The sequence below is a fragment of the Molothrus aeneus genome, chromosome 16, assembly GCF_037042795.1.
Source record: "Molothrus aeneus isolate 106 chromosome 16, BPBGC_Maene_1.0, whole genome shotgun sequence".
In the NCBI taxonomy this organism is placed as follows: Eukaryota; Metazoa; Chordata; class Aves; order Passeriformes; family Icteridae; genus Molothrus; species Molothrus aeneus.
In genome coordinates this window covers 5,174,681-5,235,628 of record NC_089661.1, presented here as the reverse complement: position 1 = coordinate 5,235,628, position 60,948 = coordinate 5,174,681, and the positions used below count along the sequence as shown (strand labels likewise).

The 60,948-nt window shown below is 44.5% G+C and overlaps 2 protein-coding genes and 1 long non-coding RNA gene across 5 annotated transcripts; 1 reads left to right on the top strand and 2 right to left on the bottom strand.

The window, feature by feature from the left end:
* Positions 1–341: 341 nt before the first annotated feature.
* METTL22 (methyltransferase 22, Kin17 lysine) lies at positions 342–11,323 on the bottom strand. Of its 3 annotated transcripts, none has more exons than XM_066561107.1 (12): positions 11,137–11,323; positions 9,431–9,523; positions 9,197–9,332; positions 6,525–6,875; positions 6,111–6,151; positions 5,881–6,025; positions 5,355–5,426; positions 5,208–5,261; positions 4,590–4,670; positions 3,859–3,961; positions 2,916–3,084; positions 342–1,244 (listed from the first exon to the last, which is right to left on the bottom strand). In XM_066561107.1, the coding sequence occupies exons 3-12, from the start codon at positions 9,324–9,326 to the stop codon at positions 1,209–1,211; spliced, it is 1,182 nt and encodes a 393-aa protein (XP_066417204.1). In that variant the 5' UTR covers positions 9,327–9,332; positions 9,431–9,523; positions 11,137–11,323; the 3' UTR covers positions 342–1,208. The 3 variants fall into 3 exon arrangements, with proteins under 3 accessions (XP_066417204.1, XP_066417205.1, XP_066417202.1); XM_066561108.1 differs by lacking the exon at positions 11,137–11,323 and adding an exon at positions 10,977–10,996; XM_066561105.1 differs by lacking the exon at positions 11,137–11,323 and adding an exon at positions 9,939–10,050 and having other exon boundaries at positions 9,197–9,523.
* A 4,341-nt stretch (positions 11,324–15,664) lies between these two features.
* Positions 15,665–16,153, bottom strand: LOC136563667 (uncharacterized). The gene is made up of 2 exons (XR_010784638.1): positions 16,058–16,153; positions 15,665–15,964 (listed from the first exon to the last, which is right to left on the bottom strand). It is a non-coding gene; the product is annotated as an uncharacterized lncRNA (long non-coding RNA).
* A 1,120-nt stretch (positions 16,154–17,273) lies between these two features.
* On the top strand, positions 17,274–32,551 carry TMEM114 (transmembrane protein 114). The gene is made up of 4 exons (XM_066561158.1): positions 17,274–17,491; positions 18,774–18,854; positions 27,607–27,744; positions 30,346–32,551. The coding sequence occupies exons 1-4, from the start codon at positions 17,308–17,310 to the stop codon at positions 30,576–30,578; spliced, it is 636 nt and encodes a 211-aa protein (XP_066417255.1). The 5' UTR covers positions 17,274–17,307; the 3' UTR covers positions 30,579–32,551.
* Positions 32,552–60,948: the final 28,397 nt, after the last annotated feature.

Here is a 60,948-nt window from a genome sequence, read left to right as displayed (position 1 = left end):
CTCGCAGGGAATGGCCATCATCATCTAATAACCTTTCATCCCATTAAAGAACACAAAAAATAGGTCTTCATAAGCAGGTTATGAAATAACTGACCTATGCCAAATGTAAAACAGGCTTTCAAGAAGTCCATCAGATGCTTCTAAGGAACATCTTTCACACTCCCACAAGTCCCAGGCTGGAACAGCTCCATCACTGACACTCTCCTGCTGCTGAGGAATGCAGTGGGCACAAGGATTCCCATGGCAGTGCACATATGGCAAAGTGATATAAACACAGCAGTGCACATAACATTTATAAAAGTGCAAGCAGATTTTTGGATTCATTAATAGCACAGGAGAGATTTAATAAATATGTTTTATTTTAATGCAGAAGAAAGATGCTAGAGGCCCAGTTTTGTTTGGCCAAGACGTTCTTGGCCACTTCCCTACCCCCAGGCTCACATGTGTATGCTGAGGATAGAATTCCAAATATTTCAAGAGCTGTAACATCTCCCTTCATGTGGTACCTTCTCATCCTCAGGTACCTGCCCTGGACAGAATAGCTTAAAGTTCCTGCAGGTCAATATAGGGTTGGCCTCCTCTACTCCAAAACCTCTGTGGAGTGTTTTCAGAGGCTCAAACAAAATGCATCTTGTTTCCTTTCAAGTCAGACAGTGACCCTAAATTAGAGTGATTTATATAGGACAAATTGTGAATTAAGGGCCAAGTTTCATAAACAAATTTCTTAAAGAAAAGTTGATTCATGACAAAAAAGTCTTGTCCAGAACATTGTTTCACAAGTGTCCATAAATACAAATAATGTGTATTTGTATTTGGAACTAGGACAAGACTGAGAACAGTGTCCATGTTTTGTAAACTGAAAAGGGAAATGCAGGACATCTGCAAATCAGCCACATGGAAAAAGTTAAATACTTCTTTGCCAAACTCTAAAAGTGAAGTCATCAACCCAAAGAGCAAGTCACTGTGTCACTGCCACTGTCTGGCATCCAGCAGGTACTTGGAAACATCAGAGAGATCATGTCCAACTGCAGAAGTCCAAGAAACCAAGTGCCAAAACCAAAAAAGTAAAGCAAAACTGCATTGCAATACTTTCTGAGAACACAATTCCACCAGCAAGAGGCTTTTCTTGGGATGAAAATTCTTATCTTAACAGAACACAAAAATAGCCCTTCTCCTTGGTAAAGATCTTCTCTTTCCTCATGGGCCTGTCACGTTAGGTGTTCAGCCACGATCTTCCACAATTCCTGTAGGAGCAGAACAAATATATACAGGTATTTTCTCACATCAGTAGGCTGCAATTATGAAAAAATTCCATGTGCTCACTGAAAGACAAGTTTTAAGATATACCCTATACCTCCATCTACAGATAGTATCCATCTATGGATCGATACCAAATCCGTGTCTGTAATTTCCTGGAACAATTATTTGAAACACAGCACTGTAGCTGATTGCTTCATTCTTGTAGCATGATTTAAAAAAATAATGTGTGTTTAGTATAAAGTAGTTTGTTTTAAAATAGTTTGAAATTGGCCCAGTTGTCAGAGCATGGTGCTAATAATGCCAAAGTTGTGGGCTGGATCCCTGTATGAGGCCATTCATTGGAGAGCTGGATTCAATTGTCCTTGTGGATGGCAGAATATTCTGTGATTTTGTGATTCACTGATCTGCATGATCTCGATTGATAATCCTGCTAATCCTACATATTTTGACTGATAACCCTGCTGGTTTTTAGCCTGTGTTAACAAATGGTTTCAATAATGCTGGTAAAAAAACAGCTGAAGAAATAATTTACTGAGGAATCAAAGTCTCACAAATGCATGGCTTATATAAACACAAATCCCCTTCTCAATCCTACAGACAACAAGGATGAAAAATCCTTAATCACTTCATTTCTTTAGAATATATTAATATATGCTTTGTCTGCACCACAGAGGATAATTAAGCAGACTATCACATACTCTTCACCATGACATCTCTGATTTGTGGCAATAGATCAAATGATAAATAAAAACACAGGCATTTTAAAAATGCATAGATTTCAAGGGCCAGCAGCCTTCCTCAAAGCAGCCAGGGAATGAGTTATCTATACATTTATCTATAAACCAGGTTACTTTTGTGTACTTTTAAAACTTTTAAACAAGTTTTACACATGTTTTATGCCTGAAGGTATCAGCATTAAGTAAAATAAATGAATCTCAGGAAGTAACTGTGGCTCCTGTGACCTCACCATGTGTACACACAGTATGTTCACTACAACAACATAATTTCTTGGTACCAGATTTGCAATCCAGTGCAAGATTTGCATCTCCTCTAAAAAGATTCATTAGATTGGATTGTTCTAGAAGTCTGTTAGCTGTTACCCTACATAATATTCCTAAGAGCAGATAATTTGAAAAAAAAATGGAAAAAGAGAACCATAAGTGCTTGAGAGGTAATTAGATAACCAGAAATATAATATCTGACATGATTCTCAAAAACAGAAGTTTACAGCTAATTGACTTCTTCATAGATATTAGAACATTATGTCCTGAACTCTGAACTGGGAAAGGAATTACTGAAAGTGTGAAATGAAAGCTCTCCTACAAGAAAATAAATGAGAAGAGATATTGGTTCAGTCACAAAAAATGGCATTTTACAAAGTAAAAGTCTCAGTTCCTTGGAGGAACTGAGGGTGGCAATCTCAGCCACCCTGCTGGTGATAGAAAATCAATTCTGTCCCAGCCAAAACCAGGACATGTCAATCTAGTACAGATTATGTAAGCACAAAGAAGGATCATTTTAAATAAAAAAACTAAGTGGAAATAAAAGATAATGTTTATTCTTCTGTTCTTCCTTCATGTGTCCATAAACAGCTGATAACTAATTTGAGATGATTAGCCTGACACATTACATTTATTTTCATGAATGCTGCTTACCAACTGCTCAATCCGTTCATAAACAAGGAACTGGCAGAAATCAGGCTTAATGTGCTCCACTGTATATTTCATTTTTCCATCTTGGAGGTTCTCCAGATCATTTAGAGTATTTCTAAAGTGACTGTAGGCTTCACATGTAACATCCATATGTCTTAAAGTGAAGTTCAGCCTGGCAAAAGAGTATTTCATTTAGAACATCTCTCCTATACTGGCATCTTAAACAGGTGTGTAACTTCCCTCAGCTAATGAAAAAAAAATTAATCTTCTCAGCATAATTAACTCCCTTCAGCAGCCAAAAAAACGTACACTCCTCATTCCTGAAAAGCAGGAAAGATGTTATGTCAGTATCAGTACACAATAACTCTTGGATGAACTTTTCCATTGATTTTAGGGCACTTTGCCACAACAGAATCATTGGCTTGGTTTCCTGGACAAACACCTGGCAGCAAACCACAGGAGGAGTTCTTACTTGCATATCTCTAGAGATTTAAGCAAAGCCTATTTGTGTATCAGCTTATGAATGGACTGCAACATACAATTACTTGAAAACATTCATTGATTCCTTGAAAGCAAACAAGAGAAACTGTTCTAGAGTTGCTGAAGATAGGAAATAAATACCCTAATTCTAAACCACTTAATTCCATTCAGTGAACTCAAAAATACACAGCAAATGTTATCAGGCATTATATCAATCTAGCCACCTATTTATCCTTATTTGCAGAGAGGGCATCTCAGGTGAGGCAAAGGTAGGACAACAAAAGGCAAGCTCCTGTTAAATTCACATTCTGAACTGATAAAAATTAAGCATGTAGGAAAAAAAGAGATTATCCTGAGCACATACTGGAGCCTGTGATCATCTGTTACAATGAAAATCAGAAGCCAACCTTTTATTAAAACATACAAAGTTTTAGTGTTTTTATATTAAGTTCTTGGTAATACTCACCTCTTTTCCAGTGCTAAGTAAACTGTGCAAGAATTTCTCAAGTTGTGTGTGATTCTATACAGAGTTCTGAACAAGGCATCTGTCAGGTCATCATCATAGAACACTGTAAAAAACAAGATTAAGAGCATATGTATAATTAAGGATATAATTTACTTAAGTGTCCATTATGAAACAGCAGGCCTTAGTTTGATTACTCAAATCAAACAAGTCATTCTTTTATCTAAGTGCAAAGTACACTTTTAATGGCAACAACTGACCCTGTCAGAGTATTCACTACTGCTATTTATTTCTTTAAGCTTTCTCTCATCAGAATGGAATAATTTATCAGACAATTGACAAGCTTTGACAAGAATTCTCTCAGCCTGGAAATAATCTTACTACAAAGCTAAAAAAGTAGGGTATTAGAGAATAGAGAGCTTCTTTTCTTTATGAAAACCCACACCAGGCTAGAATTAATTTACCATTATAACCAGATCTCCTTTGAAAGCAGGACACACCAAAGAAAAGGAAGAGCTACAGCTTGCAACATCTGTTCTCATAATTGCTAATTCAGAATGTAAATATAAGTATTTAGAAAAGAAAAATACAGGCAGGAACACTTAAGGCAGAGCTTTGGTAAATTAGGTAAGGATCTGACCTATTAGATTTTAAAAGCAAACTAGGTACATTTAAATTATTACTTATAATGCTTGAGTGTTTGATTTAAAAGCTTACTGTTTATATTTCCCTACCATCAGCTGCCATTATCACAGAACAGTGATCAAGCAAATCAGCAATCTCTTCTTCAGACCAGCTATAAGGAGCTTCAGGATCTGGAAGAAAGAATATGGCTTTGGTGTACATGATTAAATGTCTCAAATGACTGGAGAAAAGGAACTCCTTAGCTCCTGTGGGCAGCTGCCACTCCATAAACAGAGCACACCACTCAAGGGAAATCAAAACCTTTCCTGTTCATTTTCTGAAGTTCCCCCAGTCCTCTGCTTCCTCTGTGTTATGCCCAACCCTCCCAAGGCTGATTGGCAAGCAAAAGTTTTCTTTCACTTCAGAATTCACAATCCTGTAGCAAGACTACAGCTTTAAATACATTAAAGCAAGCACACCTTTAAACAAAACCCCAGATATATCCTTATGTAAGTTTTGATTAATCTTCCTATTTTATCATGCTTTTAAAAAATTATTCTTCATTAAAAGAATCTTTACTTGAAAGTCTAATAAACTTAAAACCTTTTCAACGGGCAGTATCAAATATTGTCATTAACCAGAATTTTTTTTGAGCCCCAAGAGAGGTTTTTGAACATGTGACACCAAACACCAAGCCCAATCTAAAAGAAGCCATTATAGGCACCTACCAGTGCAGAATTCATCTTTCAGCCAATCCAGTTCTTTCACTTTAATTTCCCCTCCTGGGAGTGAAGAAAGATCACATCAGTCACAAATGTCCTTTCACAGCACCTGGGCTAAAGCAGAGAGTCAAAATCTGACCATACAGCACCTACCTCCTGGCTCCATCAGGTGCTTGTTTAATGCAACATTTTGCTCACACATGGCCAGGAGATCTTCACCAACGTCTGGAAAAGAAGTGATAATGATATTAAAAACAAGAATATTTTGTATGGGCCATGTATGCCTCTCAGTCTAACACTCAAAGTTTCTCTCAAGCCCATGAAATAAAGGAAAATTCAGAGCAACTCTGTCCACTGATGATTGCTCCCCTAGTATCCTTCTTCTTTTTGTCCTTCAGTTCTAAGCTGAAAGCCTTGAAGAAAGAAGTTATGTTCCTACCCTACCTATTCTAATCTGGACACACTATCTTGAGTTCACTGCAACATATCTTGCTTTTAAACTCTTGAGCTTTCTCTGTCCCTTGAGAAAGTTCCTGTTATTTTTCAGTAAATAACACAAATTGATAGGCAATAATAAAAATGATTAACTATAACTGAATAGATGAGTCTGAAAATACCAGGATGAAAGCACTGCTTTTGGAAGTTTCATGAAAATATTTAACTGAAAAAACTGCCTTACCTGTGCAATAAACTCTCTTGGCAACTGCTCCCATGATAATGCTGGTAATTCCAGTGCCACCTCCAAGCTCCAGCACACAGCAACCCCTGAACGTGTCCCTTTGAAAGAGAATGTGATCAGCCAGAAGGAAGGCAGCACGCCACACCTGGGGACAAGGGAAGCACTTAAAACTGAACCAGCTCTGAAGCACATTCCATGAAAATCAAGATACTACAAGGCAGAACACGTACTTGTTTACCAACATCTTCCAAGGGGGTTGCCATGGTGTGTTCTGTGCAAATGAGAGAGAACAGAAAAGAATTACCTCAAAATTGCTCAAATCAAGTTCCACAGTGGCAAGTTTGAAACTAAGGCTATGCTTCCCTTTCAAATATAGAACTAAACACTCTTCATTCTATACAATAATGCTGGATAATGCCAAACACCCACTCTAAGGAGCACTGAGTTTCCTGTGGTATACAACTGCCCAAACCCCTTCCAGAGAAAAAAAATGCAAATTCTTATTTGCAATATCACAGTATTGTGTTCATTAATTTCTTTCACTTAACAAAGTGCTGTTCCATCTCTAAAGAAAACCTATTTTTCTTTTGTTTTACTGAAACATATCTGCCACATTTCTCCCTGACTGAAAACTTATTATTTACCTATTTTAACGACATCACTGTAAGTGCACTCCTGCTCTTCATCTTCAAAAGCATCTTCCTTTCCTTTCATCAGAATTACAGGGCACACTATATCCCTCAAAAGATCCTCTGCTTGCAAATCAGAGGCACTTCGAGGCCTTCTGACCACTTCCAAGTCTCCATCATCATCTAGCAGAGCTTCTACTCCTTCACTATTTAATTCTCCTTCTTCTTTCACGTTACTCCTGTCCTTGTCACACAGTTCATCTCCACTTCTGCTCTGCTGTTCTTTTCCTGCAGTAATTTCTCTCACGTGTTTCCCAGATGCCAAATCTTCTGTGCTCCAAAGGAGTTTGAAATAAGACAGGAATACTGTAAGAACAGTGTGGGGGGAAAGGTTAAACACCAGATGAGGCAGAACCTTCCACATGCATGAGATTCTGGTATGCATTACATGTATTAAAAATCTATAGAGTAAATCATGAAACGGGTAACTTGAAATACAGTTTTATTTGCTATGAAGAAATACTTCTGTTATTAAGTTCTGTCAGCAGAAATTAACAAAGCACTTTCACAGTCCACTGGCTGACTCAGCATTTGCACAGCCACAAGGGGCATGTTCATCTGATTTAGTAATATTTATTTTAACTACTGGCAGTAATTTAGTAATATTTATTTTAACTCTTGGCAGAGGAGATGCTTTCTTACATCCTCCCAAAGTTCTGTTCACAGAAGTTCAAACTAAGTTGAAAAAAGAAAGAATATAAGTTAGAATTAGTTTATTTTGGTTAAGATTCCTATCTTGTAAGAAAGAAGAATGTTCTAGTAAAATGCAAGTTGAATTTTTGCTTACTGCTTTGAAAGTCTTAAGGAATTCAAGCAACTCCAAGCCTTGACATTGGCTCAGTATGTAAGAACAGAAATAACTGCACAGGAGGCAAAGCTGACACTTCTGTAATTTTAAGTGTTCATATTGATTATTCAAAGAGATTAAATGACTGAAGCTATTCTTAATGACCAATTAATTAAAAATCTTTTACAACAATCAATCAGTGACATAGCTTCTATTAAAATTTGAAGTTATTAAAACATGGACCTTGCAATTTTAATTACAGGAATCTGTACTGCCTGAATATCACACATAAGGAAGAACAGACATTCCATAGTCCTTCCATCTATGTTCATTCCCAACAAAAGGGAAGAGATAAAGTGCTTGCCACCACTGCTTTCAACTATTTCACAATTTATGGGGTTCTATTCCAGTTTCTTTAGTAGGTAAGATGTTCCAAGGTGGTCTACTGAAATCTGACAGAGGTTCCTCTCTAGTGAGACCATTTTTAGCTAGATCTAATAAAATCTTCAATGCCTGTCCTAGCATGACAAATGTTTAAAGTCTCCACTGTTTGCATAATGACCCAATGAAACTAATTGGAATAGACATGCCATCATGAAATGCTTTGTTTTCCAAGTCCATTCTGATCCTCTGCATTTCTACAGCATTCAAAAGGTGGAAAGTCAAACTGACTCAAAGGGGAAGAGACTAAATCCCCATAAACTTCCCCAAAACACAGCACAGTGGCCCTGGTAGATTGTTATGGCACTAAAGGCTGTAATACTAACATGCAATTCTTGTCTCAATAACCAGAAGAATTTCCCAGGAAGAGCTCATTGAAGTAGGTAGAACACATGGCACTTCCTTCTGCTGAAAGGTTCTTTGCAGCAAGCACAATCACAGCTAACACACATCAAACAGCATGAAGACACACCACAGCATTAATTCCCTGGGTTTTGACCTGAATAGGGTCAAAATTATTATTCATTTCCTTGTCAGGCCTACTTTGATAATTTTTAACATTGTCATACACCAGAACAGCTGCAGAAGTTACTCTTTTTATGTCACAACTGGGTTTGAAAAAACAATTAACACTTCTGTCACAGCAGGACTTTTGTACAGAACATTTTGCCAGCAGCTTCAAGGTCAGTTCCCTTGACAACTTTATATCAACCTACAAGCTGGCAATCAGCCAGGGGCATTTGCCAACTCATTTCCTCTATAGCCTGACTCTTCAAATTCTATGTCAGTTTAAGCCATTGCTGTGTTGAGTTTTCTTGCTGACTTTTTTTTGAAGCAAATACTCCTCCCCCCCAAAAAAAAATCAACCCCACCAACAGAAAAGAATCAAAACAAAATAACTCCACCACATAGCCCAAAGAAAGCTGTTATGCTCCCTTGGAATAGATGGTAACTCATCACATAAACATTTAATTAAACTTGATAAATTAATTACTGATAGTTTATATTTTAAACTTAAGTTACACTATTTAAAACCCCTGGGTTCTCATCTTCTGTTTGTATATAAGAAACATCACAACCTTATTTTAAATCATGGCTCCCAAAGTGCCATATTGACAATATTGCTCAATGAACCATTAAATTAAACCTACAAGTGAGTACATTTGGTTACTTTTTCTCAAAAAGTAATTTAAAGTTTAATTTTTAAGACAAGCTGTCTACAAGTTTTCATTTCTGGAGTTAATTTCATGAGGATAACACTAGCCCTCTTCCTAAAGACTGAGTAGGAGGTGATTCTGCTCATAGCTGGAATAAAATATGTAACTATTAATATCAACCACTTAGAGGAGGATTCAGCCTTCCAAAGATCTGAGTACAGTTAAAACACAGCATCCATTACCTGGCTGTCCAACTGCATTCAGTCGTACCATGAGGTGCCTTTTGCTTGGGCAGTGCAAGTGAACATCAGACAGCACAGTGTCACTCCTGAACGTGGGGTTATCCATCTCCTCCTCTGCTAAATCTGCCATGGGGTGCTGGAGAGAGGAACATGTGCACTGCTCAAACAGCCCTCATCCCTCAAAGGGATTCCATTCTCTTCCATTCACAGGTGTCCAGCAACAGTTTTGCTCACCAAGGGAAACTCAGGACATCCTTTCTGAGAAGGTGGGATCGTGCAAGCTCCACCACGCTCCGAGACAGCAAGTTCCTCATCAGGATATTCAACCTAAAAGCAAACACAGGCAGCTTTTAGTGGTAGCCTGACACTGTCTGAACATTGCTCCAGCAGTATTTCAGAAGATAAAGATCAGATGACACTGTTCAATAAAGTAGCAATGCTCCAAGGCTCTCTTTTACAGAATCCTCAATATATAACTGTTAGTAGTTCAGTGGCAGCCACTGTGTATTTTAGGAAGAGCTACTAATTTGCTTGTGTTACAAACAACCTCCCCTGGAAAAAAACCAAACGTTGCCATGACTGCAGAGAATTACAATGCCTAATCAAGGTTTTCAAAGGGAATAAGGCCTCTTCCTGTGTTGGCATTACCATCTTGAATGATTATGCTAAATTTGTTATTACCCAGTTGTGCTTGAACAAAATCCCCAAATGGTTCAGGCTGGAAGGGACCACAGTGGCTCACCTGGTCGCACCTCCCTGCTCAGGCAGGGTCACTCTGGAGCACGGGATCGTCTCCAGATGGTTCTGGAGTATCTCCAGTGAGGGACACTCCACACTCTCTGCGGGCAATCTGTCCCAGTGCTCGGTCCCTGCACAGGGAAGTTCTTTCTCACGTTCAGGTGGAACTTCCTGGGCATCAGTTCCTGCCCTTTGCTCCTGCCCCATTGCTGGCCCCAGGGAGCAGAGCCCGGTCCCTGCTCCGAGCCCTCCCTTTGATGTTTACATACATTAAAAAGGCCCTCCTCAGTCATCTCTTCTCAACTTCAGCCTTTCCTCGTAAGAGAGATGCTCCAGACCGGTGATAACTTAGTCCCTCCCTGCCGGACCACCGTACCTATCCACACTCACAACACTGCCGGCTTCAGAAACTCTCTGTACCTGTGCCTGCGCACTTCTGTTAACTCTGCCAGCTCCACACCCGTCCCGTCCCGGCGGGAGCCAGCGCAGCCCAGCCGGCAGTGCCCGGCACCGGGAGATGTGCGCGGGGGGCTCCGCTCCTGCTGCGGCACCGCCGGAGCCTCCGCGGGGCTCAGCGCGCCGGGCGAGGTTCCGCGGGCACGGGCAGCGCGGGCGGCACCCGCCTGGCCCCATGGTGGCACCCGCCTGGCCCGGGTCCCCACGGTGGCACCCGCCTGGCCCGGGTCCTCATGGTGTGACCCGCCTGGCCCGGGCTCCCACGGTGAGACCCGCCTGGCCCCATGGTGGGACCTCCCTGTCCCACGTCCCTCCGGCAGGACTGCCTGTCCCGCCTCCCTGTGGGGGTACCCGCCTGTCCCCGCGGTGTGACCCGCCTGTCCCGTGTCTCCACGGTGGAACCCGCCTGTCCCGCTTCTCTCCCCGGCAGGACCCGCGTCGCCCGATAGGATCCGCGTCTTCCCGGCCGGATCTGCCCGTCCCACTTCTCCCCACTCAAGTCCCGCGTTCCCTTTCTCAGATCCCGCTTTCCCCCCTCTCCCGCTTCTCCCCTCTCAGATCCCGCTTCTCCCCGCTCACGCCCCACCTCTCCGCTTTCCCCGCTCAGATCCCGCTTTCCCCTCTCAGCTCCCACCTCTCCGCTTCCCCCTCTCAGCTCCCACCTCTCCGCTTCCCCCTCTCAGCTCCCGCCTCTCCGCTTTCCCCTCTCAGCTCCCACCTCTCCGCTTTCCCCTCTCAGCTCCCACCTCTCCGCTTTCCCGGCTCGGCTCCCGCCTCTCGGCCGCTCCGGTCTCTGCCGCTGTGGCTCCTTCCGGCTCCTTCCGCTGACGCCGCTGCCCGGCGGCCCCCGCGGGTGCTGCGGGCCCTGGGGTGCCCGCTGTGCTCGGGGCTCGCCGCTGTTCGAGAATCACCCGGCACCGAACCCCGCTCAAAGCCGCCGGGGGAGGCGGGCAAAGGCAGCACCAGCCGCGCAGGTCAGGCTTGCGCTGAAGCATCCGTGGGACTTGCTCGGAGATTCAACACGCGTTTCCTACTCGCGTTCTCAATTATTAATTGTGTCTGGCATCACTTGCCCTCTGTCGGTTCGTCTGTAATGCCGTGCAAAATCTACAAACGGCTTGAAAACAAAGTGGGAAAACCTCTGCGGGGGCAAATAGGCGTTTCTGCCTTAGTCCAGATAATGTCAGAATTCCAGTACCACTGTAAGATTAGCTGGAGCAACAGCTGTTCACTTGTTTAGGGAATTGGGGTTTTAGTTGCTTAATTCTGAAGACTTTTAAACTACGTATAAACCAGGTGAAATAAACAAGACTGAGTTAATCACTGAGTGGAAACATCATAACCAGAGTCTTTGGGAGGCTTTAACAACAGAAATTTGCCTAGGAGTTAGATCACCAGATTTTGGTATCTACATGTTGGACCATGGTGTCCTCGGCAGTCGTTTCCCAGCTGAGCTCGTCTGCAGTGAGAGCTGGCAGCTGGTCTGGCCCTGGGCTGTGTGGCCAGCCCAGAGGGTGCAGTGGTGTGTGGGGACAGGACACATCAGCAGCTGGACACGCTGACCAGCCTCCTGTGCAAAATCACAGACAGAGAGAGGTGTGCTCCAAACTCCCATCTGCGTTCTGGTTCATCTCCTTGGCAAGTCTGCAGGGGATGCTGAAGTTGTTTTATCTTTCAGCAGGAGGATCTTGTTCAAAAGTGGGCATTTATATATTAATTATTAGTCATATGATGCTAATGTCAATTGCTAAAGATGATCCTTGTATTTTTCTTGAGTAGTAGGAAGTATTAGTCAATGAATAAAAAAACCTTGGAATGTAATTTATATTCTGTATCTATTTCTAGATGTCTCATCATCTGCCTTCCTCAACAAAGGCTAAGAATTATTAAAATAATTATTAAAAGAATGAAATAATCTTTCCCTGTTTCCCTCAAAACAGTCAAGAGTTTTGAGTGGCAATGAAATGGAAAGCACAGAAGCCATTCACATATCTCATTGCAGTTTCTGTGGGGAATTTTATTGGATGAATATCTGACAAAAATGCTTTGGAGATTTGTCCTCCTTTTATCTGTCTCCTGTGAAAGAGCAGAACATTATTTTACTTCCTGTGGTGATACACTGCCACATAAATTATTACTGCAGTGTCTCTCTCTGCTGGCATGTTCCTCACTGCTATGGAGTACTAAGCAGGCAAAGCAGATTATATTTGTCACAAAATCTCACCAGTCTGCAGCAAGAGGCACTTACTGGTACACAGGCTTAGTATAATTAGAGGAGTAGCTAAAAAGCTGCATTACATGGGGACTTTTAAGCACAAAGGTACATTACATGAGAAATGGAGCTGCTGCAATTGCTTTTCCAAGAAATTCTGATACCTCATTTCACATATGCATAATATTTGGGCGGAGCAGGAATATCTCGTGGCTGCAGAAGATCTGTGGCTACAGATGTTATAATGTGGGTGATAATGAAAATTGTTTAGGGAGCTGCAGTTTCTGTACCACACACGAGAGGGCTATGGCAGCAAATTCCCCAGGTGTGCCTCTTTCTTAAGGATGCACCCAAGTTGCATTTCCTGTCTTCCTCACAGCCATGTGACCTCGGAATTTGTTTAAATTTACCTCATGTGCCAGACAACTTTACCAAGCTTTAATGGCTTGTTTGAAATGATGAATTGGGCCAGTTTCTTCCATTGATCAAGTACCAAGGAGTTGGCTGTGCTGGTTGCTTCAGGTATGTCCCTTCTGCAATCCCCTTTGAACTCAGTGTCATGTGCTGACACTCCATGGGGTTCTTTTGGCAGATCAGGTAATAATGAGTAAGAGTCAGGACACTGTGTCTGGTAGTCTCTCATCAGAGATAAACTGTGACTGGTCAGTCTTTTTTAAAATTCATTGTAGGTTGTGACTCTTCAAAACTGGATGTGTATGAGTGCATGATGAAAATATTAAATCTGAGAAGGAATAGCCAAACCTCAGATCAACCAGCAATAGTTACTAATTTCCAAGGGCAGTGAATCTGAAAATTGTAATAGAGTACATTGTCTAACAGCTTTTCTCTTTTGAGCCACAGGGGAAGTAGTTGTGGTAAGTTTAAAAGAACAATAAACTCCAGAATCCCATTAGCTTTACTGGAAGGCTGAATGGTAAAACTGCATTTGAATTTAATTCTTTATTCGACAACAACAACGACAACAACAACAAAAACAGGAGAAAAAATATTATATTTCCTGGAAAAGGATTGTGAATGAAATTAGGTGTGTTGATTGTGCTTGTTGCCATGGCAGCAATTAATCACAGTCTTTGTCACACTTGCACTGGCTGGCTTTCCTACAGTCAGGTGGGTAAACACTGTGGGAATCCCTCCCTTCTTCAGTTTACAAATAATCTTACTTCCAGTAATGCAGTCACCTCTTCACAAATACAGACAGGGCAGAGGATATGAAATAAAGAAACCCTGGAGAAAGTTGAGGAATTCAGTGGGATTCTGCTGGACCTGACCAGCACAGGTTCAGAACAGTTGAGAAGGAACTGCCCTAGAGATGAATTTTACCCAGGAAAAGTCCTGGGAAGCAAAGCTGGTGATTCCCAGAGCACAATGCCCCCTGAATCCTCCAGCACCCAGGCAACCCTGCAAGCAGAACAGAGAGGGTAAAAGTTACTGACACAAGCTTTGCCATGCTCAGGCTGAAGAGACTGATAATTTTGCTGCATCACACTCTGGGGATTAATAATTGACTGCAACTTTGAGAGTATATTCTGAATTTGTTATTCTGAGCAGCAGATTGACTTTGGCAGATGCAGCCAACACCTTGTCTATGCAAAGCAAAGTGTTCCTTCTCCATAGAGCGAAGCCTAGATTAAAAATGTAAATCTTTAATGCTAAAGATCCTAATTTAACATTCAAAGACCTCAGGAAATTGAAACTGAGTCTCTAGAGAAACTAATTTGCACTACTGGCTTTTTCCTTTCATTATAAACATTTCCCTATGAATACCTGAAATTGTTTTGTTAACTGTGTTTTTAGTTTTCTGACTTTACAGGAATTATTTGTTCCCTAGCATAATAATATGTTTTAGGAATAAATGCCTGAAAAAATTATGGTGATGTGGAAATGAAACCTTTATGTTGAGTTGATTTACTCTTTATATAAATGTTTGTCATCAGTCTGGTGACAAAAAAAGGACCTGGGATTAGTATGTTCTAACTTAGGTTTACTGTAAAGTTAGTCTAGACAGAGTCTACAAGGACCTCCACACATCTTGATGGCTAAATAGATTATTTAATAATGTTTCTAAAAATAAGCACATGTACAAACTTCGTGGGCCCCAAGATTAGAACAAAACCTCTCCAAGACACAGAGTATCACTGATAAGCATCTCATACCCGATTAACAGCTTGTACCCAACTGGGTTAAATGTTCCTCCAGTTCTATACCCTTTGCTTTCCGTTGGATTTAACTGGGAGATGACAGTGGCAGATCATTGCAGGGGAGTGATGATTCAGGTGTATGAGTGCTCTGAGTTTGAGCTCAGATTTATGAGAACTGATAAAACTTCTAAGACATGGTATTTGTGGGGCTAATTTAAACTTTCAAGTGACCCTGCAAATATAGTTGGAAAAAAAGAGACAAGCTTGGGATCCCAGTGCCCCAAGGCCTGCTCATTTTGTCTCACTGAATTAGTTAGTTTAACAAAACATTTCACTTTGCTTCCTTCATTAACTTTGTATCACCCAAACATTGCAATTACAAGGAGGTAGCAGCTGCCTGACTTGTGGAACTACAGAGGCATTTTCACAGATTACAGATCCAACTTGGAGATGTGAGAAATAGATGGCTGGAGCTCAGAATGATGCTGTGGCTGCTTAACAGTGTATTCCTAAATATAGAGACTATTATATTCCCAGCCATGTACAACTTTCAGTAGTTTTGCTGCAGAGCAAAATGTGGTCTGTAGCGTTGATGGTTACTGTGTTTATTTAAACACTCTCTCTCAAGGAAAATGTTCCTTTTAACTCATCCTACTGCTGAAGCCCTACTAGTTCACGATAGCTTGTTGCCATGGATGGGTAATGATGTCACACATTCTGCCCAGTGTCCATGCCAGAAAATAAATGAGAATGACTTTTTTAATTACTCAGAGTTAGTTAGCAATTCCCTGGAAGGCCTGAAGTGAATTACAAGGAAAAAAACAAGATGCCCCATTGACCCTACCTGCACAGTATCTTTATGCCAGTGAAGAGACAGAGTAAAACACCAGAGTAAATCCTCTGTGGGTTTGAAAACAAGGTTCTATTACTGAAATACACTTTGTTACTCAACAGATTTCAGTGGGCTGAGGAGGAGCAGGAGGCTGGGTGAAGTGTGGCTTTAGGGCTCACACATGAATGCCTCAGTAACTATAGTTTCTGGAGAGGGACCGTGTGTCCTTCCCTCCATCGGTGACATTCTAACAGGAAAATGATCCCGAGGAGGGTACAGACATCACTGCACCAGGTAGTAAATGCCACTCTACTGCCTTCTCTCAGACCCCGTTTCAAATTAGGTTAGAACTGGCCCTTTGAGGACGGCAGCTGGAAGGCACAGAACAAGAGGGAATCTCTTGTAAATATACCAGAAATGTTGCCAGAAAGCAGGAACACAAACTCTGTTTCTGCTCCCCAAACCTCGGCTCTGCTTCCTCCTCCCCTCACAGGCCGAGAGGGGAATTTGCTGTTTGGAATGCAGGAGCTTTCTCCCCTCCGAGGTGAGCCCATCCCGAGGCTGCCGGAGCCATGGGGATGCCCGTGCCCGTGGTTTTGACACTCTGTCCCTTTCCGTGAGCAGCGCTGCACGCCCGACCCCTCGCTCCGCACTGCGGGGCTCGCCCGGGGCCGGGGCTGGCGGCCGGGGGGCGGCGGGGTCTCCGTGGGTCGGGCCGGGCCGGCGGCGGCCGCGGGGCGCCCGTTCCTCCCGCGGGGTGCCCGTTCCTCCCGTGGGGTGCCCGTTCCTCCCGCGGGGTGCCCGTTCCGCCCGTGGGGTGCCCGTTCCTCCCGCGGGGTGCCCGTTCCTCCCGTGGGGTGCCCGTTCCGCCCGTGGGGTGCCCGTTCTGCCTGTGGGGTGCCCGTTCCTCCCGTGGGATGCCCGTTCCTCCCGCGGGGTGCCCGTTCCGCCCGTGGGATGCCCGTTACTCCCGTGGGGTGCCCGTTCCTCCCGCGGGGTGCCCGTTCCTCCCGCGGGTGCCCGTTCCTCCCGCGGGTGCCCGTTCCTCCCGCGGGGTGCCCGTTCCTCCCGCGGGTGCCCGTTCCTCCCGTGGAGTGCCCGTTCCTCCCGCGGGGTGCCCGTTCCTCCCATGGGGTGCCCGTTCTGCCTGCGGGGTGCCCGTTCCGCCCGCGGGGTGCCCGTTCCTCCCGCGGGGTGCCCGTTCCTCCCGTGGGGTGCCCGTTCCTCCTGTGGGGTGCCCGTTCCTCCCGCGGGGTGCCCGTTTCGCCCGTGGGATGCCCGTTCCGCCCGTGGGGTGCCCGTTCCTCCCGTGGGATGCCCGTTCTGCCCGCGGGATGCCCGTTCCGCCCGTGGGGTGCCCGTTCTGCCCGCGGGATGCCCGTTCTGCCCGCGGGATGCCCGTTCCGCCCGTGGGGTGTGGGTTCCTCCCGCGGGTGCCCGTTCTGCCTGTGGGGTGCCCGTTCCGCCCGTGGGGTGTGGGTTCCTCCCGCGGGTGCCCGTTCCGCCCGTGGGGTGCCCGTTCCGCCCGTGGGGTGTGGGTTCCTCCCGCGGGTGCCCGTTCTGCCTGTGGGGTGCCCGTTCCTCCCGCGGGTGCCCGTTCCGCCCGTGGGGTGTGGGTTCCTCTCGCGGGGCGCGGAGCAGCCGGGGCGGGGCTCGGGGCGCGCTACCTGCGCGGCCGCGGGGCCGGGCGGGGCGCGGCGGCGGCGGCGGCACCATGAGGGTTAACTTGGGCGCGCTCTCCCTCTTCGTGGCCCTGGTGGGACTTTCGAGCTTCATCTTCCTCGTGGTGGCCATCGCCACCGACTTCTGGTACATCATCGATGCCTCCAAGCTGGAGGCGTCCCAGAACGGCACGGACGCGCTCAGCTCGCACTCGGGGCTCTGGCGGACCTGCCGCGGTGAGTGCCCGGGGCAGCGCAGCGCTCCGCATGCGGGCTCGGCGTGCGGGGATGCGGGCTCTGTCCGGCTGTGGGTTCTGCGTGCGGGGATGCGGGGTCCGGCTGAGGATAAGGCTGCGGGGAGGCAGCTGCAGGGGTCTTGGTTCGGGGTCCATCTACGGGGGTCCGGCTGTGGGGATGCGGGGATGGGGATGCAGGGATAGGGATGCGGGGATGGGGATGAAGGATGGAGATGTGGGATGGAGATGGGGATCCGGGCTGGGGATTGGGATGTGGGATGGGGATGCGGTATGGGGATGTGGGATGGGGATGCAGGATGGGGATGCAGGATGCAGGATGGGGAGGCGGGATGGGGAGGCGGGATGGGGATGCAGGATGGGGATGCAGGATGGGGATGCAGGATGCAGGATGGGGATGCAGGATGGGGAGGCGGGATGAGGATGCAGGATACAGGATAGGGATGCGGTGTCCGGCCCGGGGGCAGTGCCCGCTGCCCGCGGAGCTCCGGCTCTCCCTGGTTCAAGGACGGGCGCTCCCCGGCCGTGCCCCGGACCCGTGGGCAGTGCCTTGTCAGTACCTCCCGTGTCACTTGCCCAAGGAGACATGGGGAGAGTGAATTTTCTGCTACTGTAACCTGATTTTACATTAACTTTTAATTCAAGATAATCTAATAAACGTTAACTATTTAGAAGGAAGGAGATGTCTTTTCATTTGGCTCAGGAAATTAAGGGGCGAAAGTTCTGGGTTAAAGCCATTAAAATTATAAATAATAACATATCAAATAAAATATAAACACTATCTAGTTTATTTACATAAACAATGCAATTAATTTAAATATAAGTATTATTATGTATCATCCTACAGAATTATTATAATCCTATAGATCAATATATAGGATTTTCCCCATGTTGTTAATTTATTTGCTAGGCATTTAACTTTTGGCTTTGATTGCACTCTAAAAAGCCAGGAGTAAGTAATGTTTGCCATAGGCAAGAAAGGATGTTTCCAGAGGAGCAGGGAGAAGGAGCAGGTTGCAGGAATTCTCTCTTTGCTGTGCTCTGAGCCCCGCTGCAATGAGCAGATGTTTCCCTGTTGACTCCAGTGGTCAGACCCCATGGGAGCAGCTGATGCTGCATGCTAAAAATCCTCTCATTTCCTTCCCTACCTAGGAATGGCTGGTTTAGAAGCAGTAGTATTATAATGATTATATGTACATTCAAAAGACCAAATGTATATATAGCAAACTGATATAATAGTGTAATTTCCCCCCTTTTTCTCCTAGTGAGGAGTGAATGTTACCCTTTGATAAACCCCTTCTGGCACGAGAATGCGAACATCACCGAGTCACACAGACAGCTTTTGTGTGAGTAGCTTTTATATTATTTTACATTTCCATCCATCCTTCCCTCCCTCCCTGGCCACTTACAAGGACTCATTTCTGATTCAGAGGGGGAATTCACTGAGAAAGTGTTTTGACTCTGCTTCTGTACAATATCTGTCACTGTCTGTGATCTTTAAGTGTGTTTACTGTTGAAATAACCATCCATTTGGTGACAAGTTCAGCTAATTTCTTCCACAGGAGCTAAACCTCTGACTGGAATGGCACAGGAAGGTACACAATTGCTAAAGATAAAAGGCAAAAAGTGTTCACAATCACCTCAAGGGAGTCTGATCACTGAAAATGCTTAAGAACACATTTAAACTAATCTTTAACACAGCTACTTTTCTAGCATTTCAGTGGGATTTCTGGCATTGATAAAAGACTTAAGTATGGGAGAATTTAAGAAAATAAATCAATGACCAAAAGCAGTGTTCAAAGTCTTTGAAGAACATCGTGTTCAAAAACATTAGGCTTCTAATGTATTTTCCTCTTTTTCTTTAGATTCATTTATCAATGCCAGAATGTTTTCAAAAAGTCCAAACTGAACATTTTCAAATGTTTACAGGCATCTCCTAGAAGATGATTGACCATCATTGCATCATATATTTGGCACAATCTTTTCTTCACACACCCTTGCGTGTGGGCTTGCTATTTACAATTTTTTTATTTACTCTCTTCTCCTCCCTGACTCAAATACAAGCATTTGTCCTGTTTCCTAAAATGGAACTCTTGTCCTCAAAACCAGCCATTCCCTGGGCTCCAGAGGGGCTCCAAGGGTCTTTAGTTTCTTGGAGCAGTATCTGGTGGTGCTGGGGCTGTGTCACAGCTGTCCTGGGAAGCTCCAGTAGGAGTCAGAGCCCAGTGAGCTCCTGAAGCAGCCACACAAACACAGCAGCAGGCTCAGGACTGACAGACCAGCATTTAAACACATCAGCAGGCTCAGGACTTACAGACCAGCATTTAAACACAGCAGCAGGCTCAGGACTTACAGACCAGCATTTAAACATATCAGAAGGCTTAGGACTGACAGACCAGCATTTAAACACATCAGCAGGCTCAGGACTGACAGACCAGCATTTAAACACATCAGCAGGCTCAGGACTTACAGCCCAGCATTTAAACACATCAGCAGGTTCAGGACTTACAGCCCAGCATGTCTCTCTGTGCTTTCAAATAGGAAGGGCCAATTTTCTAATCTTCCATGCTCAAAGCAGAGGGCTGTAGCTGCTCAATGATTCTGAAGTCAGTGGAGGTGATCACTTGAGCCTTTGAGGGGTCAGCATTAACTGAGCCTGCCTGATCATGTTTTATGTGTCAGCACCTCCCCTGTTATGTTGGCCCAACATTTTGGGATGAAACCATTTGCTTTTCAAAAGCTGTGTGCACATTTGCAAAAGGTTATTTTTCTCAGGTGAGAGATTGCAGCTCTTCAGTTAAATAGCAAAACAAACCCAAAAAGCAGTGCTCTTTTGGTTATACAAATGATGTTGGCTTGGAAACAAAAGATGGCTCTTTGTGAGTCATGAAGTGTATGAAAATAGTGGATATGAATAAAAATTGTATTAATAATGATGTTTGCAGACTCTTTGGGGCCTTGGAGAATTTTTTTCTCTCACTTTCACATCAAGTACTATTTTTATGCTCCTGGAAAAACACTTCTGGACTGCAAAGACACTTGCATATTTTATTATAAACAGGCATAGTCTGCCTAAAAGTGTGAGAGAAGAAATCAAAGATACTTCAATTGAAAGAACCTGTTAGGTTTGATTGGAATGCCCTACTGAGATAACTTTTTGATTTTTTTTTGCTCAGCTTCAATGCAGTTTCAGTGTGGTGAGGCCACAGATCCTCAGCAGTAGCAGCTGAACATAGAAAGTATCATGTCAGTTCTTCTTTCTCCTAGGAAATACAGATCTCTCTAAGTGACATCTAGATTCATCAGGGCCTGAGATAGTACCTTCTACATCAGCTTTACTCTTCTCTCTTAAATGTTTCTGACTGCAGCCACTGAATCATATTTAGGCAGATCATGGCAAACCATCTTCATCTACAACACATTTTGACAAGAATTTTGGAGGGAAATTCTGTGATCATGGATTGCAGTGTAGTTACAGCAGTTTCTTCATCAGCTCTAATATGTGGCAAACAAGCTAATTGCACAGCTTTAATTGGTTCACAAAAAGGACATTTTTCTCTCTGTGTGCCTGTGAAGGTGTCTGTGAGGCACAGTCACATGGGATTAATCTCATTCCATCTAGCTGTACACTCATATTTCTCAGTGTTTGATTGGCACTGAATTTCATGTGCTCTGGCAGCATCAAACCTGTTTCTTTCTGATTATTCCTAAAAAGACTTTAAAGGACTGTCTCCTAAAGTAGGCACGCAAGTCACACATTGGTCACATCTCTCATTCTCCAGAGTCTGAATGCACTTCCTGGCATGAATGAACCAGACACAAGTGCAAAGAGGCTGGAGAAAGTCTGTATGTGAGTGCAGAGAGCTGGGCCTAAGTGGAAACAGAAGTGCTGGCCACTGCCAGAAGACAAACCCTTCATTAGAGAGTGAAAAGCCTCCGTGGACCCTTCCTCCACATTTCCAATATCTCTCCTACTCATCCCAGCAGATTCCTTTTAGGCTTATTGTGTACTTCAAATTGAGCTCCTGGCAAATTAAAATAATTGGGTGCACGAGTTAAAACCCTGTGCTAGCAGCAATATTTCCCAGGCAATCAACCTAGGGCTTGCTGAGCCTGGGACTGTGGTGTATTTTCACATCACAGGAGTGCTCTTGAGCTGCTCCTCTAAAGGATTGGGCACAAACACTCTCTCCTCTTCATTAGCCTTCCCTTTCTTCTCTTACCACTTCCCCCAGCTGAACATGCAGTGTATACCCTCCCTCCCCTCAAACCCACAAAGGATAAATATTTCCCTATTACAGATTACACTATGACCTGGTTTTTTGTTTAAAAAATCAGCCACTGTCTAAAGAAAAATACCACTCAGCTCCCTACCACTAACTTTTCTGAAAGTTCTGCATTAATAAAATTATTTTCACTGGAGATGTAAATTTTCCTCTGGCCCAAACAGGAATAAGATGAAACTATGATTTTTTGTAATTTAGACAGTTATCAGAGTGTCTTGATGACTACTAGGATTAAAGATAGCCCTCTGAAAATTCCCCTTAGAATTTAAATTTGTCAGCAAAGACACCTCTGTTATTTTGCCTTGCCATGTGTTCTCCTGTGCCAGCCATGGCAGACAAGCAGCAAGAGCAACATTTTTCATGGTGAGCTGAATCTATCTCTCTCTAAATGACAAAATAAGGATGCCACTGACTTCAACAGCAGCTCCATCGAGCTCTGAGCAGCTTTGCCATTTTCCAGTAGCAGAAATGTAACATCCAAAATCAGATCTAGATATTGAGGATCACACATAGAATAGAAGGAATGGCAGTGCTTAATCAGCTGAAACCTTTTCCCCAAGAGTTTGAACTTTCAAAAATAATTTCTTAAAAGAAAAGAAAAACCCAAGCAAGAAACCTCAAGTTGTTGCATTGGTGAAAAGTTGCTCTTAGACATTTTTGTCATATAAATATTTTCCATTTACCAAAGCCTATGTTGTTAATAATAAATAAATGCCAGTACAGATTTAGCTGAAGGCAGCACCAGTGTAATTCTTGCAAAATGAAAAATATTGTAAATATTTCTATTCAAAACCAGACAATTTCTCTTGAATCTCAGCTTTGCACTTGAGCTGCTGCAGGGTCCCACCAGCCCTGCAGAGCTGGGGCTGAAGTTATAAAAAATAATGTGAGAGGAACAGCTGTTCTTTCTTACTGTCTGTGTGTGACACACAAACCATCTGCATTAGGTACCTACAAGGTAAGATTAAGCCTCTGGCAATCCTGATTTTTTGTCAGAGATTTGAACAACATGGCCAGTGATTGATTTCCTTTTACAGGTCCATTTTTAGTGCTCTCCTCTATTCCTGACCCATCCAGAAATGAGTATTTAATGAATGTGGTTTCCACCCATATTGTTTTTCCTGTTCTAAAATCAAGACAGGAGCGTGCAGCTGCCCATGCACAACTGCCTAAAGTATTTTCCCCAGAGAATTTTTATTTTTTCTGTTTGAGACACGAATGTAACTGGAACCATCAGGCTGCACTCAGGTTCGTGCTTCCTGCAGGGAAATGATCTTTGCAGCAGAGGCAGCTCTGATACCTCAGTTGTTTTAATGTAACAGCTGCCTTAGTTTCTTCCTCAACAAAATGGGTTTAATAGTAGAGATAAACTTGTCTGGATTTCCTCACAGCATGTGGACCCTGTAACAGTCATGCACCAGCTGCTTTCACACTTTACCCTGCTCCATATTTACTGAGTTGCAGTTTATAATGCTGGAAAGAATGCTCTTTGCTTTGGCCACTGTGACTTTTTTTCCTGAGGGATTTACAGTTCTTTGCAAATTTTCTTTCGGTTTTAAGCTACCAGAAGGAAACAGCTGGGGCTGGAGCAGGAGCCATTTCAGAGGCCAAGTGAAATGAGACCCAGATGATGCACACAGAAATTCTGGCTTTATTGGTCTGGTAGGTGTGTACCTGTTTCTGAGCAACAGTGCACTGTTCCTTCAGAGAGGGGCCAGAGGACATCTGCTTACTGCAGATATCACAGTAAATATATACAGAAATCCGAGATAACTGCAGCTGAGGCCTAACCAGTGACAAATTCTGATGAATATTCTCATTTTCAGATTCACTGGTAGCCCAGCAGCAGAATGTGAGCCATGGTGCATTGCTCACATCCATCATTCTGCCCATTCCTGCTACTGCACTTTTTGTCAGTGCCACCTGCTCCAGCTCTAGCAGCATTTTATTTCTGCTGCCTGCAATTGGTCTTCCCGTTCAGCTCAGAGATTTTTTGAGAAAAGCAAGAAGCCAAAACATGTAACACACAGATCAGAGCCTGGCTAATCATCCTGGAGACCCCTAGCTCTGTGAGCAATCCTCCTCCATCACCTTTTCTCTGTTGAACAGGAGGGAATCCAGCCTTCCTGCCCTGTGGCCCAAGCCAAGAAGACTCACATTTAGCCATAGACAAGCTCTTTCAGTTGTTCATTGGTTTCCTAAGTTCTTTCCTTGCTTTTTTCCTAGCAAGCAGGTCAGACTTTCTCTGTGCACTTTTTCTTCCTGGTTTTGCCAGGCCTTACTGGAGCAGCCCCGTTGTTTTTAGCAACTTCCATGAGTCTGTTTCATCTGGAGGCTTTTGTCTTCCTAACTGGCTCTTTAGTTACTGCTGGGTAACACAAACAGGCCCTTAATTAAGCTCTTCTGAGCCACTGCCATTTGGAGTATTTCTGATGAGGTGATATTACAGATTTCTAGGCACTATTTGCTATTATAAGCTGTACAAACAAATCCAAAGTTAGTTTGAAGCAATTAAGCTGCAGGATGTTAACAGGAGATGATTAACAAAACTGCTGGGCTTGCACTTGGTTACTTCTGACCCTCAGTGTTTCTATTTCATTCCACAGATTTCTCTCACAAACAACTCCTCAACAACTGTGTTGGGTGGTAATTTAGAGATGCCTGCCAAATTCTCAGTTCTGGACTCACACTGCAGATGTCCTTCTTACAGATATTTGGCCAGAGCTCTAGTAAAAGAGCATTGGCTGGCTAATGTAAGACTTCAGTAACCATGATTAAGCAATTTGATTCTTTTTGCTTCAAAAAAAGAGAGTGTTTTTTAAAAGTTTATGAGTTTGTTTCAGTATTTCCAAGATTAAACCATTGTATCTTTCATGTTGGGCTAACAGGGGGCTCAGGTGTTGAGAAATAGATGTAGGAAACTGAATTCTGTTTTACAGGAAAGTGCACATGCCTCTTGTGCAAAATGCTTAGGGTGGTTTTTTTTCCAATACTAGAGCAATTTCATCAATATGAAGACACTTATACATTTAATACATAATGCATAAATGTGTATTTCAACAGAAACTGGAAAAGCACTAAAATGACTGCAAAATGAATGTTTTAACTTCTTTCACAGATGATTATTGAAGACAGAAACATAGTAAAGATATTTTAAGTCATTTTCTTCTATAAACTAATTCTGTTCCTCTAATCAAGGAATATAATGGCATAATATTATATGCCAGATGGCATGAATTCAGATTCCTGAGTGGTTTCCATGGCAGCATTTTAGAATAAGTTTCCAAGGCAGTTTCAGATTTCATAGTACAAATGAGTATTAGATATTGAACTAGAACACTGGAGATTATAAAAGTACTATTTAACCAAATAGAATTCACTAAATATTTGATTTCTAAAAAGCTGCCACTGATTAATGAGGAGTGTGATTCCAGCTGTGGGTAGGAAAAGTAAGGCTCTGTCATAGTGAGGTTTGTGGGTTTCAGCTGAGCTATCCCTAAACCCTATATTTTCATTGAAAAGGGCACAAAAATCAGAATTATTCTGATATTGCCACTGTCACAGATGATTAATGTAATCTAGGAAACTCCCAAGGATGCTCTGGTACAGTTTTCCTCTCCCTTTCCTTCACAAAGTTCCATTCAGAGTGTGTTTTCCTCACCCACGTGTGAGGTGTCCTGGCTCAGCTTGCAGCAGCTGAAGCCACACCATTTGACAAGAAAAGTCCAAGAAATGGCAAATCAGTGCTGCTGTCCTGAGGTGGAGTTGGTTAGCAGGGACTTGGACTGCTGAGGAAATCACAGGGCAGAGAGCCTGCCATGAGCTTGGCTATGTTTGTTCTCTCTCAGCAAGGCCAGCTCTGAGGACAGGCTTGCACCATTCTTACACTCATACTTCCCAAATGCTAATTGCATCCTCCAAATGCTTTTTCTCCTTTTGCTGCAAGACCAAAGCTAAGATGACACACGGATGTCAGAATGGTGGGGAATAATCAAAAATGAGACCAAATAACCCTCAGCAAGCTCAGATGTGGCTGAAGAGCAGCCTCCTGTTGCTGCTGCCTCTCTGGAATAGGAGAACTGATTTGGGTGCCCAGTCTCTGCTCTGTCACACCGTGTCTCATCACATCCCCAACCATCTCTGACCACATGAAACTCCTGAGCTGAGTTCCATGGCTATTTCTCATCTTGGAGTCCAGCTAAGATTTGCAGGCAGTTTTGACATTGCTTTGTTCTCAGTGAGCTGAAGATTGATCTGGCTGTTAGCACTGAGAATTGTTTTAGATGTTTGTTGGCCAGGAACAGCAGCCATGGCCGGTTTTGCTGAAGGAAGGCCCAGGGAGTGTCCTCAGCTTTAGAATCAGAGGGAAAATGCTCTCTTCACTGCAGAATGTTGAATCCATGGTTTCTGAGCATCAGCTGGTCCTGATGTCAGCATATGTGGCACTGAATATGAAAATATAGTACCAGAAGCAGAAAAAAAAAAAACCCAAAAAAAGTTACCTCCCAAAACTTTGTCATTTGCCCTTTTTTTTGGTTTTTTTGTTAGCATATTCAGTGCTACACAAAACAATGTCTGGAAAGCACATGCTACTCAAGTACAAACATCAGCAGTGTCTGCCTTGATGCCATGCAGACCCTTCCTAACCTTCCAGGCTTCTGGAACCGAACAGAGACATGCACACAATTGTGTCTGATCTTTGTAATGCTGCTGCAGAGGATGAGCTGGATCCTTAGCCAGTGGCAGATGCAGCAGCTCCAATTCCATGGGCAGTCACAGTGACTTGAAAAAATTGATCATTTGATCACACACCAACTGTGAGCTCTTAGGTGATTCCTTTTCCTAAGCTAATGGTGTATTGTTCCCCTGTAAAATTAAATGAGACAATGAAGCCTAGACCTCATCAGAATATGGATTTTACATTTTCTTTTCTCAGATACTCTGCACTTTACTCTCAGATGCTCTGCACTTTACCAACAAATGATACTGGAATTACTTTTTTTTGGGTTATTATTCTAAAATAAGGTTGGGTTGAATGTTGTGGATAGATTACATCAGAGGGAACAACGACACAGTAATGGTTTATGATGGAAAAAAACAGGGTGATATGAAAAAACACATAGCAACCTTCTGTTTACACAGCTATTAAAATGTTATAGGGATCAAGAAAGACTAATGTAAAACATTTAGCATGGGAGGAAGCAAGCAGGATAGGTTAATGCACTTAGTGAAGCTGCTGTAGAAAACTGACAGACAGAATCAGAGCTGGATGGGAAAATTGGAAAATTTCCCTCTAGTTGATGGTCAGCTGCAACAAAGGAAAAGGTCAACAATTTTCTACATCAGTGCAGTAGAGGACATGTGACTTAAAGGAGAGAAACCTTTAATGAAAGCATGGCTGGATCTCACCTCCCACACAGAAAAGTGTTTTTCACATAACAGGCCTGCTTTTCATTAGGGTTGCCAGAGCCTACCTGGGATGCATCACCTGATATCAGCTGGCTCAAGGGCTGGGGACAGTTTGATTGCTCCTGTGTATCTGTGTAGACATATCCTCTGTATCTGTGGTCTCTGCTTGAAGCACAGGCTGTGACCCTGTGAGGGTTTGTTCTGCCTGTCACCTTTTCCTCCATACCATATGTTTGTCCTGCTGATTTACACTGAAAACCCAAGGGCTTGTCCAATTTCTGGTTTGTGCAGTACAGAACGAGGCTTTGATCCTGATCAGGGGCTCTGCACTTAATAATTATTGGTACATGCACTGACACCATAATAAAATATTACAATATTAACATTCTTCATTTTTCTCCAGACATGCATGGAACATTTGTCATCCTGATGCCCCTCAGCCTGATACTGATGATTTTTGGAGGAATGACTGGATTCATCAGTATTCTTGCCAGGGCCTACCTGCTGCTCCTAATGACTGGACTGCTTTTCCTTTTTGGAGGTACTAAATCAAACTCCTGGCCTAACTCTTTAAGATAACAAGAGGGTTGTATCTGGGAAACATCACTTTGTATCCCAGGGAATGAAAGCAAGAATTTGCTTTCAGAATAATGCTGGTGTTCATTCCCGTGGTGTCTGCTGGGGTCCTGGCTCTGGAATGGAGCTACAGAGGAAAGGCAAATATCCCTCCTTGGGGAGTGAGTCACCCTTTGAGCAATCCATGTGTGCTGTGCCCATTAACACTAAAGATTCAATAACTTCTCAGCATGGGGCACAAATCCTTTGCAGGCAGGCTAATGGGGTGATGGAAAAGAGACTGTGGAATTACTAAATCTTAGGGTTGCACAGATTTTGCAGCTGTTAAGAAAACTGATGTTTTTAAGAAGGCATTTGCATTGAGTTCCTGAAAAGGCACTTTTTAGGCATTCCTGGCTTAGCCTCACTGCTAGTTTTGGTATAGACTGGTGTCCCCAAACTGTAGGTCACAAAAGGAAACCCCCAAAAGGTTTTTTAGTTGGAGTGTAACATTTCCATTTGAAGCTTTTACACTTCTTTTCATTTTTTCTTTGCTGCTGTATCCAAACCCACTGTGTTTTAGAAAGTAATTTATGAATTAAAAAACCTAAAAATGTTCTGTCAAAGTAGGAAAACTGTGTTTAAATCTGCATCTTCTGTTCCAAACAGATTTTCAGTGCTGTCTCACAATGTAACTTAAACCAGAAATTTTTCCCAACAGAAAAGGGGATCCTCAGAATTGGCTCTCATCAACTGCTCATACAGTCCTATTTTTAAGAAGAAAATGCTAAGAGATTGCTGGAAGCAAATGCTGCTGTCTCAAAGCCTTGACTGAGCTTTTCAGTCTGAAATGCTCTAACACAGACCAACCCTGCCCCATTATGATTGTCTCCTAAAAAGAAGAGCAAGTTCTAATTTCAGATCAGCAGAAAGCTGTATTCACTGAAAAGGCTGGTGGAAAACTGCTGCAGATATTCAGGGAAAGATGAAAGGCTGTGAAGTGACAAGCATGATTATCCCACTGGGGAGTGGAGCAGGGGCCTTTCTGAGCTGTTTGGGGCTGCAAAGAGGGAAGGGAAACACAGAGGCAGTGCCAGGAGAGGGGTGCCTGAGGAGGAGGTTCTGCTGCAGTGTCCCAGGAGAACATGAACAGACTCTGGGGTGGCCTTTGGCTGAGACCAGCCCCACATCCTGCTCTGGCTGGACACAAAATTCACCTTTGTGAATCTGTGTCCTACAAAACAGAACAATTTTGTAGGACACTCAAATTCACAAAGTTGAGTATTAGTTAGGTAGTTCTGTTTTAGCATAAAGAGCTGTTTGGAGATGCCATTCCAAAAATGTGGGGTTTTTTAGACCCTCAGAACTGATATGCTCCACATGTCAGGACATCCTAGAGTTTCCCTTTTTTTTTTCTTTTTTTTTTTCCCAAGGGAATTTGCACAGAATTCAATGCACCTTGTTGAAAATCTCAACAAATCAGTCTTTTCCATTTCTGCTGACAAAAGGTATGAAGCAATTTCCCCCCCTCCTTGCAGAGGACTAGAATAAGGTACAGGTATCAGATGATGGTTAAAATCAGGAATATGAGTGTGAATTTGGACTGATGGATAACCCAACAGTCTTCTTTCTGTCTTGGCTTGCCTCTAATCAAACATTTATTTCTGGCAGAAAGGCAGCTCATCAGGACTTACTGTAATTTAACGGGAAGCTATACCAAAATTTTCTCTCTCAGAATCAAATCCACTATTTTGTCCTGAAAGTGTTCCAGTATTTACTTTCCCTGGGCTGCAGTCCTTTTATCCAGGGCCTTTTTACTGCATCTGCTCTGCTGCTGACCCAGTAAAGGGTGATTTCCATCAGAACTTGTCCTTTGACTGACAGGGATGCCAGGCTCAGGATGCAGTGTGTACCTGTTCCAGATGTGCCATTCCCTACATTTGCCATCTTTTGAACAGTCTTTTCATTCTGAAAACACCTGGCTCCTTGTTTGAGTGCCCTTATTAATTCATTTTTGGTCTGTCCCAGAGATGTTTTTGACTCAGGTGTTTGGCAGTGATGGAAGTCATGGCAGCACAACACTTGGTGAGAGGTGATAGTGAAAACCAACAAATTTACATTAAACACTCAAAACTGACAATAGTCAGGGAACAGCCTCAATTCAGTGACCTGAAATGCAAGAATCTGGGTCTCTGTGGGCTTTCTTGCACACAGGGAGACAACTGTCCATGGTGCTCAGCAGTGAGGAATCAGGCCACATCACAATCCAGTTCTGAAAACAGAGCTGCACATGCATTAGATATCTATAAAACACATGTTTATTGAGGGAGGGTTGCTGCCAGATGTTGTGGTTCAATCTTTAACAGTGAGAACACATATTACTCAGTGGACACAGATAATCCTGCCTTTACTTCCCTCTCACCCTCATTGCCCAAGAAACCAACCTCAGCTAGATTTCAAAGATAACCTGTAAATCTGGCCTGGCTAGAATAGGAAGGAGTGGCAAAGAGGCCCTAGGACACATCCAACTGATTGTTTTTAATTTCTTCACTGGCTGCTAAGTAGCTGAACATGTTTCTCTTTTCAGCTCTCGTTACCCTGACAGGGATCAGTGTCTATATTGCATATTCAGCTGCTGCCTTCCAAGAAGCTGTTTGCCTGCTGAGGAGCAAGGATCTCCTGGTGGAAATCGACATCAGGTTTGGCTGGTCCCTGGCACTGGTCTGGATCTCCTTTGTGGCAGAAGTGCTCACTGGGGCCGTGTTCCTGCTGGCAGCAAGAGTGGTGGCTCTGAAACGGCAGCATGAGCAGGCTCTGTGAGCAACAGGTGCCTTTGCAGCCACAGAGCCCTGCAGAGCCTGATAACTCAGGTTACTTGGTCCAGCTGCTCACCAGGGGCAATAAGAGTGCAGGGCTGAGGGTCTTGTCAGCTGCTGTGAGCCTTTTTCCTCACGGGTGGCTGTAAAACACAAAGACTCTGGTAAATCAGTAAAACATTCCAGGTGTTGTCAATTAGGAAACTCTTGTGTCCTTAGAAGAGAATGCATTGCAGTGTTTGTATTTCCAGAATAATTTCAGCTGGCAGCTCATCAGACATCTCCATTTGTTGCTTAGAACAAGGCAGATACCTTGCTTGCTTTTCTCTTTTCTGCTGTCTCAGCAAAGTGACCTTGCAGGCCAGATTTTGGTTTCTCCTGAGAGCTCTTAGAAGGACATGGACTTGTTGGAGTGAGTGCAGAGGAGGCCATGGAGATTCTGAGAGGACTCAGCCCCTCTGCTCTGGAGATCTCAGAGAGCTGGGGCTGTTCAGCCTGGAGAAGAAAAGGCTCTGGGGAGACCTTAAAGCCTCTCCCAACACCTAAAGGGGCTCCAGGAGAGCTGGGGAGGGAGTTTGGGCAGGGGCCTGGTGGTTGGAACGGATATTTCACCTCCTTTCCAGCCCAAACCATTCCAGGATCCTGCAATCCAGCAGATTGTAGTGGCTGTGATGCTGAAGTTCTCCAGGGCAGTGCAGTGGTGAGTGCACTGCAAGAGAAAGATCCAGCTGTTTTCCAGATGTTCTAACTAATTGCTGGGGACAGCCCCAGTCTCTCCATGCTCAGCCTACATACTTCTCTCCTTCAGCTTATTACTAGCTGCCTTTTCAGCTCTGCAGTGCAGGAGATGTATCTGATGTACTTTTCAGTTTTTACTTTGCAGTTTTGATGATGCTTCTTTTTCATGAAGTTTGTTTGTGCTAGAATGTTTATCTTGTGCTCAAACTGCTGAGTAAACTGAATATGCAGGACACATGAATTCCATTTTGGGTGCCAAGCAATCCAGTTTTTCCTCTTCAGTGCCCACTGAAGTTACTGAAGGAATTTCCCCCTGACTACTGTGCTGAATAGAGGCTTGAATGTGATAACAGCTCCACTACATTTCTGTTGGATCATGCATTTCTGGAGGCCCTCAGCACTCTGCAGCTCAGGACTGTGACTCAGGAGCTGTCAGGCACCCTCTGTCACTGGGCAAGTCCCTTGTACATTCTCCAGCAGCACAAAGGGCATCATTCACCTACCTCTGTTAAACACCAGAACAATTTTATCAGTGTGTCCTGTGTTAAAAGATTGCACATTCACTCTGACCAAGCTCAGCTCTAATCTTAGTCCCAAAGTACCAATTGTTTTATGAAAAAATAGTGGCAGGGAGCTCCTGAGAGCTGACAGACTTTGGAGATAGAAGGGAGCATTTTAATGCCATATTGTGAATGGAGAAACTTGTCCAAGGTCACACAAAACCAGAATTTCTGAATCCTGGGCTAAGACCTTACTTGTCAGCTCTTGCTTGTTATCAGAATTAAATAAGGCTCAAAATCCTCAATAGACTGAGCAGTAGAAATTCTGTGACTAACTAGTACAATTTTGTAATTCTTAGCTGCTCCCACATTGGTTTCAGGTATTTTCCATGTTGCCTTATGTTGGAACCATGTAATTGAGTCATTTTACGAGGTAAAGCATACCAAATCAGCTCTATAAGAAGTGTAAGAAAAAAAAATCCTTTGTAGTCAAAATTCCATGTGCTTAAGTGAATTATGTAAAATGTAATTCTCTGTTTTGGTGCTGGTGAAACTATTTATAATGCAATTTGTATGATGTTACTCAGACATTACTGCAAGCTGTAACAGTAAAATATCATCTGAGTTATTTTTTGAATATTTATTACAGATGTTATTTTAAAGTGGTTTTGAGTGTTGTAAAATTAAATAAAATGACATCTCAGAGTGAGAATTATTTGCTGAGACATGAAAGAACTAAGATATTTATTTTTCTTTACCGTTTTCTGCAGATTTATTCTACTGTTTTTATAATGCTTTTGAAGTTCCTGTGTCAGATGTGGTAGGTATTTAAAAGACATTTACACAGCTACAATATAAAATACTCAAGTGATCAAATCTAATTAGCAAGCCAATGAATCTCTTATTCAATTAGAGCAATTCTCATTTCCATGGCTCTCCTAAATTTCTCATTCTGGCTTCCTGCAATATCTGGCACAATGCTAATAAAGAGTATCTTCTGCTCCTGAATGTTTGCATAACCCCTGAATTTCTCTGAAATTCCTTCTGAATACAAAGAAGAAAAGATGGATTGGAATAGTCAAATCAGCACTGAACATTCTGAAAAATTATACTGGGAAGAGGAAACATTCTAGAAAGGATTTTATGTAATTTGAAAGAAATGACCTTATCAGCTTCTTCCTCTTACTGAAATGAATGTTTATTTAATACCATGTCCTTTGCTGTGTTTTCCTCAAAATACTTTACTGAGATGAGGACAGAGGCTACTCCCATTGCTCTGTGGTGAATTGCAAACTCATTGGTAATTTGCCACATCAAAAGTGAAGAAAAGCAGATGTGCAGAGTAGAGCAGCACTGTCAGAGTGCCCACAGCTCCTGCCCTGCACCAGGCACTCCTTTCACTTCTTGAGGGGTGGCAGAGAATGACAGGGGAGGTCAGAAGAATCCTTGAATGTGAAACACAGGATTGAATGTGAAATACAGGATCTTTAGAGGCCATGCTGGTGAATGACACCACAAAGGTTCAGTGTGCCTGTGCTGTGCCCACAGAGCATCTCTGTGTCCCCACCTCTGATGGCCAGGGGACAGCGCTGCTTTGGGCACAGCTGCAGCCAAAGGAGCCCCAGGGATTTGTTATCCACAGCCAATGATTCCTGTGGGGCTGGCAGGTGCCTGTCACAGTCCCACCCTCCTCAGCTGGACAGGGGACACAAAATCTGCTGAGTCTGGGACAAGAAAAGGGCATGGAGAGGTCACTTCCCAATTACTGTCATGGGCAAAACAGACTCAGCTTGAGGAAATTAGTTTAATTTATTAGCAATCAGAGTAGGAGAATGAGAAATAAGCTTAAATCTTAAAAACACCTTCTACCCATCCCTCCCTTCTTTCCAGGCTTAATTTTACTCCTCAATTCTCTCTCCTGTCCCCTGAATGGCACAGTGGGACAGAGAATGGGGGTTCAGTCTGCTCATCACACATTGCTTGTGAAGCATCTTCCTCCTCAGGCAGTGGACTCCTCACACTCTGCCCTGTTCCAGCATGGGGGCCCTCCCAAAGGGTCTTCCATGAACTCCTGCAATGTTCTTCCCCTGGGCTGCAGTTCTTCACCAACTGCTCCAGGGTGAGGCCCTTCCAGAGGCTGCAGTCCTTCAGGTACACCCTGCTCCAGCCTGGGCTCCCTGCTGGGTCACAAACCCTGCCAGGACCCTGCTCCAGCCTGGGCCCCTCTCTCTGTGGGTCCTGCCAGGACCCTGCTCCAGCCTGGGCTCCTCTCTGTGGGTCCTGCCAGGACCCTGCTCCAGCCTGGGCTCCTCTCTCTGTGGGTCCTGCCAGGACCCAGCTCCAGCAGGGGCTGCCCAGGAGATCCCAGCCCCTCTCCAGTGTGGGGTCCTGCACAGCCCCAGGTGCATCTCTGCATCCCAGAGCTCCTCCCTGGGCACAGCCAGGGAATCCCAGCCCTGTCCCTGAGCCCCTCCTGCCCTGCCCTGGGCTCTGCAGAGCTGCTCCTCTCACAGCTCTCACTGCCTGTTCAGGCTGCAATTTGTCCTTGCACAGCTGCTCTTCCCCCATCCCAAATCTGCCATCCCAGAGGTGCTGCCCTGCCCTGGCCAGAGGTGGCTCTGTCCTGGAGCCCCTGGCCCTGGCTCTGTTCTGCAAATGAAATTCAATGGTCTCAACTATTTAAAGTGGAAAAACAAAACCTGAAGAAATCTGAGCCTGCTTCCTAAATAAAGATGTCCTTTTCTCTGGTTCCTTTTGTAAATTCCTTGCAGTGAAGCAGTGCCTAGTTAGCCAAGATATATCAATAAAAAACCCCCATGGCCCCATGCCTCCTGTCAGTCCCATATTAACAGACTTAATTGCCCCATCTCAGGATGAAAAATATTAGAATAAATGCTCTGGTTTTGTGTTAGAGAGTCAAACTCCCCCCAGATTTGATGTAAGTGTGCTCAAGAGAGATTCCATGGTGCTTCTAAGTGGGCACAGCTGTTAGTCAAGAAACTATGAGCACACAGGAATTTGGCTGGGTGTTCTTAAATGCCAGCTAAAACTACTTGGAAGGCCAGGCTTTGCCCAGAGTTTGAGCTATCCTTGGTTTAGGTCATGGGTCTTTAATTACTGGATTGTTGTTCTAGTTGAATTGCAAAAATTGCATCTTTTTCCTGTTACTAAAGCATTGTAGTGCTGTTTTACTGCAGTAGCTTCCTCTGCTTTACACATCAGCTCTAACCCTAATGAAGCCCTCAAACTTTGCCCTCCCTTTTTGCCAGTGTTTGCAGCAGCCCTGTCCCTGTCATACCCAGTTTTGGATGCTCACAGTTTATCCTGAGGGGTCAATCCCACTTGGTACTGGCACAAATCACCATGGATGCTCTCAGCTGAGAGACTCCACGAAAAAAGAAAAAACCTTTTCTTTTTGGGGAGGTTTGCACAGAAGCAGTGGTCTGTGCTGACATCTCATGGCTGCTCTGAGAACTCGGCTCTCTTTGGGAAGAATCTGTTCATTGCTGTGCCTGCAGGACAGCCAGACAAGCCCATGGGTTTGTGAAAGGCTGTGGGGCTTCAAGATCTTAAAGGTCTTCTCCAATCTATTCTGTAATTCTGTACTAATTTTTGTATGGTTGGAAGAACAGGGGAGGCTGTCATGCTCACTACAGCTTTGCTCCTGGATTAAAGTTGCTCCTTGTCATCTGGAGTTAAAAATGTCAGGTGTTGGAAAATGTGCTGATAGCCATCATCTTTTTAAAACAAAATAATCACAAAATGTTCCTAAAGGTTTTTATGCTGCTGTTCTTAGGAGATATAGCCATTCCAGTGATGGGTATGTTTTGATTTAGATCAACCAGCACAGTTTTTTAATACATTTGTGGCATAAATGTTGAAATTAATAGCTGGAGCTAATCAAATTGAATATCTGAGGATGAAAACAATTAAAAAAAAAAAAAGTAGCTTTATACCATGGCTTATTTCCATGATATGACTGATTGTTGAATTTAACAATTGAACCTGACTTCAGGATTGGTCCAGACAATCTAAGGGAAGTTCTGGAGGAAACAATGTGCTACATTTCATTAATTTTTACCCTCTTTCCATAATTTTTTTGGAAGAAAGACAGGAAGTTGTGCTCTCAGTATGAGCTGAGCAACACCCCAACATTACTGAATTTTGAAACTAGGCAACAACAGTCAAAGCAGGAGAGACCAAATCTAGCCTCTCACATTTATGAGATTCAGTCTTCCTTTCCCAGTAACTGTGGCAGCATTATCCACTCCAGAGCTATGAATAAATCTCTGCACTTTTCAGACATAGCTGTAATTCTCCCAAGCCCTATGACCAATACAGCATCTCCTGAAAAAAAAATATATTCTTAGCTGTAGTGCAGCCTTGACTTGCTAGACTTACTTGTTGGATGAGCAGTATTTGAGGATAATTCCTTCATCCCTGGACTGTGGTCCCAGGCAGATGAACAGCAGCTGGTTTGGATCTGCAGGATTAGAGGGAGAGGAGCAGGGGAGCAGTGCCATTCCCCACTGTAACTGCAGTGGCACTGACAGACTGGAATCTCTGGTTCTGTGTGACCAAGTTTCTCAGCCTACTGGCAAAGGAAAGCCATCCTTGTGATCTTACAGGAACCCTTCTGGTTCCACCAACATTGAGGACTAGGCACTGAAGTCAGCACTTGTAAAACTGCCAGAGAGAAAGGGATATGGGGCTTTAGGAGGGCAGGTTTCCATCAGTTAATGAGTTACTGCTTATCAGCCAGGCTGTCACAATCGAATGTATTTATGCTCCCAAGCCACCTGCCATCTCTCTTGGATGTTGAAATGCATTTATTCAGTACAGCATCTCTCAGCCTGGTCCTGTTCACACAATGGTTTAAGCTATTTGGTTTAATATTTCATTTGGAGCAGACCAGAGCTGATGAGCAGCGAAGTATTAAAAAGTAGCACTTTGATGGTAATCTGCTTGTTTGCCTCATTTCAAAGACAGCTGAAAGACACCTTGGTTGGGGTTGAAGGGATGGGAGGCAGTTCCCTGAAGAGCTTTTGGCTCATAATGTTACCATTTTCATTTTTGCCAAGGACAAAGCAAACACTTGTCATGGAAGGCTGGGATCCTCTCAGTGTAATGCTCCCTAGGTGTGGAGAGGAATCTCTGTGCCAAGAGCTGAAGAGCATTTTCTAATGGCTTGTGCTTCTGGAGAACACATCTGGCTGCTGGTGGGGCCAACATATTTCTCCATTCAACCTGGCCTTCTCAAATATTTATAAGCTAATGTTCTCTGTAATGCTTGTAGCATACAGAGAGGCTGAACTAAATTGCACTGTGGAGGAGTCTCTATTTTCACAGCCTTTTGGAACTGACTGCATCAGCGCTGTGAAAATCCTTTGGCATCATAAACCTTTTATTGCCACAGTTCCCACTTGAGTAGTATCATACAGTGAAACATTTAATTATGCAAAAAAATCCCACCAAAAAGCCAAACAAAAACACCCACCATAAAAAAGAATTTTATAACTGTCAAGCAACATCCGTAGATGGAACAAAGTTTTTAGGACTTGCAATAAAAAGTCTTTTGAGTGGATAAAAAGTCTTTTGAGTTGTCTGTCTTTCTACTTTTTACAAGCAGTACCTTCCAGGCATGGCAGTTGGCAGCTGTATCTCCTTCTTATCTGTGGCAAAATTCATGGATGACAAGACCTTTATTAGTTCCAAGGCAGTTCTGACAAAATGGAGAAGTTCTACATAAGTCACTGAGAATCCCAGGTCTGTTTTCTTCGGTGATCAGACAGATAAGACAGTGTGCAGTGAAAAATTGTAAACATTTATTTTTCAGAACTCAAGAATAATGCAATATTTAATGAAAACAAAAGAAGAAAGAAATGGGTGCTTTCTCAGCCAATGGAAATCATATTCCCAAACTTGTCTTTTTGATTCAAACTCAGCTATTCTTTGAGCTCCTCCCAGAATGCATGCAAACACCCAAGTGACAGCACTGGCAGCAGTCAGTTCCATTGTGCTGAGCAGTGGCAGCTCTTTCCTGCAGCCATCCAGCCCCTGGCCACTGCATCCCCCAGAGCCCCTGGGGTCACTCTGAGGCACCCAGGGCTCGTGGCAGGGAGGGTTTGGTGCTGCTGTCCCTGCCTGTCCTGGGCATTCCCTGCAGGAACAGCTGCAAACAGCTGGAAAGGGAACTCCACCACTGGATCCCATCCTAGGGGAGCTGCCCTGCCTGACTGCTGTGCCTGCCACCATGAACCCTGCCAGTGGAAGGTGCTGTCACTAATCCACCTTTGCTGGATGGGATAACAAAAAGGGGACAGTGCTGAGTCTTTAGGGCCCTGCTTTAGTGACCTCTTGCTTGTCACAGTAGTGTGCAGAGACACAGGACTGTAAGGCTGTGCAGGGAGCTCTGCTGGGCTGGCTTCCTTGAAAACAGGATTTGTTATTCCCCCTCAGGGGTCTCTGTGTGGGTAGGCAGGAAAATCAGCAATATAAATGAGAAAAAAGTCCTCTTCCCATACAGCTGTCCAGTAGGAAAACCACTCTCCTGCTTCCAAGCCTCTCCTGGACACAGAGCTGTCCTTCAGAATCTCTGGGCTCACTTTCCTGCTTTCCTGTTCACCAGAAAGTCCTTTCCCTCCTCCTTGGCAGTGCATGGGGACCCTCTGTCACCATAACAACTGGGCTATTTGTCTTATAACTCAAGCTGCTCTCTCTAACTTCAAGGGCCTCTTCCTACACACCATCCAGAGCTCATCAATCCTTCCCTGAGCAATTCTACATTCTTTATTGGACTAGTAACTCCCACACCCACTCCCTCCAAAGCTGCCTCTGCCATTTTATCTCCAAAGTCTGATGAACCATTTACTCACCCATTTGGAAAGAGAATTGAATTGGATACAGGAAAGCCTCAGTCTTTGCAAAGCCCTGTGATTAACCCCGTCCTCTTGGGTTTGCCTGGGGGAGCAGTGCCCCAAGGAGTCCAGAAAATAACCCCACAGAGAGCAAACCTCTCACACAGTAAATCCTCCTGTAACTGCAGATTCCTTTGGAATCTAGGTGACATGACAAGCATTAAAACACTAAAGACTTTTAGAAAGCAGCATGTCTCTCCAAAATGACAAGTGCTACCCCAAAATCTTACTTAGCTACTATCTTTTTGACACAGGACTAACAGCATCCATTTCTGTGCCTCACCCTCTCTAATGGCAGTGCTCCTACTCAACTGCCTCGAGCTGAATAACTGACTCTACTAACCCCCACCATGGCTCATTTAGAGATTGAATATTTTTCATCAGATTTTGTTTCATTCTATGTTGAGAATTCAGCCTGCACTGTCAGCTGCAACCCATACATATACTGCAAGTCAATACAAATATTTTCTGCTAATTTGGAAATTAGGTTAAAACGTGATTACCCTCTAAATAGCACTGTTACATGAGAGAGAAGCACACAGTATAAATTAGTGCTCGAAATGGGGTTTGCAACACACATAATCATAACTTGGCATTTCACCAGACTCATTTGTGAGCTGTTAGCACGGCGTGGGGAGCCCAGCTTCCTGGTAGCTGTTCTGTGGGAATGTCATTTTCCAGACATGCAGCCCCAGTGATGGATTACAGCACTCCCAGCCCTGCTCTGCTGTGCTTTGCCCCAGCAGCCACTGCACGTCACTGTTGTTCCACACAAGAGAGCCCAAAAAGCCTGGGAGCAGGACTGGGAGAGTCTGTTTGCCTTTTCAGTCAAGGGGAGAAAATGTGCTACAAGCCAAGGGATGAAAAAGGGGGAGTTTTTGTCCCCCAGACCAGAGGCCATCCATACATGCTGCTCTTTCCCTTTGTTCTTTGCCTGTGCAGAAAAACCCCATCCATCTTTTTTCCTTAAAGGTATGAAAAGAGAGTGGTCATTAGCCAGGGATCACAGATCCTGTGGGAATGCCAGCTCTCCATGAGAAATGTGGCAGGGCACTGAACCTCCTGATGGCCAGGTCCTGCAGCAATGACACCATGCCCTGCCCATGGTGATACTGTGGGGGCTGAGACCAAAGGCACGAGGTGCTCAGATCTAACTGCAAGAGCAACATCATGTTCTTCTCAGATTTGGAGCATTTATTCCTTTCAGGAAAAGGGGAGATTTTGGAGTGTTATGTTGTGATTTTAGAAATGAAGACCTTGCAAGTTTGGCATAACTGTAGAGCCAGGAGGGTGAAAGGTGTTTTTCTAGAAACACAACACTCCATCAGCTGTGTCAGGTCACAAAAGCTGTGTAGCACAGAGCACCCCCTTCCTGTACCTGCCACTAAAAGTACTGACATATTTCCACTTCTTCACAACTCTTTGCCAAGTTTTCAGCAATTCCCACATTGTCTGAAAATTATTTATCAAGTGCAGACCTTCTGTGGCACTCAGCACTCTATAAACAATAGTTCCCCACCCTTGGGTCTTCCTGTTGTGCTTCCAGCCCCCAGTGCCTGCTGCTCTGACCAGATCCTCCTGCTGCAGCCTGGCTGGGTGCTGCTGGCAGGGCAATTCTTCACCTGGCTGGCAGTCCATGGACCTGGGGTCATGAGGAGGAAGCCACACCTCATCTGCAGGTGACATGAGGTGCTGTGTGTATATTCTCAAGCCAGGTTTACTCATCCACCTCCAGTTCCAGCCCCCAGCTGAGGGACACATTCCAGCGTGGAGCAGCCCTGCTCCTGCCAGGTTTGTGTGGTGCATGATGACTCCCAGGCCACTGTGTTTTTCCTGATATTGCTGTCCTGATTTGTGGTGATTACAGTTATTTCACAGATGCTTTCCCGCATCTCCAGCCTGCAGAAGAGATAAAATCTGAGAAAAGCATTCTGCTCTCCTTCCCTAGGGCCCCACTAAAGGCAGTAGGACTCAGATGCCAACTTTGTAATGCTGAGCCCTGGCAATTCCCATCCTGACACAGAAATACCTGCACCTCTCTGGCTGTATGAAGAAGCTGAGCCTCTGCATGCTCAACCTGTAGATCCTTCTTGTATTTTCAGAGACCCCCGAGAAAGGGAGGAAATGATGAATCTGACTCCACGTTCTTAGAAGGCTAATTTATTATTTTTTGACCTATATTATATTAAAGAATACTATACTAAACTATACTAAAGAATACAGAAAGGATACAGACAGAAGGCTAAAAGATACTAATGAAAAACTCGTGACTCTCTCTTCAGAATCCAACTCATCTTGGCCCCAGTTGGCCATTGAGTCAAAATAACTCACAGCAGAAACTAATGAAATAATCACCTGTTGGTAAACAATGTCCAAACGCATTCCAAAGCAGCAAACAGCAAAACAGAAGCAAATCAGATAATTATTGTTTTCATTTTTCTCTGAGGCTTCTTAGCTTCCCCGGAGCAAAGAGCTGGACAAAGAGATTTTTCAGAAAATATGATGGTGACAGATCCTGAGTCACAGAAATGAAGAAAATTCCAAAAAGAAAATACCCTGCAACCTCCAGCCATAATCTTATTCCTCTGAGAGGCCTAAAATCAGGCCAGAATTCCTCATGCAGCACAAGAACAAAGAGTTTTCTTTCTGAGGTTACGAAACCAATGTTTATTTCATAAGCCCAGATCCACAAACATGAGAAGAGATCATACTGCCAGAGGGAAGGAAACCTTTTCCTGAAGCAAATGGCTGGGCTGTAACACTGCATCCTACTGAGACTGGGATGATCTGTAGAGGAGAAAACACACACAGCTTGGCAATCAAAACTGTTGCCTCAAGATTGCCGAGCTGAGTGAAGGATTGAAAAGACACAGAAGCAAATCAAAGTCCAGAAATGAAGGCAGAGGGTTGAAAATGTCCATCCTTCTCCAGGCATTGTGAGAAAACAGCTTTACATTTGCCTGCATGGTTTGTTCTGCCGTGGTGTGCTCCTCCTGTGCTCCCCAGGGACGTGTCCTGTCCTGTCAGGGGTCCTGCTGTCCCCTCCCAGCACCATCGGGGTGATCCCTGCCCTGCCCTGCCCCAGGTGCCCCTGTCCTGTCAGAGGTCCTGCTGTCCCCTCCCAGCACCATCAGGGTGATCCCTGCCCTGCACTGCCCCAGGTGCTCCTGTCCTGTCCTGTCAGGGGTCCTGCTGTCCCCTCTCAGCACCATCAGGGTGATCCCTGCCCTGCACTGCCCCAGGTGCTCCTGACCTGCAGCTGTTCCCTCTGCCACAAATAACAGATGAAAGAAATCAAACAAAATCCACGGGCCAGATTCTCATCTCTTGGCAGAGAAAGTGGGGCCTTGGGGAGCCCCAGATGCTGCATAATGAAGTCCTGATGCTCCTGATGCCCTCTGGCTACTGAGCCTGACTGACTGCAGGTCCACTCTGGGCAAGGGGAGAGCTGTGCTTTGCCTTGTCCATTGGCTGAGCTGAGAATTAGCATTTAAACCAGGAACACCTCATTTTACAGGACAAGAATCTTTGCAGAGGCTTTGCTGGTGAAGTTTTTAGCAAGCAGCTCTGAGCATCTTCAAGTTCTTTGTGTGGCTAACAACCTCCTGGGTGGCTGGAGCCAGAGAAGCCAGGTCTGGTCTTTACCTGACACCATAAATTGTGGTTGTCTGTTTAATTGCAAGATTTATTTTTGTTTTGTTTGCTATAAAAGCCCAAATGGAAGCTTGAGTGTCTCTCTCTGCACACCCAGTTACCTAAAGCTCTTCAGCATGCATGCTTGTAGGTCCAGCTTTGTATTATTTAGAGCTTTGTATTATTTATTTTCTTGTTGTTTTATGTTTAATGTGTTTGCTGTCTTGATGGCTCTGTCAATATACATTCTGTGCTGAAAAAGTTAAGTGTCAATATATATTTAAAAAGAAAAGGGGAGGGAGTGGTGCCAAAAATACCCATCCAGAGTCTGGAAATGGAAGGCAAATTGCAAGTTTGTCAATAGTGTGGTTGGGAGCCTTTTAAGTAGTGAATCACTTGATGCTAGGTATTGTAAATATTGGTTTAAAGGTGCTATGAAATTGATGGTGCACAGTTAAACCTTCCTCCAAATACTGATCTATTTATGCTGCCTCACTTAGCAGATGCAAAGGCCACTGAAGGTAACAGGAGTCTTTACCAAGTCGTTCACAAGCAAGGTGTAATTTCAGCAAACTCACATAATCCTGGAGTGGGAGCATTTTCTTATAGCTTTTATTAAATTAGGCAAAATATTCTCCAGAATATTTATTATTATTATTTTTTATTATTATTTTTTTAATGTAACAGTGGGAAAAAATGGTTTAGAGTGACACTCAGAGAAGGGCATCACTCTGCATTAGCTTTTCCTGCTGTAAGTTTGGACCCTGGAAGCAGTATTCATCTCCCAGCACAAACCATTGTGTGGGGCTGAGGTCTGAACCTGAGCAGACCTGGGCTGAATCTTGTTTTGAGCAGCAATTGGGTGAAGTTTGCTGTGTCTGCAGAGTCCTTCACTGAATGCTGGATCTGATCAAAGTAAAACATTTGAGTTTTGAGTGATGCCAAAACTGTGAACCTGAAAAGTGATTAATGGAACTTCTAGCCAGTCCAAGCTCCACTCTGCCAAATTTGAGGGAATTCTTTATCTCACTGACCCTTGTCTCTACAAAATCTTATTTTATCTTCTAAGAGGCATGTAACTGTCCCAAAATCTGTACATTAGATTACATCTTAATTTAGAAGTAATGAATTATTATTGATGCCTACATTCCACAGAAGGGTTTAACACCATCAGCACAGCCATATTTGCCACATATTTAATGTATTGGATGTATATGGAAGAGTCTGGCCAGCACTGTCCTAAGACTGGCTTCTGGATTTTTTGTTTCCATGGAGATACCTACATGGAAGAAAAGTTTTAATGTAGGGTGAGCATCTGAGAACTTGATTAATAAATGGGAATTCAGGCTCCACAGAGGTCAATCAGAATTTGCTGTCGTTGGCCTGAATGGAACTGGCATGTGGATGTTTGGAGGTCCCTGAATGAAAATCCATTTCTCAGTCTTTGCAAAGTCAAGTATTTAATTCAGCCCAGCCCTTGTGACACCACAATTCTTGCCTGGAGTGTGAGCATACCTGAGCTCCACGTGGAGAAAGGAATTAATGAGGAAGAAAATCCAGCAGGAGAGTTACTCATGCTCACTTGCTTTTGGTGTAGCTGTCTATTGCAGCACATCTGCATTTTCACTCCACTTTCCCCCATCCTTTTCCCAGGGAATAAAGTGAAAGAATTCTGCTGTGGGCAAGTCTGGAACCTGTCTGGTTCTTCACCTGTGGTTTCCATCAGAGAGAAAGCTGTGATGAAGGGTGACAGGGCCCTTGGGAGCCTGGGAGGTGAGATGGCAGCAGGAGAAGGAAATGACAGGTCCCTGGGATTGCCTGCTCCCCTGGAACAGGTGTCAGAGGAGGAAATGCTGGGAGTTTCAGCGCTGCAGGCAGAGCTGAGAGGGGAGGATGCATTTGTAAAAGGGCATTTCACTCAGTTATGGAGTGCATGTGTTGTGCTAAATGTCCTCAAATCCCTGTGGTGATGCAGCAGTCTGTAACAATAATAGCAGGAACTGTTGTCTCCTCTGGGACCACAGCTATCATGCTTCCAACCAGGAGTCTCCTGCTCTGTGGTGAGCTGTGAGAGACCACACACCTACTGCAAGTTCTGACAGAAAACACTGGAACATGCATAATTTAACCTGAAATCTTAGATTGCTTCTGTTTACACAGTTTTGCATAAAAGCAGTAATAACACTTCCAAAATCCCCAGCAGCCTGCTCCTCCCAGCTATTCCATGTTTAAAAACACCTGATAGGTAACAATTGCTGGTGAGTCAGGACTGAAAAATATAATTATTTGTCTGTCTTTCCACTCTACTTTGTGCCCCCTTGTTTTCAGGGACAGTCTCATTTAAAATTTCCCCCTGAGTAAAGATACAATTGAAAAGCCCTCACTGAGCCATTTTTGGGATTGGTAGGAGTATAAGCAAGTGGATAAATCAGCTGAGAAATGAGGAATCTATCAGATTATGTACATACATTATGTTTTAAAAATGAGTAGCAGCTCGCCCTCTTTGTTTTCAAATGTTCATGTATATTTCTGGAAAAAAGGATAGCTGAACATCTAATAATAAGAAAGGGTTTTATAAGCCAAGACACTCAGTGTCTGTAAAGAATTTTACAAACATGAGCATAACTATTCTTGATGACTCATCTGTAAGTAGTATCATTATTTCTGTTCTTCAGATGGGGGAAGTGGCATCCAGAGAGACCAAGAAACTCAAATAAGCAGCATGTGTTAAGACAAAAAAAAAGACTAGTAAATGATCCTGTTACCTCAGTTCACTGCCTGAAATTATTGGAATAATAACACACCCAAAAGTTCCAGGATCATGTTTCACACTGAAATACACAGAACAAGAACACCCCAAGGAAAATAGAAATAATTTAATTCAGAGGCTGTAAAGAACACTGAAGTTTTTTTGAGATAATCACAATTCTCAGACCAGGCTCAGCTGGAACAAAACATATAGCAACCCTCCAAAAGCTAACATTCTTCCCCACTGCAATAACCATGACAGTTTTTTCCCCATGTAAACCAGTATTTCTCTCCTAGACCTAGGAACAGAATTCAGCAGTGTAGATGCCTGTTGCCTCCTTGCTGTTTTCCAAATAGGTGCTGAAGCCCACAAAGGAGAACTTACTGATTCCCATGGGTTTACAGCAGTCTTTTGGAAAGGCAAAATCTGTTAGATTAATTCCTGCATTACTGACCACTGAACTGTTGCCTACCTTGAAAGGTCCATGAGAAGGCTGCCACCCAGTTAAAAGCTGAATTTTGCAGTGAGTTTGGTGAAGGACAAAACTGGTCTTACAAGAAGATGGCAAAACCTTCTAAGGCCTGAAGAGACTTCAGATTAAGCTATTTATCTGCATCTTTCTTCTCAATAAAAATGATTTTGCTCTTGGAGTTCTGAGCTCTAGAGTCTCATCCTATGTATCAGTCCTAGGTAACAGTCACAAACTGTATTGATATAATATAATAATATTAATATCACTGATGTAATATATGCAATATTTACAAATGTATAATTGGGATTTAGCAGCCCACCAAGGTAAAGGCCAAGGCCTACTTTGTATATTATCCTCTCCCTCAATTAAAGAAGTGAAAAACTGTTTTCTGGTTAGAGGTCTAGCATTACTCACTGCAATATTCATCTCAGAGAGCCACATAAACCATAGCAGAACCTTAAAAAGGATGTCCTTTCCACTAGCTGCCTCCAGGATGGGATTTCCCAACTCATGCTTTCACTTTTATGAAAGCACTCTTGTCTGTTGTTGTATGGAATCACTGAGCCTTTGCTTTCTCCTCATAGTTGCTGTGCTACCTTGGTTTAATGTGGGCTCTGTTTCTCATTTCAGTTTGTTTAGCTCTTCAGGTAAAACCAGCAGGTGATGCTTGGCCCTGCAGAAATACTGGTGCTGCTCTGGCCCCAGCTAAGCCTGCTGGTCCCTGCTGCTTCTGGAGAATGATGCTTCTGTGCATCAAGGCCTTCCAAGTGCCAGCATTCATCTCTTCCTTTTCAGAGCTGCTGACTAGCAGCCTTTGTTCCCTCCCTGGGCTCAGCACTGCTCTGTAACTTCCCAACATCTGCTTGCATTTCTCTAGCCTGACACTGCTGTTTAACCCAGCTGCTTGGATTTCATTGAGCTGGAACTGAGCTGGTCACTGGCTGATTAACACAGCTGAAAATATGGCAGGGAGGTGGCTGAGGGGCTTCCTCAGCAGGGCACATGTGCTGGGAATGCTGAGTTCTCCCTAGGTCCTTGTCTATAGCTCAGGACAGGCTTTGAGGAGCACTGTACCTTCCTGTAAGATTCAGGGGAGCAGCAAGCAGCAAAGAGGGGCCACAGCCTCTGCCCAGAGGTTTTTTCCTGGCCACAGAGGCTGTCAGCTCTGCCTGAATCTTCTCAGGCTTCTGAAAACATCTCATTTACAAGGGGCGTGCTGGGAGGCTCCACAGGGGTATTAGCACAGTCAGTTCCATTACAAGAACATGACATCTGTCTTTCCCTCCCATGTCCTCCTTGTCTTTCTGCTGATCACTCAAACTCTGCAGAATCACTTTCTATTTTCAGCTTTTCCCATTATTTTTGCACACATCTTCCACCTCCTGTCCTGTTCTCATCCTGGTTGCTTTCACTTTCTGTGGCATCTTTCCTCACTCCCTTTCACTGTTATGCCTGTGTTTAATTGTTATTCTTTCCTTATAAAATCCCAGTTCTCCCTTTGCTTCACATTTGCTCTTCTTCACTTCTATTATAATTTATCAGCTTTTGAACTACACAGGTCTCAAAATTATTACAAAAGGGATTAAATGATATCCATATTATGATTCAACTCAGATGAAAATCGAATATGGGGATGTTTAAATGTAAATGGCTTCACAATTGCATTAAAAAGAGACCAGTTGGATCTCAGAGCACTTTAATCAGTGCTACAATTTGGAAAGGGGTGGCCATGCCAAAAGATCATGTGTGTGTCAGTACACATGCATGTGTGCAGATTCACACCCAGAAATAAACCCCATGCAGCTGACTGTTAAACTGATGAGTTTAAGACATTTTTCAAAGGTTTCTGGCACACTGAAATATCCACACAGGCAACTATTCCCATCTGTGTGCTGGCTGGAGGTTGCACTGCTGCTATGCGGGCCTGTGAAAGCAGGAGGTCTGTTATGTGCAAGAGAGGTGATTTTTTTTTCTTTGTTTTGTAGCTCTGCTTTGCTTGTCAGAGTTAATTCATTTAAAAACAGGCCAATTTACACTGTTTCAGAGTACCACAGCCCATTTTAGGATCGAAACAGGCTTGATTTTCCAGTTAGCTGCAATTACTGGTAAAGGCAAGGCAGAATGCCTCAGAGAATGACCTCCTATAATTCTTCACAGGTGCCAAAACACATGGTCAGATGCTAAAATCATTGCAATAAGCACAAACAGGAGTATTATCCAATGTCTTATTTTAATGGGTAAGGACTGTTTCTGTCCTTTAGAATACGGTGACAACCACTCATTTTCCTTTTATTGTTCACTGAGCATTTGGTTTATTGCAGCCTGGGTGAAGGATCCATTTCTGTGAGAACAGGGCTGGGCAGATGTGTGCAGCAGTGATCTTCTGAAGGGGTCAAGCCATTATTTAGCTTCTTATTTACTCTTGTTTATTTCTCTTTTGCATAGCTCTGAAAATCCCCAGCCTTTGATCTTCTAAAACCAAAGAGAAGCATCTAATCTAATTTCATAAACCTACAGTACCTGAACCCAAAAGTACTGGGATGAGGTGTGGCCAGAAAGGACTCCATTAAATATGTACATAAGGCAAACTAAACTCCACCACTCCTTACTCTGGTTTCCAAAGTCATTGGAAGGGACATAATAGGTCTAGATTCTCACACATTTTCTCTCAAAGAGCTTTTCCAGATATTTCATGTTGATTTCCCCTTATGCATAAGCAGTTATACAGTTGACTTGTCTAATGTCTATATTAATTTTGGTACATTTTTAATTAGCAGATAGCTAATTAATGTGGTATAAGGTTATCTTGTTAAATGTTAATTGAATATGTAAACATTCTTTACAAGTTAATGTTCAGAGGAAAAAAACATGTAATATGCATTTGTTGCCTGTGTCATTCTGAATTAATTACATGACAACCAGATTTATCCCTTCCCAACTTGAGAACCCTCAATAAGTACTCTTTTAAGAATCAATTGATACTTAATTAATATGTACTGGCTGTCCTATTTAATTTAAATTAGTTTTTTCAACAAGTTCCAGCATTGCTGAAAGACACAGCAGTCCCCCAGTGAGACAGAGCATTTTCAGCTGAGAGCACACGAGGGTGCTGTGAGAACAGGCTTGGTGCTGCCAGCCCTGGGCACGCAGCCTCCTCCCTCCTCCTCATCAAAACCAAGGCAGCAATCCTGATGAAAGTTGCATGGGCTGTCTCTCATTCCATGGGGCTGCCTGTAGCTCAGGGCTGTGCCAGGGCTGCCCCCTGCACGGCGTTTATTGCACTGATGATGAGGTCAGGAACCTTCTCCCCAGCCAGGTGGGGAGTGAGGGCCCCATTGCTGCCCTCGCTCTGAGGGCCCCATTCCTGCCCTCACTCATTCCTGCCCTCACTCTGAGGGCTCCATTCCTGCCCTCACTCATTCCTGCCCTCACTCGTTCCGGCCCTCACTCATTCCTGCCCTCACTCTGAGGGCTCCATTCCTGCCCTCACTCATTCCTGCCCTCACTCGTTCCGGCCCTCACTCATTCCTGCCCTCACTCTGAGGGCTCCATTGCTGCCCTCACTCATTCCTGCCCTCACTCTGAGGGCCCATTCCTGCCCTCACTCATTCCTGCCCTCACTCTGAGGGCTCCATTGCTGTCCTCACTCATTCCTGCCCTCACTCATTCCTGCCCTCACTCATTCCTACCCTCACTCATTCCTGCCCTAACTCTGAGGGCCCCATTGCTGCCCTCACTCTGAGGGCCCCATTGCTGCCCTCACTCTGAGGGCCCCATTGCTGCCCTCTCTCATTCCTGCCCTCACTCTGAGGGCCCCATTGCTGCCCTCTCTCATTCCTGCCCTCACTCTGAGGGCCCCATTGCTGCCCTCACTCATTCCTGCCCTCACTCATTCCTACCCTCACTCATTCCTGCCCTCACTCATTCCTACCCTCACTCATTCCTGCCCTCACTCTGAGGGCCCCATTGCTGCCCTCCCCTTTGTGCTCTCCATGCCCCCCCTGATGAGACACAGGGACATGGAGCTGGTTGTTTCAGAGCATTGATATTCCCAGCCACAGGAGAGAGAACAGCATGACTGAGCCCCCCAGGGGCTGAGTTCTGGGATGGATGCATGGCAACAACACTCACATGGAATTTATTATGTGTATGAAATGCTGAATATCAGCAAAATGGTGGCAGGGTTTGTCTTTGCTTTCATCACACAGAGGGGCTGTTAATGAATGAGAAAGGTCTCTGCTGCTGCATTCAACACCTTCTGTGCCCAGGCAGTGGCCACAGGAACCTGGCTGAGCAGCTTTACTGCCTGCCCTGACACAAATCCCTTCCTCTGCACCTTCACTGCCAATGATTGTGGCTTAATTTTGGGGTGGTTAAATCCCCAGCCATCCCTGAGCATTTTATAAATAACCATGAAGTATCACCACACTCGGGGATGGAAGTGTTGCAGGTGGGTTGGATGAAAGACAGAGGTAAAGCCTCCTGCCCAAAGCCATAATGTGATATAATAGCAGCTCCCAGGAGCTCTGCCTGTCAGCTTCTCGCTGTAAACAGAGGATCACACTCTCTTTCTCAGGTAACTGCACTTCCTGACCTCTTTCTGGACAGGAAATCTGTCATAATAAGAAAAAGAAAACCCCTGGAATTCAGACTGGACCCTGTGAGCGGGGGCCTGGACTGGGTCTCTGAGAGCAAAGCAAAAGATCCCTTTTAGCCTTTTGTGGTATCAGAATGACAAATGGTGAAGATTAAAGGCTCTGATTTCCATAGGTGCTTAGACCTGGGGCCTGCTAGTAACTTCAGGAGGAGTTTTAAATCCTTCACCTTCCTAAAGCCACAAGTGAAGGCTTGCCCAAGGTCACACAGGCAGTCTTTTGCAGTGCTGTGGCAGCAGTAAATTTAGCCAATTGTCTTGTCTCTTGGTTTGCTGCTGTTACTAAATTTTTCTTTAAGGAGGTTTGCCCCATTTGTTGCAGCTGAAAAAGCTGTTCTTACAGCTTGAAGCAGATGAAAGAATCTGAATACATTGTATTGTAATCATTAAATACCAGTTTTCTACTGGATATAAGCAGAACACCTATTTTTAGTTAAAAAGCTGCTGTTAGGTTACACAATATCTTTTATGGCTGAAGTAATGCAGCAAGCTGGCACAAACCAAATGGTACTTGACTGTTTGCAAATTGAGCATCAACAGGAACAGCAGGTGGTCACTCAGCTCCAGACTTCCATGTTACAACAATAGCTGCAGCAATAATGCTAAATAAATAGAACCCCAGCAACCCTTGTGCTTTATCACGGTGGGTTTGAATGCTGAAGGCCCATTTTTACAAGTCACCTCAGACAATTATTACTGCAGCTTTATTTTTATCATCACCTCTTCCATTTTTCTGTTGTTGAAGGTTAGGATTTGTATCCCTGTACCCCTGTAGTCAAACCTGCAGATCAGCTGGATCTGATGCTTTCCTGGAGCTCCAGGGTGCCTTTTTATTGTACCTGACTGCTGCACCTAGTGTTGGCTAGAGTATTGTAAACCCTAAAAGTAGGAATACATGACCCATTTTAAAATATCTAGGAATTATAGCAAAATGTTCTAAAATAGGCATGTATGACAGCAGTATTCTTGGAGCATTTCTCCCAGCTTCACTAAACATTAAGTGTTCAGTTGGCTTCCCTATGTCCACCACTGCTGGCAGAAGAACTGAATAGTCACTCAGAGTGGAGCATTTTGTGACACTGCCTCTGTAGGTACATGTGAGGAATTCAGATTGCCATGTATCAGCCAGGAATTCTAAACTGGAAGCCAGAAGTTAGGCTAAGAAAATCTCTAGGTATCCAGAAATGCTGAAAATTTGCAGATATCCATCACTATTGGCCTACCTTCTTCTTCTTCTTCTTCTGTATCTTATTTTTCTTTTCATCATCATCAACATCATTGTAATTATTATTATTATTACATACAGCCCAATTTCTATTTTTTGTCCCCAGTGAAGAGCACCACTGACCAGGAGGGCTGCAGTGGAAGAAGATGCTCATCCAGCCTGTCCCTGAATGAGTTTGCACAGCTCTCACTGTTTGGCATTTAAAATGCTGCTGTATTTACTGTGAGGAGAGTTTGCCTCTCATTCCATGGTGAGGATGGCACTGGTGCAGAAGGAAAGGCCTGAGATAAATAGCACCTTGGACATAGAAGGAATAAGAAACAGCTGATAAAGGGAAATTTTAAGGGAGTTTTGTGGATCTGGAAGAAGAAGGTGAAAGCCAGCATTATAAAAATGAAACCAACAGAGGCTTTATCTCAACAAAGTTTAGTTTCATGTATACAGCATTTAGTATTTATCTTGTGCATAAAAGCCCTCCCAGGGGTGCTACAAGACATACCCAACACCTAATTATCACTATTAGAAGACAATGAAAGACAACATTAATGCTGAGTACATAGAGCAGATACAAAGTTTAATTTTAATAATTTTCAGTACATTCCCATGAAATTTCAGATCCCCAGAAGCAAGCAATATAGACATGCAGTTTGCAAGTTTAACAGAACAGTAGAGTTCTCCTAGGAGCAGTCCAGCCTTCATGCAAATGTTTCAGTTGCCCCAAATTCTAATTTGAGGGGGCTATATGTGAATTCATGAAAAAAAAATTGTGGCAGGACAAAACCCACTGTACTGAAATATTCCAGTGTTGACTGGACTGTTTGAAACTAGATTTCCCCAATCAACAGAAAATTAGAGCACAGACCAGGTTAATAGATTTCTAGTGATAGGCTCTGGAGCAGGAGCAATTGGAGATGGAGTCCAGAGGCTGTGCACAGGCACATTTCTGTGACAATGCCACACCTGCTGCTTTTGCACACACCTGGTTGATGTCAGGGGCACTTGGCCTCGGTGCAAATGAGCTGCTGTAAAGCAGGGAAAAGATTTAGCAGCACTCTAGCACGTAGATGCCATGGGATTCCAGATTAGCAGAGCCCAGGCTGAGAAGGAAGCATTGTGCTCTAGCAGGTGTAACACACAGGGAGATTGCTGCAATGGCTCTAAAGCACTGCAATTCCCAGAGCTGACAGCCCCAAAGATCATACAAATCCTAAAGTGAAGCATTAAACAGGGCCTTGTCTGCTGAGTGGCATGTCTGTTAAGCCTTCTAAAGCAACACAATCAACTCCTGTCAGGAAATTCAGATCCATATTTGTGTCAACATTTGTGCTCTCCGGTGTCAGCTGAGATATCCTCTTCTTTGCTTGTCTCCTGAAATGATTACCAGACCTTGGGAGAACAAAAGCTGTTGTTGTGAGCAGCTGGTTCTGATACTGTAGAATGAATCCACTCTGCATTCCTCTGCAATCTGGTGACAGGTGGGAGTCCAACCACAAACGGCTGGCACTGCATGGAGAAGGGCAAAAATCAGGGGCCATACACCAGTGGCTGCATTTTGCAAAGTGTGCTGGCTTTAACTGGGGTAGAGTCAGTTTTCTTCACAGTATTGGACCTGCCCAGAAAGCAGAATTGATGCTGCAGAGATGTTTTTGTTCCTGCTGAGCAGGGCTCACACAGCATCCAGGTCTTTTCTGCCTCTCACCCCAGCCCTGTGAGGAGGCTGAGGGTGCACAAGAGCTTGGGGGGCACACAGGGGTAATTCCAGACTGCATGGCATCATGCTCAGTGTGCAGAGCTGGGCAACAAGAGGGGGAAGGGGAGACATTCAGGGGGATGCTGTTTGTCCTCCCAAACCTGGGACACAGCCCTGCTTTCCTGGATGGCTGAACATCTGCCTGCCCATGTGAGATGGGGAACCAACTCCTTGTCTCACTTTGCTTGCACATATGGCTTTGATTTATCTTCTTTATCTCACCCCAGGAGCCTTTTCACTTTACTCCTCCCTTCCTCTGCCCAATCCTGCTGCTGGGGCAGTCAGGGAGGGGCAGGGTGGTTCTTGGCTGCTGACTGGGGTGAAATCACAACACACATGCGCCCCAAACTGTGGCAGAGAGGATCCCCAGTGCCCACACACCCCCTCATTGTGGTCTGGGGGTGCTGCAGGAGCTGGCAGATGTGCTGTGGATCCCCAGTGCCCACACACCCCCTCATTGTGGTCTGGGGGTGCTGCAGGGGCTGGCAGATGTGCTGTGGATCCCCACTGTCCCCACACACCTCTCATTGTGGTCTGGGGGTGCTGCAGGGGCTGGCAGATGTGCTGTGGATCCCCACTGTCCCCACACACCTCTCATTGTGGTCTGGGGGTGCTGCAGGAGCTGGCAGATGTGCTGTGGATCCCCAGTGCCCACACACACCCCCTCATTGTGGTCTGGGGGTGCTGCAGGAGCTGGCAGATGTGCTGTTTCCCCTCTCTGGTGCACACTGGTGTTTGGTCCTTGGGCTGGGGATGTCCCCTGTGGATGCAGCACAGCTCTGCAGCTGCTAATGAGGGAAGAGCCCTGCTCCTTGTGCCTACTTTACTGGCTGTGACAACACAGAAGCTCTTTAAGTGGAATTAAAAGCCCTCCCTGCCCTTAATATACGTGAGAACAAAATGACTTTCTTCAGCAAGATACTCTCATTTTGTGAAACTTCAAAGAAAGCTCAAACTCCCTGTTTCTTCAAGAATAACCCAGTTTGAGGAGTATAATACTAATAAATGCATTAGAACTATTTTTAAGTAAGCAAAGACTGGATGATAGTCATCCAAATTAGTGAAGGGTATGAACCTAAAATTGATTATGTAAACTGCATTAAATCCCTGCGCAGATTTAATGATTTAAATTCAAATTTGATTTAGATTTAACTCAAACACTAACTTGAATTAAAACCACTTTAATTCTGAATGAGAGTGCCCAGAATGGGCTTTAGTATAGGTTAAAAGATCTGCTTTGTGCAAAGATTTTCTTAAACTGCATTATTTTTTCTTAATGCCATTAAGTCAGTAGATTGAGTACAGTGGGCTCTGAAAGACAGCCTGTGCTTGGAAGTAGAGCATGACTCACCAAAATGCATAAGCAGCCCCCAGCTATAAGTATAGGAGAAAACTCACATTTTTCATGCTAATTAAATCCCTAAAGGAGAGTTTAGTCTTGCACTTTTCCGAAGAAGAGGAATTCCTTGCACTGATGTCCAGGACAGTGGGCTGGGGCCTTGGATCTATACCCTGTTCCCTAGGAACAGAGCTGGAAGGAAAATGAAGTCCCACATTACCAACTCCTGTTATTAGAGCTCATAAACCCCAAAAATCTAAAGGAAGGCTTGACTGCTGGAAATGAGCTGGAAGCTCCACACTTTGCTGATGCTGATCACATGTGTCCAGCCCAGCCAGGGCCAGCAGTGCCCAGGGAGCCCTCCTGGGGCACAGAGGGGTGGGCAGCAGAGCCGAGCAGGGCAGGGGGAGAGCACTGCAGTGACCCCCAGCTGGGTGAGAATTAGCACTGACTCCATGATTCACAGAAGGCTGACCAATCTCTTTATTATATGTAAGAAAATTTTCACCAAAGAATAATAAAGTACTGGAATGCTCTTCCCAGGGAGGTGGTAGAATCACCATCTCTGGATGTATTTAAAAAAAGACTGGACATAGCACTTGGTGCTGTAGTCTAGTTGAGGTGTTAGGGCATAGGTTGGACTCGATGATCTTAGAGATCTCTTCCAACCTCATTATTCTGTGATTCAGTGATATCATTATTAAGAAACCCATTGCTCTTTTATATCCTAGTTGGCTACAGGTAGATCTAATTGGTCTGCCATCTAAACACCATCACCACTGGCCAATTAAGAAACCACCCTTTGGTAAACAAATCTCCATGTTCACAACAAAGGTGCAGCAAGGTAAGACAAGAATTGTTTCTCATGCTTTTCTCTGCTCTTCTCACAGCCTTCCCCAGGACCATGCCTGGTACAGTTGTGTGTTTGTGGCCAGAGAGCTGTTTCCACAGGGGGACAGCAGCTAGAGGGGCCCTGGATTAAGGAGTGGAGCTGAGCTCAGTGAGGAAGGGGGTTATGGGGGTGTGTGTTAATTTTTCTTCATTTATCACAATCCTGCTCTATTTTTACTTGGCAATAAATTACTCTTCCCCAATCAAAGGCTTGGGCTTTTTTGCCTGTGAAGGGAGCTGGAAAGGGCTCTCCCTTCTTCATGGTGAGCCATGAACTTTTCTGCAGCAGTGCGACTCAATTGTCAGCGTCCGGCTAGCTCCAGCACTGCCAGCAGCACGAGGGGCACTTCTCCCGAGAGCTGGCTTCGGGATAGCGCCTAAGGCAGTGCCCAGCTTGCGGCTGTAGGCACACCTTGGGCAGGACGGAGTCTGATAAAGGCTGCAACCAGCGGAAAGAACCAACTGTGGCTTAATCCAGGCTCTAATGAATCCCGGAGGGACCGACAGGAGAAGACAGTGGGAGAGGCTGACAGCAGGTTTTAAGGGGTAGGGAGAACAAGGGAGGTGCCAGGCATTGGGCCAATGGGGGTGCAGTGGGGAGGGGGGTCCAAGGGATTGACACGTGGGCAGCACCAACAGGAAACATTCTGGGGAGGGGCCCCGGTTCCTCAGCCAACCATCGAACTCCCCTGCTGGAACATTCTAGCAGTAGGGGTGGGAAGTGAGAGTGATTGGCGGGGCACTGGGGAGGGGTCAGAAGAAAAGATCCAAGGGTTTCCAGGGAAACCAGGGCGGAGTTTAGGGGATACATTGTTGGCTGGGGTGGAGCCAGGAAGACAGACAGCTCCAAAGGCGGGAAGGGAGAACTGGGGCAGAACCATTTTCAGACAGAAGGGGATTGGAACAAACCAACCTAATAACGTAACAAAACACACTGCAACACTTTTCCATTCTATTCCCTGTTTAGGAGGGGGGTGCGATAGTGGCTGAGCCTCACCTTGGTCAGGTCACAGCAGGTCTGAGAAATGTTGTGAGGACTGGTGGTGCTTGAACACTCCCACCCCTCCCAAAGTCCTGGGGCAGTGCTCTGGTGGTCACCTGGAACATCTGCTGAGGCAGCTGGGGGGTTGGCTACCCACACCTGTGTGCCCTGCCTTCCTGGAGGGGCCACTGGTGCCACCCATCACCATTCCAGCTCCTGTGCCCCTCAGCTGAGTGCAGCCAAAATGGCAACAAGGGATGGGAAGGGTCTCCCCAGGACCAGCTCAGTCCTCTTGGGTGGCTGTGGATGGGACAGCTTCCCCTCTAACATGCAAAGGAAATTTGCTTGAATTTCTGAGGCCAAAAGAGTAGCTGGCTGGGCAGAAGAGCTTTTCAAGCTGCCTGCCCTGAGCAGGCTGGGTTTCTCTTTAAGAAAGCACACAGTGTGCTCCAGCTTAATGGTACGTGTTAAGCAAGAACATCTGCTTATGGAGAGATAGATATGCTGAAACATTTACTGATGTTTTGCTTCCTCCCCTTGTGTCACCTGAAATCTATCATCTCTCTATGGCATCCCAGCACAGTCCTGCTTGCAAATCCAGGGAAGCAGGGCAGTGGTGCACAGCCTTTAGAGAATGATTAGTGGTCTGTCAGGCTCACATCTAAACATGGGCACTGACTGCCTCAGATGTGTTACCTATAAATCTGTTCTTCAGCAGCTGAGGAACATATGTGCCTCCTCTTCCTTAAACATAAAAACATTAATTACATTATATTGTACCATGCTAATAGGCAACACAGTGACAGAAGCTTGCCAAAGCTTTAATTTTAACCATAAATCTGGTGGGTCTGGAATGGTGATTCAAGCTGCTTTAAGAGATGAAGATAAAGCTGAAGTCAGGTGTGTAGGAACAAGACTTGCTGGGGGTGGGCAGGAAAGCATGGAAAATTAGCATAGACTGGCTGAAATACTTGAAAATGAGGTAGTAAAACTACTGTCCTCCCTGGACAAGGGACAGGAGAGAAAAGATTGCAGTTCACTAACAGATCCTCTTCTGACTTTCTGCAATAGCTGGAGCATAAAAAGTTTCTTCTCTCCTACTGCTGTATCCTGGCTTCCTACTGTTTCGTTTTGTTGTCCCTCTTTTTTTCTTCCCTGGTGTAATCATCTAAGCACAGAGGGAATACTGAACAAGCAGCCCTTGGTGTCCTTTTGCTGGCTGGATCTTCATTTTAAATAGAGCTGATCAGGAGAAAAGATGAGGCACAGCAGGTAGCTTGCACTGTCCTTTGTGTCTGGATAAAAGCAACAAGAAGGAACATCCAGATTATTTATCAACAGAAACAGGAGGAGTATGGAAATCTGTGTGTACCATTAAACATGAAAGGCACTAGGATGGGTTCTCCTGTTGCTTAGGTGCTGTGCCATCACTGTTCAAAGGGTTTATCAGCTGGAGCAGTGCTGTGCTTTGGGAAGGAGAGCTGAAGGCAGCACTGCCAGTGCTCTGTGCCCTGCCTGCCCCACCCTGCTCCTCCCAGGTCTGGCTCTGCCCTGAGCAGCTGATGCCCACAAAATCCATCACAAAATCAAGGCAAAGATGTGCAGGCAGAGATTTCTGCTGTGCTTGCCCCATTCTGCCTGGTTCCACCCCAGGGAAAAGGGCAATAACTCCTCTTTCTGAAAATTGTGTGGATTCCCTCTGAGCTCCCTGCCTTCATTTTAGGATTTGACTGCAGAGTGTCAGAGCTACCTGGCCATGCACAGGTTACAAATCTAAAACAGTGCAGCAACCTGCATCAGATAAGGGGGTTGGTTTTGGTACTAGGTCTTGAAAAGCTTCTCTTCCCTGACTGTGTCCACTCTTTTAAGGAGGAGGAAATTACACTGGAGATGGGTCTCTTCTGAAGGGAAATCTATGCCTTTCTCTCCTCATTTGTTTATTTAATTCTTTTGCCTCTTATACAAATTCATCTCCACAAGAGTTGTAAGTACTTAATCTTTTCCATGCTGCTTCTCCCTTCTGATGTGAAAAGCTCTCAGAAACTCAGTATTTGAGCTACAGATGTGTTTGCCCTGACTGAGCAGTGCTTTAATTCATCTCAGTCCAGCTTCATCAGGCCATGTTAGCACTATTATTAAAAGGGCAAAAAGCTGGACTACCATCTACAGATAATCAGGCCAGAATTTGGGAGGTCCCAGATTGTTTAGAAATTCTCTAAGGTCCATGACTTTTTTTTTGTTGTTTCCCTGGGCAGGAACCACAACATGGCAAATGCTTTTTATTTACCCCTTGGCTAAAGGAACTTAACTGGCTGCCAGATGTATGAGCTGGAGAAGAGAGAGTAGCAGCAGAAGATGGCAACTCATCTGACACAAAATCCAGGCTGGGCTGCAGGTGCTGTGGGGGTGTTTCTGCCCTGTCAGAGCAGCACAGGATGTATCTATCACAGAGCAGAACTCTGAATATTCACTGTGCACTGGACAGCAATATTTCATTTCATGCATCATTAGGAACCTGCATTGATTCCAAGTAGTCATATAACCTCGTCCTGCACTTGCTTTAAAGCAAAAGGGGGAGAAAAAAAATCTCCTTCCCAAGTCACTGGAAAACTTTAGAACTTGGAGAAATATTATTTCTTGGTGTCATCTCTGCTGGGGACCTGGATGCTGGTGCAGCATCCATGACTTGGAAACCAGCAAGGACTCCAGTGAGGGTCATGGTTTCAGCATAACATAGGTTTGCTTAGCACACATCCACTGTGCCTCATCTCCCTGCCAGTGGTTTCATTTGGAGAAAGTTTCAGTGTAAATATAATAAAAAGAGATGAAATAGAAGAGAATAAACTGGCACAGTAGCTGGTGTTGGTCTCTGCAGCCAGCTGAGCTGGCTGGGAAGCACATGCTCCTGGGCAGAGCTTTTGCTGCTCTCTGGTATGATCCTGTAAAGCAGAATATCAGCTTAAAATAAAAATAACACCTTAGTACACGTTTCAGTTTGAAGCTATTTGGTGGATTCTGCTCAATTTGCTGTTGGTGCCTAGAGCTGTAGCTGAGTTTGGGGCCCAGATTTAGGCTAAGAGCTGTGAAAGGGTTCAGTGATACTGAGGCTGAGTTGTCCAACACTAACACTTCCCTGCTGGAGAAGGCAGAATGCTTTTGAGGAACAGCAGAGGTGTTGGGTAATGGAATCTCCCTCCCCAGCTGTAGCACATCAGCTGGACCATGGCCTGTGAGGGGGTTGTTGGCCCCATTGTGAACTCCTTGTTCACCCCATAGTGTTTAGGGTGAAAAGATCCCAAGCAGGATGATCTGGGAAGACTCAACCAGCTCTGACCGTATCCTTCCGATGGCCACTGCTCATTTCTAGCCATGGTCTTTGGCAGGTTATTCATGTTTTTAACTGAGTTTTCCAAGAATTATACACACTTGTCACTCTCAAAGGGAGGCTGAAAATGTTTATAAGTAGAAGGAAGGACCTTGTAAGACCGAAAGAGGGCATTTAAGAGGAATGTTGCTGCTGGTTCATACTAACAGTCCCTCTTCCTCAAGGAAAGGGAAAGGGGAAAAAAGATGCAAGTTTAGCTGGCATTAGTTCCAGCTGCTCTTACTGACATCCATCTTCTCAGTAAAAAACACTTTGAAGGCTTATTACCTGCCTTCAACAGCAGAAACTGCCTCCTTGCCACTAATCTGTACATCAATGTGTCCCAGCATGTGGGGTAATGCACTACAGAAAATTGTATCAATTTCATATATTATCTGCTTTTTGAATGAGACACAATACCCTCTCTAAGGTATATGGCAAAGACTGTCAGGGACCTGTACCTTCCATGAAAAGGCAATATTTGTTGTACATGACATAGTCCAGGGTAGAATAAGAGCTTTGCATTCATTTCTGACTGTAATTTAACAAAAACTTCCTTTTTCTTGTACTTCAGTCTTTCATTGCCATTATTTGCCATTTTTTAATTCTCCCTGTATCTTCAGATCCCACAGCATCTGGTGGCAAATCAAACATGGTAAAATGTTGGTTTTGAGCTTAATAATATTTTCCAAGTCATTTATTTACCAAATGGTCTTGGTGGAAGTGCTTTGTTCTTTATGTTAACAGGTGGAACGTACTCAGTGGCAATGTGTGGGTAATCAAAGCAGATCAAGTCTCTCAGGGTGGTGTGTTCAACTTGGACAAGTTCTCAGTGACTCAGAGGCTTCATGCTTTGACTGTCTCAGTTTCCTGGCCACTCCTCCCAAACACAGGCATGGATTTTGCTATCACATTTCTTTAACTGTGATTTGTTTTTCCGTTTTATTTATATTGCAAGGCAGTGGTGGCCCTTATCAGGGAGAATGGGCTCACCCAGTACAAACCTTCAGCTGAAAGGTCAAGATTTGGATAGGAAGTGTCCTCCTCATCTTAAGACCCAAGCCAGACCTTGGCACTCTGTGCTCTCTCCTTGGCAGGCTGAGCTTGTCTTTAGAGCTTGCCAGATGTATCTTGCTCTCCAGGTGTTTACTCATATTCCC

Bases quoted from the DNA above. Each gene is read 5' to 3' on its own strand.
- TMEM114 (XM_066561158.1), top strand. From the start codon at position 17,308: ATGAGGGTTAACTTGGGCGCGCTCTCCCTCTTCGTGGCCCTGGTGGGA. The intron at 17,492-18,773 runs GTGAGTGCCCGG...TTTTTCTCCTAG, and splicing joins GCTCTGGCGGACCTGCCGCG to TGAGGAGTGAATGTTACCCT. The intron at 27,745-30,345 runs GTACTAAATCAA...TTCTCTTTTCAG, and splicing joins ACTGCTTTTCCTTTTTGGAG to CTCTCGTTACCCTGACAGGG.
- METTL22 (XM_066561107.1), bottom strand. From the start codon at position 9,326: ATGGCAGATTTAGCAGAGGAGGAGATGGATAACCCCACGTTCAGGAGT. The intron at 6,026-6,110 runs GTACGTGTTCTG...CCTTGTCCCCAG, and splicing joins TGGAAGATGTTGGTAAACAA to GTGTGGCGTGCTGCCTTCCT. The intron at 5,262-5,354 runs GTAGGTGCTGTA...CTTCACTCCCAG, and splicing joins GCACCTGATGGAGCCAGGAG to GAGGGGAAATTAAAGTGAAA.